The sequence below is a fragment of the Emydura macquarii genome, unplaced genomic scaffold (genome assembly GCF_026122565.2).
Source record: "Emydura macquarii macquarii isolate MOO-44397 ecotype Brisbane River unplaced genomic scaffold, CSIRO-AGI_Emac_v2 contig_2680, whole genome shotgun sequence".
Classification (NCBI taxonomy): domain Eukaryota; kingdom Metazoa; phylum Chordata; order Testudines; family Chelidae; genus Emydura; species Emydura macquarii.
In genome coordinates, this window is record NW_027132817.1 from 4,431,748 (window position 1) to 4,503,836 (window position 72,089).

Sequence of the window (72,089 nt, forward strand, 5' to 3'; positions counted from 1 at the left end):
GCACAGCACTCACAGCAGAGACTGAAGGGTACTGTCAGGCTTTCTTAATGAGTGTGTGTGTGTGTGTGTGTGTGTAGCTAAGGCAAGCTACAATGCTCCATGGAACATTTTGATCTAGACTTACTGCAGATCAGTGGTGCTGGAGAACTACTCACGCAGTGCTGAACAGGGTAGGTTATACATTTTAAATAGGCCACATAGCCCTCCTTAGCTCCACATATATCATGGTTTTAAAAAAAAAAAATTAAAATTTTATTGTGGGCTGCAAAATTCATTTTAGGCAATGCAACTTGAGTTCAACTTTGTCTAGACAGACACCGGATAGCCACATTTTTGTACTTGCCCAAAGAAGCAGCCAAAATGTGCCATTTTCCTTAACTTTACCTGCTGCTGACAGATGCCCTCATATCATTACTTTATTTGGGACTATTATTATTATTCCTACAATGTGTTTGATGGACCTTGCTGAAACTCAGTGATTTATCAAATAAGACACGAAAGCTTAAAAGTGAATCTTAGTGTGAATCTCCATTGATTTAACGTACAGTACAGAGAAGCTTAGCATGTTTTTCTGTTGTAAAATTTTATTGATTTACTGTACAATATAGAGAAGCTCATGGTGTAGTTTTATTGTGAGACTCTCATTCGCTTGCAATGCCGTGAAGCTGCCTGTGTAACTTTGCAGTGAAACACTGATTTACTAGGGAGCATAGAGAATTTCATTGTGCAGCTCTTTTGTGAAACTCTGATTTACTATGGTGTTCTCAGTGGGCCCTGCTGTAGAACAGAGTTGGACTTTAACAAACTATCCGTGCTGCCGAGTGGTAAGAAATGTCTGCTGCCAATGAAATATCTAAATACGAAAGGAAGCCACCTGAGCACATCATCTGCCTTAAGCCACATTAGTCACTAATTCTCTCAATAATAAGGTACTACTGGAAAAAGACCACTTTCTTCAAAGGCTCCATAACACTAAGTCATAGCCCTACTACAGTGCATGCATTGTAAAATCCCTCAGCTTTCTAAGGCCTTAGACATATCCAATATTTTAAAAGTTTGATATAGTTGGCACTCTCACATACTCATAACTGACTCAAAAACAGATACCAGAGCACGTCAACTGAATCAACTCTCTTTTTTGGGGGGAAGTCTGGTTACCTCAGGACATGGCTTACATGCTGAGGAAAGATGTGGGTATCCAAAACTTTGCTATCTGATGTGTAAGTAAGTTGTTAAGCATCAGTTTGGCCCCCATCCCTCACCAAATCAGAAGTTCAGGAAGCAAAGAGGTAAAAGAGCAAAGAGGTTGTACCATGAGGCATGTTTATTTGGCAAACAATTCTCCCCTCTTTCCTTCAGCTTCTCACTGCTGCAGGAGGTAATTCTAATCCTGTAGGTGAGGTTTGAAGAATTGTGGTCTTTGTGTGTTCAGTGCAAGTTTTACATGTCTCTTGCAAGCAGTCCTGGTAGCAGGCCCTGCATCAGTGAGGTGAGGTTGGGGCAAGGTGCATTATGATATCATGAAGAGGGGGATAGGACTTTACTGAGCTTCTACATTCTAGCAGAGGATATTGAGTTGCAGTATTAATGTGCTGGAAAAGTCTATAAATCACCTCAGTAGATTTTTCCTCATTGTTTCCAGAAAAAAAGGTACTTCTGTGCTGAAACCACATATGAAAAGTTTTACTGAAGAAGATATTCTTCTTCCAGATAATTATCAGCATGTGAAAACAGGGGAGCATATATTTAATTATAGCTTTTGCAGCTGTGAAACTATTCAGGAGGTGCCATTAAAATCTTGACATTTACCTTTATTGCAATATTCCCAACACTTAGGATGGGTAATTAATGGCACCCAGTGTAGAAGGAATTATCTATTTATGTAACCTCCCCTCTCAGTCAAAACCTGCCCAACGAAGTGCTTATGGTGCTGTACAACAGAATTTTTAAAATACAGTGTAATAAAAATATAACATTCTGCCTTCTTAAAATACACTACAGCTCACAGAAAGGTCATTTGTTTTTAATAAAAGGAAAGAGATTGATTAGAATTATATGCTATGCAGGTTCTTATGCTGCCTTCATCACCATATTGTCTGAGCACCTTCCAGTAGTGCATTAAGTAACATGACTAACATCTACCCCATGTTGCTCATTGTCTCTCTCACCATATCCCCAGGGGGAGAACTGTGTGTACTGTGGAGTGTTTTGTTTTGTCAGGGTTTTCATTTTGGTGATGCTTTTACTTTTAAATGTACAGGGTGCTATGTGTTAGAGAAGGCCAGGTCAAAGAAATGCACTTTGCCCTTATAGCAGAAGGTGGCACGGTTTCTGATGGTCCCATAAGAGTTTGTCTCACAGTTTTGGTTCAACACCCTCCTCCCCCTCCCCCCAAGGAATCTTTGTTTCCTGCATAAACAAATTTTACCTGATCTTCACCCCACAGATTTATGAAATTTCTTAGATGTGCTGGCCCCACACTATTGAGTGCCATGAAGTTAAGGACCAAGACTTTGAGCTTGTCTCATTATTCTATGGGAAGTGAATGTAGAGAGCGGAGGATAGGTCCAATGTGCTTGAGGTAGCCAGGGTTGTTGAGGAGATGTGATGTAGTGTTTTATACTAGTTGGAGTTTCCTGTGCAGTGAAGGCTTTGTGCCCAGGCATATTGCATTGGTGTAGTCTGGCTGAGAGGTGAGATCAGTCATCATTCTTCAGGATAAGATAAGTCTTCTAGACAACCAGAGATGGTAGAAAGCTTTACTACTGAATCAACAGTAGTTCATGTTTAAAACAAAAACAAAACACCATTACGAGGGGGAAAGAGTTTAAAGTGTATATAACAATGTGGAGAGATTTCAGGAAAAAGAAGTTCCACACCTTAGGATCTTTCACAGCAAAAGTGCAATTACAAAATCAACAATCATATGATGGAGATCATTCTAAAGAACAAGAGGGATGTGTGTATACAAAAGTTAGGGAGCAGGTTTGGAATGTAGCCAGGCCAACACAACTGAATGCTTCAAAAACACTAGTGCTAATCTGAAGTCAGTGTGCCATCTTTGAGCAGCCAATATACAGCATGCAGGGCAGGCTTTATACAATCTAATTCAAACAAGTGAGCAAGGCTACCACTGCATCTTTAAGAGGCTGCAAGCAATAAAGCAGATCTATTGAGAGCGCTATAACATAAAAAAATTGAACTCTTTAGTCACAAGGACATGTGTTCTTGCAAGTCATAAATGAAGGTACATATTTCATTTATTGGATGTAGGGTTATCTTACCTCAATAAATGGGTGTATTAATTTTAACATAATAATTATAGTAATACTTTGAGAATCCTTCAAGTACTACTTTGTATCGCACAGTGACAAGGTTATGCAATTTCAGCAGTAAAATGGTTTTATTTTATAAAAAGTCATATTTACCAGTATATCATCAAAGCCTGTAACGAATGCTGAGCTACCATAGGAATGATCAGTTTTGCAATACACTGCTGCCCCCTGGCTGGAGTATAAAACAAGACTGCATGTTCACTGGTGCACATGTGATCAGTAACTGACATATTTGAGAATATTATTTATAAATCAAATCCCATTTTCATTACTCATAAATCACAAACTGTGCTTAAAAGTATAATATTGCCAAATTCAAAATGAGTTACTATGTGCAAAGCACTGTACATTTTCCTTTTTTTCCCCTGCCATTTTATATTACAAAATAGATCAGAAGAAGATGTAATAGGCAGGTTTAAAATACTATTATTGTTCACTGCACAACAGCAAACTTACTTGTGCAGTCAAAACACATTCATACAATATGATTTCAGTACATCCTTGTACTCCATTACCAAATATCTCTATTCATAACTGTATGTCAGTTGTTCTGACTATTTCACTAGCTTTTTTTTTTTTTTTTTTGCATTAGCATACCTTCTTCCCCTTCTCTTTAATATTTTACCATTAAAAATAAACATTTTCTGCTATTTTTATCTTTTAAGACAGTATTCCAGATACTAAATAAAAAAAATTGACTGATGACAAAAATCTACACAATGCCAAAAACTTTATTGACCTTCACCTCTTCTCATCCTACAGACTTCAGAAGGAGTATATGTGGTGAACATCAGCCTATACATTTTTCATTAAACTTTGGCTTCATATTGGAATATTTTGTAAACAAAACAAGAACCCATTCTCTGGGGCGTACTGAGGGAAACCCAGATCTCTTGTTGTCTGTGGCTGAATGCCAACTTTCTTCTCTTCAGAGACAGCTGAAGGAATATAGGGAATTATAAAATCTAAGAAATCTGAGTCAGAGTTCTACATCTTCCTAAGCAATTAAAAACTTCATCAGTACCTTATCACCTTTACTTCAGGTTACCAGTTCAAATCCAGTTATGGCTGGTAGTGCATAAAAGTTGTTACCATCTACTGGCTAGTCAAAGGCCTCTGTGAAATGGGCTGGTGTCTCATTCTACTATCAGACACATCTAGATCCACAAGATTATTATTGTCAGATCTAGAAGAAAGGCCAAAGACTCTAACCTGTCATTCCTAGGGCTGATTTTCTGATGAGGATGAACTATGTTGGCAGGCAATGTGAGGAGGATTGCACACTGCTTGTGTTTTTGATGGGTGTGGGTTTTTTGTTTATAAAGAGAAACCTAAAGTCTCTACAGTTGTCAATTGGGCATCTTTCAAGAGCAACCAAGTAGCACAAAGACTTAAAGCTGCTGTAAGTGAGCAGCATTTGAAGTTTTTCCAGAGGTGGAGCAATGCTCAGCTGCCATGAAGCTGGTGTAGAGTGCTTGCTAGGGTGGAAGGAGATGTGGCCAGGGTATCTTGTACTCCAGCTATCCCTCCCAGTGTGGTGGCCCCGAGGGGTCTGTCAGAAATGAGTGCAAATTAGAACAGCACTAAGGACTGAGCCCTCTTTAAAGTGGGCGAAACTAAAATCCAAGACTTGCACATGCTCAAACCTGAGGGAAGTTTGAATGTGCATCCAAACTGTGTGGCTTTGGCCCATGTCTAATTTCAGCTTTAGAATGGCTTTTTTTCAAAGTGCACTACAAAACGTATGAATGTCTATATACTACGTATTTGCACTTCAGTGTATTATTTCAGATTATAACAGGTGCACATTTTTTATACGTGCAGATAATTATTGTGTGCAGTAGTTTCATTATATACTATGTATATATTTCAGTATGGAGTATGTGTTTCACAGCAGTTGCTCAACATTTCTCATATATACTGCATGGAATTCTCATTAGCACTAATGTGAGTTACTAATCAAAATTTCTGTGCAAAATCTTTGTGCATTGTTAGACAGCTAAGGGCCAAAATATGCTTTAGATTACACTGATAAAAACCAGTCATTGACACAAATCTGGAATTTCCTCAGATTTATTCCAGTGAAACTGAAGGTAGAATTTGCCCCCTCGTATGTTATAATACATTACATTATATAATACACAGAAAAAGTGTGGTATACAGATATGAACTAGCTATGGGCACAATAGCAGTAAACTACAGCTTGAGGGGGAATTGACTAATAGGAAATAAATTTCCCTTTAACTTGAAAAAGTAACCTCCAATTTAAAAGTGACATAGGGAAAGTGCATGGACATGATTCATGGCTAATGAAATAATATTTTGTGTTCTCTAACAAATAAAGAGAGACATCTATTCCCATTAACTGCCAAAGATTTGCCAGTGGGCCATACACTCTCTCTGTCTCTCTCTCTCTCTCTCTCTAAGTCAGATCTCCCATTAAAGTCAATGGCTTGTACAGACAGTTTCAGGTGGGAATTTGCCTTCCCCCACTGTAATAAAAACCAGTAATATACACTGCCTCCCTTCAAATATATTTAAAAAAAAAAAAAAAAAAAGAAAGAAAGAAAACCTACTGCCATGGGATGGTGAGACAAACAGCTAAAAATTGTTCAAAAATGATTTAGATGTTTATATAGATATGAATTCTACTGCCATTGAAGGTAATGGAAGCTTTGCTGCTGATTACAACAGGAGCAATATCAAGGGACCTAGTGTGAATAGTTATGTAACCAAGGATACAGTTACCCTGACCACTACTCCTGCTTTTTAAGGGCATAAGATGACAGAGTGAGGCAGGAATATTACTTTCTTACTACAGTATTGTACAATTAGGGATATATTAGAAAGCATATGTTTTATTGTGAAGCATCCAGCATTAGTCACTGTCAAAGAAAGGAGTCCGGACCACATATGCACCTGTCCCTGCTCACATTGAAATGAGTGGTGAAGCTGTTATTGATGCCAAATCAAGGCCCAGCTCACTGATGTATTCTAGTCGGTCACTATCTGTGTTCTCTGTATTTATTCTGGACACTTTTCAGCTTTTTAGAATGTCCATGGGCACTCATGCTACCAGTCAGAAGCATTTTAAAATGGTCCTAAAAAAAAAAAAAGGAGACTTTCAAGTTTAGCGGAGGACGTGATATACCTTGACTTTAGCAAAGTTTTTGATACCCAGTCTCCCACAGTATTCTTATCAGCAAGTTAAAGAAGTATAGGTTGGATGAATGGACTATAAAATGGATAGAGAGCTGGCTAGAGCATAGGGCTCAATGAGTAGTGATCAATGGCTCAATGTCTAACTGGCAGCCGGTCACAAGCAGAGTGCCCCAGGAGTTGGTCCTGGGGCCAGTTTTGTTCAATGTCTTCATTAATGATCTGGAGGATAGGGTAGTTTGCACCCTCAGCAAGTTTGGAGATGACACTAAGGTAGGGGGAGTGGTAGATACCCTGGAAGGTAGGAATAGGATACAGAGTGACCTAGACAAATTGGAAGTTTGGGCCAAAAGAAATCTGATGAGGTTCAACAAGGACAAGTGCAGAGTCCTGCACTTAGGATGGAAGAATCCCATGTACAGCTACAGACTGGGGACTGACAGGCTAGGCAGCAGTTCTGCAGAAAAGGACCTGCAGGTTACAGTGGATAAGAAGCTGGATATGAGTCAGCAATGTGCCCTGGTTGCCAAGAAGGCTAATATCATATTGGGCTGCATTAGCAGGAGCATTGCCAGTAGATCGATGGAACTGATTATTCCCCTCTATCTGGCATTGGTGAGGCCTCATTTGGAGTATTGTGTCTAATTTTGGGGCCCCCACTACAAAAAGGTGGGGACCTTGATGTGGACAAGCTGGAGAAAGTCCAGTGGAGGGCAACAAAAATGATTACGGGGCTGGCAGAAGTTGGTCCAATAAAAGATAGTACCTCACCCACTTTGTCTCTCTAATATCCTGAGACCAACATGACTACAGCTATACTGCATTATGAACTTATTTCAGGTGAAGCAGGTGTGGCCATTTTTGTTGCCTTTCTGAAGCATGTGCATGAAAACTTGGTCATGAGACATGAAGAATTTTCTAATGCAAAATAAGAATCCATTTGGGAGAAACGTGATATTTTTAAAATAGTTTAGAACAATTGTTACATTATTTTTCATACACTGTACATAGTGTACAAAATGTATGAAGTATTCAGTGGCTTACACTGCTCTCCCCCTTTTGCTTCAGTCTGCATTGCTGAACTTTCTATTTCAAAAGGGGAAAAGAGGATCATCAGCTAAAAAGCTTGAATCAGATTGATGTAAATTCATATGTAGGGACTTTTCTTTTATAGACTATGTCATTGAGGACAACTTGGAAACTCCTTAGTATGCAGATTTTAGATAAGATACACTGTAATAACTCCTTTGGGTATGTAAATAATATTTTCTATTAACTGAATTCTACTACATGGTGAGAATTAAGTATAAAAGTAATGTGTCCGTGGTCACAGGAGTCTGTCTGTTCTTTCTTTAATATTGTGGCAAGGAAGCAATATAAAGTTAAGTTCATTAGATCCTATCTCTTGGGAATTTTGTTTTTGGCCCGCATGCTGAATGCAATGTTATGTTATTGCAAAATCCATTATAATCCACCAAGCAAATCACAACTATTTTTCTTTTTGTGGTTATTACAGGTTATTACATAATAAGTTAGTGGTGTAGTGGCATGGTATCATACTGATTGTGGAACAACCAGAATGAAAAATCCATGCTTCTGTACCAAACTTTCCCATGTTCTCACATTAGGAGGCAGCCCAGAGATGAGTAGCACTGTTGCGCTAGGGACAAGAAAGAGAATGAAACCAAAAGAGTCTCTGCAAAGCTTTAAGTGAAAAATGTGGTCTGTGTTGTGGCAGGGTAGCTATCTATGAGTCAGGGGAACAGAGAGAGCAACTCAGTCCAGTTTTATAAAGGGTTTCATTGAGCCTTGTTGGATGGTCTAACAGATGGTTGAGTTAATCTATGGGTTTTTTAACCAGATTAGTTTAGCCTCTTATAAAGATAAGAATCATTTGCAAAATATAGATCCAGATCTGACTTCAGATTTTGAAGACTTCTAAAGTTTCTGGTTTTCAGATTCAGTTCACAGTTCTCTCCCATTTAAATTTTTAGGATCACTTCTCATTTTAGGGCTTAAATAAATGAAACAAAATCATTCCTAACATAGCACTGTTGGCCTAATGTATTTACTTGTAATATAAACATTGTATCACATTGTACATGTAATTTAGGATTTAAACCAATGTAATTAATAAATTTGTTGATAAACTCATTAGTACTACACACTGGGAACCTTCTAGTACAATGTTATTTAAGGAAAGTGACAGAAGATAACCCATCAATAGTAAATCAAGGCATGCCTGTCTCAATTTTCAAAACAAAATGTCAGATGAGACACAGGCGAGAATTTTTGTTCTTCTCCATACATGGCCATAAAATTTCACTCAGGAATTTCTGCTTCTAGGCCAAAAAATTGTAGTTGAACACATCAGAAAGTGATGATTAGTGCTGTATAAGAGTTTGCTAAATTGAATTTTGGGTCTTAAATAGGGGACATCCATGATATTGAGAGACATATGAGAGGTGTGCCCGGGGAAAATAATAGAGAGGGACAAAAGTAACTTCTGCCCCTGCCATTTCCAGCACTTTGCTTTTCCCTCACATCATCTCCAACTCTTTGTCCTCAGTCAGACTCTATCCCTCCATGTTACTCTTATCTACTACCAACTGTCTCCTCCCCTTTGACTATCGTCTCCGATGACTCTCCCTCTTCCTCTTCTCACAATTTCCCACTCTTCATCCTTGGTGACTTTAACTTTCACACTGATTTCCAGTCCAACTCTTTTATCCTCTTGCCTCTTTTGCCATCATTTCCTCATTTGATCTTCAGCCCTGGATTAACTCCCTCTCTCAGTAAAATTGCCATGCATCCAACTTCATCCTTATTGAGCACTGTTTTCTCGTGTTCTTTCCAGCTATCATTTCATCTCCTTTAATTCAGCCTGCTTATCCCTTCCCACTCCCCCTCAATCTACCTGACCCTTCTGTAAGCTCTAACCAATCAATACAACTAATGTATACATCACTCTCGGCCCCTTCTTCTTGCTCTCATCTTCCACATCTCTGATTCAGATGCTGATTCCTTCTATTCCACACTGTCCTCCACCCTTGACAGCTTTGCTTTTCTTTCCCTCCAAAATGTTCATCATTCTAATCCTCCACTTATCGGATTCCTCTTCTCCGGCTTTCAGACTACACTGCACACCTCTGAAGAAAATCTCATAACCATGCAGAAAGGGAGGAAAATGGAAAAATGGGAACAAGATATTCCCTTCCTGCTATTTCTGTTTTCTTCCATTTTCCTTTCTCTTATTTTCACCATCGTCCTTTCATCCCTCTTCTCATCTTTTCCCCCGCAGGATCATTCTTGGCTAAGATTTTCTTAGAAATTAGAAAAAAAAAAATTAAAAGCCTCTTAGTGCTACTTCATAAACACCAATTCTTCAGTCTGTTGAGCCCACCCATATAGGAAAATGCAATTACCCCTTACTATATTAAAAAAATGAGATAGTGGAAAGAAAGAAAAGATTAGTAAACATTTAAATATAGTTCTAATTTCCAGTTATGATTTTCTTTTCATCTTTAGCATTTACACAGCATTACTACAGATTTAATTCTTTCCATCAAGTAGAAAATGTGTTTTGTTTAATCAATTCTAAATAAAATATTCTAAAAATTTATTTCTCTCAGCATCCGTTTCTTCAGTTTCCAACTCATAATGTTTCATAGCAACAAAATATCTAATAAAGGTATCACCTAGTGCTTCCCTAAGGCACAAATCCTCCTCAAGTGCAACAAGGGCATCTTCTAGTTTCAGAGGGATTGCTGCAGGTTTCCACTGAGCAGTACTCTGCTTCTCTTCTGACACATCCTGGAAGCTAAGCTTTCTCTTTACTCCATCCAGGCCCGCAGCAATAGTAGCAGCAAGCACCAGGTAGGGATTTGCTGTAGCTGAACCTAACTTGTTTTCTATCTGAGTGCCTTTCCCATCATGGCACTTGATGTTAAAGGCACAGCTATTATCATTGAATGCCCATTTTGCAGTCACAAAATCTTTTGATTCCTTACCATATTTGGAATAGCGTTTACGGCAGCTGACCGCAGGAACCATCAGGCAGCTGAGAGCTGCAGAATGCTCCAAGAGCCCTGCTAGCCAATTCTTTCCAATATCGGTAAGTGCCTGAACTCCCCTATCAACAGAAAACAAATTCTTCTGGCCACTGAAATCCCAAAGGCTGTGTGACAGAATCCCTGAATTGTAGAACCCGTTCTCTGTGAAAAAGCTTGCAATGTAGTTGTACTTCTTGGCCACTTCTTTAATGCCTGTTCTGAAGGTGAAGGCACTGTCAGCAACACCTATGCCAAACTCTGGATGAAAACAGATCTCCATCTGTCCAGGCCCAGTGGAAGAAGAGAAACTCTCAATGTTGGCACCAGCGTGATACATTCCTTCAATGAGTTCCTGAATGAAAGACTGGTCATGATTATTTAGTATGCTTGCTGCAGGAAAAGATATCAACTTTGAATTTACAATCTCAGCAACGCCGTAAATACAAAATTCATAGGTGAAGGCAGAGTGCAGTGAAAAGCCATTGTTCTGAAGATGGCTCAGCTGTTGTTTGGCAATGTGCCTGGGTGCGGTCAATAAAGGGGTTCCCAGTACAGTGAAGGAATCGCATATCACTCTAGCAGTTTGTTCAATCCATGGTAAAACTCTAAATGTTGATAAATCAGGGCTCAGGAGTATGTCACAATTAAAATTGGTTGCACTTATGTGGTCCACTTCACTGTCCTTAGGATTCAGTGTCAGTTCGAGATAACCTCTGGGCATGGACACACCATAGATTGCTTTTTCCTAAACAAAGGGAAGAGCAATGGATTACTGAGTCTTTGACACCTGAACTTTAATAATAATAATTTACATATATATTATAATAGGCCCAAATTTGAGGAAGGAATTTAGCATTTGGTCCATAGGACCTTGCTCCTCAAAGAATCACAAAGTGCTCCAGAAACCCTATAGATTGTATGTTGAGCACCATTATCATGTAGTCACCTCTGGAGGATGACAACCAGTATAAGGAGGGAAAGTGTTGAGCAAAGTTACTGTGCAAATCTCTGCTGTGTTTAAAAAATAATAATAATAATGTCTGTGCAGAACCAACAGGATTTCAGACTCCAATTCTCCACTGTTTTGCACTTTATCTAGTCATTTACTCCTGTATAAAGCAAGTGCAAAATTGGATGTCAAAGGTTGGCACAAGAGAATTTTCCTCTCATCATGTTGGCATTTGACATCCACTTTGCACAGATGTAAATGATCACAAAAGGAGCAAGGCAGTGGAGTATCTGGACCTGGGTTCTCTTTAAACTCCATCACACACACTTTGTCTACCTCAGATGACGAAGGGCCAGATCTGCCAAAATATGAAATTCTTACAGGGAATATAGACTTTTCACACCTGAAACTTAGATTTACACTTTGTTGACTTTGTTTAGGTAAAAAATAAGAAACAGCTTCAAGATGATAAATAATTCTAACACCTCAGTGCTTTCTTTAAATATCATGCAGACAGCTGGACTAACAAATTGCTCAAGTTGCCTTTTCATTTGCATAGGTAGCTCCTATTGACATTAATGGGGGCAATACATAAATCAAATGCAGACAAAACTATTATAGATGAAATCATAATAACTGTATCTCTGATGAAGAATCCCTAGCCGTTATCGAAGAGCCAGATCTTCAGCTGGTGTAAACTGGTATAGTTCCATTGGAACTTAACCAAGTTATATCAGCTGAGAATCTGGCTTAACATTGTGCAAAGGTTCTATGTTGTGGAAACCCATGCAAGGCCAAAAAAAATGTGTTTTTGTGAACCTGTCTGTTTCTTTTTGTTTTGTTTTTTGTATAGGCTTTTTATCAGTGTGGAAACCAGAGAGAGTTTTTATACAGTTTGCCTTTGGGAAAGCACAGATACTCTGGATTGAAACTAACCTTACATTTTTAGCGAGCCTTCCCCTACTGCCCTGAGAAAGGATCATTATCTAGGTGGATTGACTGACTGGTCTGGAACTGATGAAATTTGAAAGCTAGAATGAATGATACAGCACTCTCTCTCCTGAAGTGGTCAGAAGTTTCTGAACTTTTCCCTTTACCTAATGTAAAAATTTGCTTTGATAGTAAGCAAATAATTCTTGCCGAAATTACTGAGATACGCAAGATTGTGAGGTAGTATCTTTTACTGGACCAGCTTCTGTTGGTGGAAGCCACAAGTCTTCAAGCTATACAGAGCTCTTCTATCTCAAACTATATATAGTGGTTAGAATTTTTTCTTTTCTTTTTGATAACTAGATAATGTTACCACAGTAGTCGTAAAATTCCCTAAAGAGTCCCTATACTATGTGCTGTTATCCCATCATTTGCACTAAGCAATATGGTGATCAGCATGGTAAAGTTACCTAGTTATGAAAGGCAACACTGAAAAATTGTTGAGGGTGACCACTTTACAGCCTCATTCATAAAAGTTACATGATTTCTCTTGCAATGTAAAAGTGTTTTTTTATTTTTAAAATAGTTGAGGCTTTACTTTCATGCAAAGCTTTAATTTTGGGATGGTGGGAGGGGGAGTGAGTGAATAATGTGAGTGCAACAGATCACTTTGAATAAAATGAGAGGGGCACCTGTACTTTGAGTTAATGTTTGAAAAAGATGGTGCTATTACCCATCATCTGTCACAAGCATTAAACTGACTGAAAAACTTTATTTCTGCTAACATCAAATGACATCAAGTGTAAATTTTATCTAAGCACTAGAGTTAAAAGGTGTAGCAAAATCTAAAAGCAAAATAATGAGGAAATGGCTTTAGCTTCAAAAGATGCTTCAAATGAAAGCATTCAACTTTCTGTCACGTTGGTATCTTTTTTGTGATTGCTCAGTGGAACATGAAATATTCATAGTTTTATGAGTGAAAATACAGCATAAATCACCCATGTTAAGGATCAGAGAAACAATATGCTGAAAAAGCTTAAAGGTCAGGATACATATGCATGCCACCAAGAGCTTCAGAATTTGATTCTTATCTTCTGTATCAGTATAGCAAATATTATTAAGCAATCATGCAACCCTATAATATTTTCTTATCTCATTTGACTGTTGAAAAGAGAATACTTCATAATTTCATCCAATCATTTTTGTTTGTTTTGATATTTTCTCTTGGGTTTTGTCTTGCAATTTACTCATATCAAATAAAACAGAATCTTTATAACTGTGGTGAATGTGAAAAGATAATTCTGCAGAGGGAGATTACTGGATGTGGAAAGAACTGAAATTACCATTTTACTTAATTAGATTTGTATTTCTGCAGGGCAGAGAAATGATGCTTCAGGGTAAGGAGAGAAGCCCGAATCCTTGGGGAGCACTAATCGAGTGGGGGGGGGAGGAAAGACTATACGATTTGTTGCATGTTTAAAATGCTGCACACATTATGGGAAATGTATCGCAGCAATAAGGGCAGGGCCAGGAAACCTCATAAGAATACAAGAGGCAGAAAAACTTACATGAAAAAAACGAGAAGGAATGCTCTTGGATCTTGACACTCCATGCAGGTCAGTTGCTTCAAATCTGACAAACTGAATATTGTCTCTGGCCATCTGTTGTTTAATGTGTTCAGTGAGTGAGACCAGGCGAAGGGGATGTTGACTTCCAGGATTGTTCACATCAGGATCTCTGCTCTGACCTTTAAAATAAAGAGAAGTGTTCATGTCAGACAAACTTAATAATGCTATCATTACAAGTTGTTTCACAAAAAAGCACCTTAGTGACAAAATGTGATATAAACTTGACAGGCTAGATAATGATGTCCACGTTTGTCCTGGAGGCCCAGTACAATGACTGTTATTTTCTGCAAGTTTTTCCATTATAAACCCGATTTTATTATCCTATAATTTTGCCTTGGAACATAGATTTTTACTGATTTGACTTCTCTGTGAGCATCATTATGCACCATGTGTCTGTTAGCATGTTGCCTCCTATTGGGTGGTTGTAATTTAAAAAGAACATAAGGGTTCTTCTACAGAGGACAACTAAAACTTCCCCCTTTAGCTCAAGCGGTAGAAACCTCTGTTGTTGTTTTTTGTTTTTTTGTTGACTGTAGGAACAGGGCTCTCTAGCTCTGGCTCGATAGGTGTGGTTTTATTACATAGACTTAGTAGATTCTCTCTTGTTAGGGTTCAAATCATAGTTCTCTTACAAGTCTGTTTTTGGTTCTTTTTGTAGCTCATAAAAAGGAGGGAAAGAAAAATCCTCTTTCATGTTTTTCAGCTAAACTTTAACTGACAATTAGAATATTTCCTGAATTTTTGGTTTAAACACTGTAAGAACTTTTTGAGATTCAGATTTTAAAATGGCTCCAGTCTGAAGTCATGTATATAACACATAATAAACACTGGTCAACTTTAAAGATGTATGTAATTCATCACAATATAATAAACAACTCAGATTCAAAATAAATATTATTCTTTCTTCTGTAATGCCAAAATATAAACACGACACAAAACCAGTCTGAAAAAGAAACAAATATACTGTATATACTCTAGCATAAGAAACAGCTTAAAATGCAAAGCCTCATACATTTGTAATTTTACCATAAATCAACACTTAGACAGTTTTCCAATTTAATATAACATATAATAGATCTCAAGAACAACAGCTAAAAGTTCTTCATGATAAATATATATAATTATCAGTAAACAATATATAACTAAAGTTTCCCATTGACTTATTTTAGTTTTAAATGTTGTTGCCTCTCTTTCATTAAATGTCCCTTCTTTTTTTTTTATGCAAGGTAGATTGGGTGCTCTTATTCAAACTTTTCTATATCATTCATTATTATGTACACCTTTATCCCCTCGTCTCCTCTCTAAAATAAACAGTTTCCCTGTTTGAATCTCTCTTCATATGAGACTTTTTTCCTGCTATTAATCATTTTTATTTCAATTCTCTGAACTCCCTCTTTTCTATTATATTTTTTTTTAAATAAGGTTACCAGAACTGGACACAGATTTGTAACTGAAATGGTGTTATTGATTTGTGTAATGACTAGACTCATTTTAAATTTCTGGGTTTTTATGAGATTGGCTATTTGATTTAAATGGGAATTTTTACAAAACATTTCTGATAAAGTCAAAAATGTTCAGGGTTTTGATTTCTGAAAACAGAAAAAAATATATGGTTTGGGCTTTTCAGTGTTTTAACAAAAAAGTTGAACTGCTCTGACATCTTAATGGGTTCTAAATTAACTACAAAACTCAGCAAAAAGACCAAACCCTATTGTGAACAACTCATGAAAACCTCTATTCCATGTGCAGGAGCAGTCAAAAATGAAAACAAAATATTAGGAGGTCTAAAGAATGGAAATATTGAAAATACTGTCATTATTAGAAAGTGTCAGGAAAAGATTTCCCACTCAACCTCCTCTCCCCCTCCCACACACAAAAGAAGTTTCTGCTTGATGTGCTGCAGAAGGGATAGCCTTTGGAGAGACTAAAAGTGGGCCTGATGCAATCAGAATGACAGGCCAGTAATATAATCTTAGTGGCTATGCTCGTTTTGTATAGATTGGGGAAAGAGTGGAAGGTGATAGTATCATGGAGGACCAAGAGATTACAGTATAACATAGTACTATATAGTGATCAATATGGAAGATAAGTTCTTGATCTTAGCTGTTTAAACTGAAAGAAAGGCTCAGACTTTAGAGACAATGTAAAGGAAGAAGTGCCATAATTTATATGTGGCCTGAACAGGAGGGACAAGGAGAAGGGCCTGAGTGACAAGGAGTATAATGGTTTGTTCAACAACCAGGAGCTGAGTTTTGAGTGTTGAGTTAAAGATGACAACAAGACATTGAGGAAAAGATGTCAGAGAAACAGGCTAAGAAATAGATTCGTTGAAGGGAGATGGGTCAGGGATTGAATGGTAGGATTACTAAATCATCAGCACAGGGAAACCATGTGAACAGAGCAGATGACATAGATTGGAGAGAGAAGAAGAGTGGGCCAAGAACACAGTTCTAAGGAACCCCCAAAGTAAGAAAGAGATATGCTAAAGGAATGGCAAGAGAGGTAGGTCATATGAAGTCCCCAGAACAATCTCTCTGTGGCTGCCCAAGCATGCAGAGCAGAATCATCACTGTCAGTGCTTTTCAATTTGTATATAAATGCAGAGGGTATGGGCAGGACTTTTGTAACCAATAGCAAGCTCCAGCTTCAACTGAAGACAATGGCAAAATTCCTTAACTTCAACGGGACCCAGACCCAGACACTAAATACTGTGATAATGACTTGTTTTCATACTTCAATCCTTAATTTAAGTACTAGATAGCAATATTTTTGAGTGATTTGTTACTTAGTTTCATACATAGTCATAAATGACTTAATATACCATCGTTTATTAAGGTAGAAAAAGCATTTGCAGAACTGAAACTCCATACTTTAATAATTCATGTATTCACTCATTGGTTTTACATAATTTTCATTAAAGTGCGAACTTAGCAGAGGAACTTTTAGTAAATGAAAGCATTTTTTTTTTTAGTTCCATGGGCCAGCAGCTTTAGAGCATTTTAACATAGCTGGATGAAGGGCCCAATCCTCCTTTCTTTGTGCACCCCAAATTCGGACTGAAGTAAGTGGGTTTTTAAGCATGTATGGAATGGGTCTGAAGAATAGCACTCTGTTCCTTTAAGAATACCCCAAATCGGTACCCTTCTGGTGTTGATAATGCACATAGTACCACATTTTCATTGTGTTGTCCGTAAAGGCACAGGATGCTCAAGAAATTTGGTCCTGTTAATAGGACCTGTGCATCCAACTGCACATGTGCTACAGACCCAATCCCATGTTCCGCACTCATTCAAAATATCACTGGCTTGAATGATGCCATATGTGGGAAGCTTAGTATATAAGGTCATAGCCTGCTCCTAGCACACTATCCACCTAAAACAAGCTGCACACTGGAGAGGTCCATGGTGAATAGAGGGATGGGATTCTCCCCCAAGCTATCGTACCTCCCAACAGTCCCCAGTTTCATGGGACTGTCCTGCTTTGGCCCTCCTGTCCCAGTTGAAGTAGAACTTTTCCCATATCTAGTGGCACCTGCAGCCATACACACATTATAAACTGTGCATACCATTGATAGGGGAAGAGCTAGGGAGGGCAGAAGCTTCAGCAGCTGCTGGGGATACTGAACGGCTGCAGGGGAGCTCAAAGATGGTGAGTGACACAGTATCTGAGAGGGCCAGGCTGGGAAGTGGGGCCTGAGTGGGATACAGATTTGATGGGTGAGGTGCTGGGGCCATTGGCTGCAGCAGGGCAGTGACCAATTGTGTTCTGCTTTTGCCACTTGAAATGTTGGGGGAGAGGAGCTGTGAAGTGGCATCAAGGTATGTCCTCAGCTGCTACTGCACTGGCTCCTCTGACTCTCTTATACTGGGTCCATGTAGAAATCACTGACCTTGTCTTACCCTATCCTGTAGACCCCTAACCACTGGGATGTAGGGAGTCCCCACAAAGCTGTCCTTCATGGCACTCGGGTTCATACCCCGTTCATGGGCTTTTTTTGTTCTGCCTCTGCCTGTGTCCTGCATATAGCAGAACCACACTGATTAAGCTACCTGAAAATTTGGATGTGATGAAGACCTGTCACTTAATAGAATCAATACTCACTAACTCCAGTGGGTTTCGAATCCATTATGAACTATATGCCTTGGCAATACTGGCGAAATAGCTGTTTGTATCCACTACAGGGCTGCATTTCCATTTCCAGCCTGCATCTGCAGTTTATGAAGTGCTTTGGAATCCTGAGGCATGTAAATTTATGAGTATGCTAAACAATAGCTTCCTTTTGCACCTTCCAGATCAAATGTATCCTTCAAGTCCTTGCTTCCAACCTTGCTTCTGCCTACAGTACCTCTCTATCCTCATTTCTTTCCATTTTACCCTGACCAACTTCACCCCACCCTAAGCTACACATCTGTCTGCTTTATGCCCTTATCCCGCTCTTATTTTTGAGCCTTAGTACCTCAACTCTAATGTTTTTCCACCAACTATTCCTCCTTAAAACGCACTTCATCCAAGATGCCTATCAAACCCCATCCAGGTCTTATAAAGTGTTCACCAAAAAGGACAGAAATGTCTCTTACAAGAAGTTGCAGAGCACACGGCTTTTCCCCTTTCTGCATTTTTGGTATGTGTGTATCTGAGGTCATGGGAGTGTTGCTTAAACAAGGATTGAAGAACTGAGTAAGGATTTCAGAATTTGGCCCAACCATAAGTTATCAGTATTAATAAATATTTTAAAGTGAAACAAGTGAAAGGAAGTGGTCATATTACATTCCAGACCATTGCCTATGGACTGGTTATGTACTATACTGTATACATTAAAACTTCATCTCCTCAGTATCAAAGGGCCTCTCTTTTTACCTATATCCCTAGTGTGCAGTTCTGAAAAGCCTAGGAGGCTTTTGATTATTAATGTCTAGCTTGGAGTTAACTATATTTGCATAAGTGCATGCTATTATCTTATATAGGTGTGTATGTAAATACATAAACTTATGTAAATTCAAATGTTTGCATAATTACTAGCACTTGGTAATTTCCATGTTTCTGTGGTGATGCACTGGTTTTCTAACTTGACAATGTCCAAGGAGTAATTTCTCTATCTGGCTGAAACATCTGCCTCGACTTTCTAGGTCAAAGGACTTTTTTCCCATGATCGCCTATGAATCTGAGCACTCTTCTGTTGTTTCAGTTATGATTTTTTCAAAAAAAATGTTTGTGCCTAAGAGAAATGAATGTGTGCAGGATAATAACAGTAAGAGGGAGAAATATAGTGTGTGGATGTATTATGCAATTTGCAAAATCTTAAAGGGAAGGATGAGTAGACTAGTTATTTTTAGACTGTTGTTAGTGAAGTGACTAGTGTAGATGTATTTCATTCCTTTGTATTGAATGGAATAAGAATTTCTCAGCTATGTGTCCCAGGACCTCTGTTGCTGACTGCCAAAGGAGGTTCTCCTTTATTCAAGTGATAGAACCCTGTGCTATTACAACAGTAACGTTTGAGTTCTCTCCTTGCTCTTGTCATGAAGTTCCAAGTGTGTGTTGTGTCCAGCATAATAACAATTACTTAGTTATTAGAAGGTATAGTATTTAAATTATCTAACATGTTTGACTCCACATTAAAGAATTAGAAATGGATAGAAGACACAATTTGGTTCCATATATAGATTTTAACTCTCCAAAGTTTGGAAAGATTTTGGATCAGAACTTTATTTGCCCAGTTTTGATATATGAAGCATTTGCAAAATAAGGGTTTGCATTTCAAACATCCCCAAAATTTGTGTTCAGATCTGAGGTTTTGGTTAAGGTTTTTAGCTAAATAAAATCAAAATGGATAGTATTTTAATTATAAAAGAAAACATTTTGGGATAAATCAAATACTTTTTAAACTAATAAAACTAATTCCTGTTGTTGCCAGTGGAATATTGGTTAAGGCCTGAGTAAATACTGTAGGATTTAGTCCATTATGAATACTTTGTAAGAATAGGAAAACTGTAATATTTTGGATTTCATTAAACTTTCTGACATGTAAAACTTTTCCCCCTTAACTTAAGCTGCTGTTTTTCAATGAAAATCAAATTTCAGGCTACATATTTATAACTCAGTGGAAACCATTGCTACGCAAAGAAGAAGAATTCTTGTTTAAATAATTTTTGCCCTATCTTTGGGACAGCAGTATCAGTGCAAATGTACAAAAAATATGCAGGAACATAGAATTTATGCGTCACCAAAGGCAAATAGAACTTGGGCTCTCAAGAGTACTGAGTTGTGTTTTTAAATCCAGGTGAGTTTTACTTTTGGCAAAACAAGCTCTCCTTTCCCTTATAGCTTCCTTAGCTAGGTTTTGAACTATACTTTGTATACTTTGTATAATGGTCAATGATGCAGTTGATGCAGCTCTTCTTCAGACCTGACTTGTGTAAGCTCAAAAGCCTGTCTCTCTCACCAACAGAAGTTGGTCCAATAAAAGATATTACCTCACTCCCCTTGTCTTGCTAATATCCTGGGACATACATAGCTACAGCAACACTGCTTATGATGAGGCAGTTGGTCAGTTGAGAGTCTAAAACAGCACACATTTATGATGCAAAAAGGACTGATGGAACACTGAAGAAATTATTCCTATTTTCATTTTGCAATTTATGAATTGGCTTTATGAACTAAGGGAAAACAATGCAATCTGAAGGACTTGGCAATGATTGCCAATGGCCTTTTATTAATGCAAATACATAAAATAATCTAGAAGGGAAAGAGGATTTAATCTATGCAGAAAAAATCCGCTTGGCTGTCTAGTGATCTCATACATTAAACATGATCACAGTGAAAGCTGATCGCAATATATATTTTCATTGTTCAATACTTCTTTAAAAGGCTACCTTTTAAGATATAATTCACTCAATTAAGAGTAGCAGTGTACAACTATTCATGCATCAAAATGTCCAGTTCAGAATTTTACTTGGGTAATTACATTATGTCTACCAAAAATTCATCCTGGGGTTTGAATTGTTTGGCATCTGCAAATTGCCTGTTTGTCCGAGCATCTTTAGCAAATCCTCTACACTTCAGAAGGCAGAATTTTTAAATATTAGATAACTTTATAATGAGTCATTTGATATTAAACCATGGATACAATTACATCAACTGTTGGCAAAGATATTATTCTCTAACACTGGTAAAAGTATCTCATAGATGGACATTATTTGCCCTGTCTTACAACTAACTGAAGCGATCTGAGTACCATCCTCCTGAATTCTTATTAGTCTGGCACCTCTCCCACTAACAATGTTGTTTGTGCTGTTGACCACTTCCCAAAATAACAACTAACCTGCTCAAACTCATTACACTATTACAGCTAATAATAACTTTACTGATCCAGCTACCCCAATAGTTTAATTTTTATTACTTCAAAGAAACCACAGTCTATTAGTAGCAATTAATTGGCTTTACAAACGCTTCCCAAATGGCCTTATTGAACAGCAAGAAGATATGTGTAAACTCTCTGCTTCATTTGCTTTTCTTACCCTATTCTTCACAGCAAATGTTTTTGCATTCCGGTCCTCTCTTAGGACTAATAATTGAAAACATCATCCCTACATGGGACCAATTGTCACTGCTGGAAATGTTAACAAAAGAAAATTTCAAGAAACTCAGCAGCTTTCAAGGCTTTCCAGTGACTAGCAGACTAATGGGAAATGTTGTCTACGTTCATTTTAAATGAGAAAATATTTCAGTTTTTAGTGAACAAGACATGACCACTTGTGCATGGCAGCTTCTGGCTTTGTAAACACCTTGCTATGGAAGAAGCAGGTCGGAAATACTGTATAAGTTTTGATCAGGTCCAGTCACATGTATGGTAACTGCTATTGCCAATTGTCTAACATTAATTCTGACAAGGGATTTGGTTTGTTTTTTTAAAACAATTTAACTGTGTTCTTGAGTGGAATAGTAGGTGATAGTTTAACCTCTTACCAGTCTGGTCAGGAGAAGGGTTGAATTTAATTCCTGGAGTGCTGCCTGTGTTTTTATAAGCTGGTGTTTGTCTCATAATGGGATGCTCCATGTCGCTGCCTTCTGAGTGCTGCTGATCAGACCCAACAGAGCTGTGAACCAAGAGAGACTTGCTTGGCAGCCCTGCTAGATGATTGTCTATAGTGGGGAGTCTTTGAGTCTCCCCTCCAAAATGGAGAAGAAAAGACTTAACAGATCTACCCTGTTTGTCAACTGCTTTTTCACTGGATTTTGGTAGGCTTATATGGGATGAAGTTCTGCTGGGCTTGCCAGTGTATTTGGCCCTGTTACCAAGCAGAGGACTGTTTCTGAGCAGGTTTTTCAGCTCTTGCAATGTGTGTTTGGAAACTCCAGACCCCAATGTGAAAGATTCTTCAGTGCCTTTTTCCTGGATTTTTACCTTTATTCCTTTATTACCTTTAGTCTCTTTCTCTGTTGCATAGAGTTTGTCATCCTTCTCTTCATCTTCTGTTCTCCCACATTTGTCCTCATTACTTGTTGTCTCTGTCACCCCAGATTTATCTTCCATGCTCACTGTATCTAAACCCCTACAGTTTTCTTCTTTGCTTTCAGGTTCTGTTCCCAGAGGCTGATTTCTTTTGCTCGATATCTGTGTTTCCTCAGGTTTCTCCGCTTTTCTTTCTACCACTGTTCTCCCAGCTTCATCATCTTTGTGGACTTCTTCTGTTTTCCCCAATGGGTTCTCTTTCACATTGACTTCTGTAGGAAAGTGTTCATTTTTCCCCCCCTTTTGCTCTTGTGTTTTAGGTTTTTGAAGGGGTGGACTTGCAGGCGGTTCTACATGGCCAGTTGTGCTTTGGAGATAAGAACAGTCTGTGGTGTCTGTAGGGTGGGAGATCTCCATTTTCTCACATTCTAATGGGAGAATGTATTTTGCAGTGACTTTGACTCCTCTTGTCCTTCTTAAACCACATATACTGCTGCCATCAGCTTCATCATTGTCATTTCCAACTGTGTTCTGTAATCATCAACAAAATACACAGCCAAGTAATATGCATGAATGAAATAAGGCTAGACTAAGACAAGATGGAGTAACACCAACAACTGTATTTTATTATCACATGGGACTTCTATTATTTCTTGCTGAAAAACAGTTATATGGGGAAAACTGCTTATCATATAATTCAGCTTCTCTGAAGATACCCTCGTTTTGAGGTTTTAGCTCCTTTAGAGCAAGACTGTTTCAGGTCCCTATTCTTCAGGTATTTTGACTGTTGAGAGCAGGTTTAGCAGGGTTTAATTCAACCCAGGTTCCCTGTTCCCTAGTTTATGCCACCTCTTGCCAAGCATAAATGTCCTTTAAATGTGAATAAAATGCATTTTAATATCGCCAAATGCTAAATTAAACATCTAGGAACAATGAAATCAGACCATATCTACACAATGGGGGACTGTATCTGGGAAAGAAATGACTGTGAAAAGGATTTAGGAGTCAAACTGGACAAACAACTCATGGTGTGAAGCTGGGGTTAAAAGGGGTTAATGTGATCCTTGGATATATATATATAGGGATGTAGGTTCAGAAAAGAGCCCCCAAAATTATTTGAGGGCTGGAGAAAATGCCTTGTAGTGACACACTTAAAGACCTTAACCTATTTAGCTTATCGAAAAGAAGATTGAAAGGTGACTAGAAAGATTGTGTGTAAGTAACTGCACAGGGAGAAAATAACAGGTATTAAAGGTTTTTTTTAATCTAGCTGAGAAAGGCATAACAAGAACCAGTGGCTTGAAGCTAAAGGCAGACAAATTCTAATTGGAAAAAAGGCATACATATTTAAGGGTGATTAACCACTGGAACAAACTACCAAGGGAAGAGATCCATCTCTTGATGTCTTCAAATCAGGACTGGATGCCTTTCTGGAGGATATGCTTTAGCCAAATACAAGTTATGCTACTGGGCTCAATACAGAGGTAATTAGGTGAAATTTAATGGCCTGTAACTTATAGGAGGTCAGACTAGATGAACTAACTGCCCCTTCTGGCGTTAAATTCTGTGAAATCTATGTTTTGTTCAGTTTCTCCTACTCATCAGGGTCAAAGCTCCCGGAATGAAACAAATTTCAGATTATCAAAAATGTACTTCAGGGAAAGACAAAAAAGGTGTGAGAGAAAAGCCTCATGAAAGGTAACCTTATCAGTGGGAGGAGTGAGAATCCTGCAAGATGATATCTTCAAAGAAGCAGAATTACAAGGTAAGTAATTTTCCCTTCTCTAAAGATACCATCTGGAGAGCAAGAAGCTTTAGGGATGTGCTAGCAGAAAATGATAGTAAAGCCGCAACAAGCAGCAATAACAAAGTTAATGCCAACAGTTCGAACAAATAGCTTGCTTTTCTTAAATAGCATTAACAATATATAGACGAATAAGATAACTTTTGTTCATCCAACACCAGACATGACATTCAAGTCTTCAGAAATACAGAGCATTCAATGCCAAAAGAAAAAAAGCCATCTGGAAATTAGGAACATTCCAAAATAAAACTACAAGCATTATAACAAAAACAACAACAAATATGACAAAATAGCAACTTTTACCTTAAATGTATAGATGGGACCGAATGATTTAGTCAAGATCCCTTGGTTTGCATGAATCAACCTTGAATGTACATATAAAAAGCTACTGGGAAATCATTATATGTGCTGAGTTTGAGTGTTATCAATATGCTGAAGATATTCAGCTCTATGGCTTCAAATTCACCAAACTTATATTCTGCATTTTCATTATTTTCTGTGGTGTCTGAAAGAAATAGGAATCTGGATGAAAGCAAATTGGATACGAGTCTACATAAGGTAAATGAGATGTTTGTTGGCAGATGGAAATATTTAGAACAATAGACAGTGGTGTCTGTAGCACATATGGCAGTAACATTTTCCCATCTTCTGCCAAGATGATTAATGACTTCCTTTCCTCTAGGATTCCTCACTATTCTTTGATTAGCAGTGGTGGCCCATTGTACCTTTGTCCAGCATTGTCTGGTCAAGATGGTGTGACTTTTGTCCTTTCCTAAAACAGATCTAATGATAGTATTTCAAACCTTCTCATCCTCACTTTAGACTACAGTAGTGTGCTCTATTTAGTATTACCTTTAAATGCCACTATATATATATATTACTATACTAGTAGTATGCTACTATAGTATGAAGCTGGCTGCCAACTTTCTAAGTAGGACAAGCCACTAGAAGCACATAACACCTGTGATCAGATCGCTACGCTGGCTTCTTTATGATGTCCAGGTGCAGTTAAAAGTGATTAGTGGAAGCATTCAGCCCAGAAATGTTGTTTTCCTCACTTTTCATTTAAAATATACTGTTCTACCTTAATGCATCTGACTGTTAAAAAGCTACTATATTTGTTGCACACATGCAAACACAATGCTTTGTGCTCTCCTCGTCCCTCTGCTTGTTCTACCCACCCAGTAATAAACAGACCCAGTTCCTAGAGCTGTGCCAACATTGCTGATGATGATGGAAAAAAGGAAGCAAACTAAAAAGCCACATACATTTCAACTTCCCCATTAGTAACAGAAGAGATTGACCCGGGAGGGAAAGAGGGCAGAGGAAAGAAATCAATGTTTGCTAACTGGGAAAAGGCACAAAAATCAATAGGGAGAAAAAAGGTGTTTTCCAACTTACTAAGGGGGTTCTACAAATAGAAAAGTTTTCTTTCAAACAAAAAAGAGAAAAGAGATCAAGCTATGAAATCTTCTTGACATGATTGTATTTCTAAAGAATTTACTGAAACATTTGACCCTCTTTCCCTGGCAGAGCCTGACATTATAAAAATATCTTCTAAGCAGTTTCTTATTTTAATCAGCATTTAAAAATTCCTTTGTTTTCTGAATAATTTGAAACCATTAACTTATTCATAACATCTGCATTCAAGTTCTCTTCTGTGCTTCCTAATGCAGTCCTACACTGTTCAGGGCTGTCCATTTCAAAAACACTTTAATCTACTCTTCGATATGTCAGGTGATGCAGACCTCAATTCTAGCATGACGTTCACAGTGCTGACCTCTGAAAAGTATGTAAATTTAATGGTAATGATGATGACAGCAACCAAGAGATCTAATCATATACTTTCAGTTCTGTATGACAACCCCAGTTGTGATGGCTAGACGAAATAGGATCAGTTTAGCTCAAATACACAATATGAGAAAACCATCCAGCCACGTAGTAATGCCAATCTAAACATTTTCATAAACACGCATTATAATCTATACAGCAAGGAATAACCCCTTCCAATTCATATACACGAGGGAAATGGCTGACAACATATATATCCGTAGATCAACTAAAATAGAGGTCCCAGGGCAAACATTCTAAGATCTTAGAAATTTGGGACACTCTGTCAAGGATCTTTAGTCCATAAAAGAAATCAGGACCTTGGGACAGACTTTTACCAGAGTCTTTGAAGGGAAACTGGGAAATTGTACTCATTTCCCTCAAACCAGCCCACTGACTTTTAAAATAATAAAAATAATCATCATAATACCCCTCTCAAAGGGTGAAATTTGCTTTGATGCTAAGAACACAAGGCCTAAGCACTATTCAAGTCCCTAACTTAGGGTTCAAGGGGTACCTTCTCTTGTCTTGTCTCTTTGCACAGGAGTGAATTTCACCCTCTATGAATAAACCCAAATATATTTGCATATGCATCTATCTATAAATAAAATAAGAAAATTCATTTGGAAAGGTTTTGAAACTTTAGATTTCTGTGATGAAATAAAGTGACCTATTTTTTCCAGGCCCTAGTGCAGCATTCTTTCATATTAAAAATTGAAATGTTCATTTGTATTTATTCTTTAAGGCTATGAGACAATTTAGCTGCCCAGGGAAAAGCTATACTCCTTCTACATATGGCCAGATTTCAGACCTGGTCGTGCCTACTCTGGGGATTGGCCCCCAATTACAACTTTCCAGCATAGCTACAACTGTGCAACTTCTAGTGTCAACAGGTATCATTGACATTGATACTGGTGGAGCTGACTCAAGTTTCAAGCGGGCATAATCTCCATCGGTGTAAATAGCAGCTTTGCCTGTCAACACTATGGGTTTCCTCTGGTGCAGTTATTCTATTGGCTGGACACCAATGGCTGCAATGAAGGCTAAATCTTCAGTGCAGAGAAGACCCATTTGCTACCCTCAAATAGGTATATTGCAGCATGCTTGTAGGGTAGCTTCTGAGTATCTAGAGTTCTATTGAGAAGTGCTACTTTTCACTGCTCTTGTTGCAGGAACATATGGGACGTGGTGATGAGTACAACCGGTGTCAAACATTATTTTTGACATTAGAACATGTGAAATTGCTACCTGTACCCTGGATAGTCAAATTACAAGCCAATCCTACCTTGCCATCAAGCCCCAACAACTGACAGACACTTTATACTATGAAGGAAAGGAAGGCCCTTAAATCTAAAGAAATTTTTCTTAATCAATGTAGGTTATTCTTTAAACATTACAAAAGCTCTGAAATAGAGCATTAACTGTACTGTAAAAGATGGCACTGCAAAAAAGGCAGTTTTCTGAAAACCCAATCCACAAACTGCATTGATTGGTCTGAAAACATTTGGAAGTGACCAGTATTGGGATTTATAAAACTCCATCAAAAATGCTTTGGCAAATATATATAAAAAGAGCTTCTACTGTAGCATTTGAGAATAAGGGGACAAGTGAAAATAAAGTAGTTTAAGAAGTTTCCACAGCAGTTATGGGGGAACCATTGCAAGAGGGCTTTATGTCACGGTGAAGGGAGACAGTGGCAATGGTGTACCTCTAGCAGGAACTTTCATACTTCTAATTAACAGGGGTAGCCTCCACTGGGTTATTTACAAAAAATGCAAATCCACTTATATACATTCAGTCAAATGCACTTTTGAACAACTCTGGTCTGTCTCAGTCACTCTCTTGTTCTCTCTTTTCTTTCATATAATGAAATTGTTTCAGTTGTTAACTTAGCTAAGAAATAAATGATCAAATTGTGAAATCCTTACAGAGTTGTTATTAGACCTGTGCAGAGGATGGAAGTTCTGTTTCGTGACAGGATTTTGAGATTTTTTTTTTTTTTTTTAAATTTAGCTGCATGATGAATTGGCACAGAAACTGAAAAGTTCAAAATTCACCACAAAGAGCAAGTCTGGGGGAAAAAAATGTTTGTTTGGGACCAATCAAAACATTTCATTTCAACACAATCAAAATGTTTGATCTTTATTTTGTATTATAATACAAAACATAAAAAAATTTGAAATAAAGTTGTTTCAAAATGAAAAATCAAAGTGTTCTGTCCCCAAAATGTTGAAATGGGATGTTTCAATTTCAATGGAACTGCATAGTCTGTCAAAATTCTTTCAGACCAGTTTTAGTTGTTGCTCTTTTACTCTCTGTAGCTGCAAGCAAGCTGACAGAGCCTTTCATGCAGCTCTCACAATGTCCATAAGTTTTATCAAAGCTCTTCTTGGTTTAGCTGGTCTCAATGGATGCGCCTTAGGCCTATGTGAAGTGGCGCAAGTAGTGCTGAGTAAATGCACCAAAGTCTTCAAGATCCTTCCCAGTCACTGGAAGCAGCCAAGACTGTTAGAAACCCCCCTGCACTTCCTACTGGTGACTAGGAAAGAGAGGCAGGAACAATATGTTGGAACAAATTCTCTGCTAATGTACATTGAGATAATTCCACTAAAGTCAATAGACATGAACTAATTTATACCAGGAGAGATTTTGGCCCATTGTGACAAATGGAGATGAATAAAGCTACAAAATATTCACCAGACTGAAAGATTCCCATGACAGGGAAGGTTCTTGGAAATTCTGATACATTATAGATAACTAAGCACTAAGACACAAAGATGACAGTGTATTGTGAAGAAAGACCTCAGTCTGAATAGTTTGCTTCTCTCTTTAACTCTGAACTGAAGTGGTTCTTCAGTTCTTGAAAGGTGAATATCACACTGAGTTATAATAATACACCACCTTTCAACAGAGGATCTCAGGGCTTCATAAATAACAACTGAGTCTCAAGTATTATCACTTTCAGCTAGAGCAACCAAGGAACAAACTTGCCCTAGGTCACATAGTCTGTGGCAGAGATAGAAACAGATTTTGTGTCTCCTGGCTCCCAGGCATGTGAGCCTGGGAGTTCTTTCAAACTTGGAGAGGGGTGGCCCTTATAAGGAATGTCAGATGGGGGGGAATCCCAGGTGAGGAACAGGTCCCAACCATGTGCCTTTGCACAAACCGCAACTCTGCTTTCTAGGGAGTACCACATTTACCAATAGAACAATACTTTTATTTAACTCAGGCAAAACAGGAGCAGACTCAGGTCAGCATCTCTAGCAGGAGTTTAATATGCAGCCTCCCTTGCTCGCAGCACAGCACACAGCTCCCTCAACGCTGAGCTAGACTCACGACTCTGCCCCATGTCAATGCAGACCCCATTGGGTCAGTCCAAACTGTCCATGCACCCTTGTCATTGGCATGCGTTGTAAGCTCAGACTGACGCCTCTTGCTGGGTGGACTCAGCAATTCTGTCATCTCCAGGATGGGCATCTCTAACAGTCGCCTTATGCAAGCAGCAATGCAGCAGCTAGCTCTCCTCCAAACAGCTCCTACATCAGACTCTGCACCTCTGCTTTGGTGTCTCCCTGACCCTGCTCCCTGTTTCTGCTTCTCATGCTAATGCTTTGTTCTCCTTCCAAATCTTCCCCATGCATCTGCTCATTGATCCAAATCTTCCCAGGTGGTCTGTAGTTAGTTCTGGGTCTTTGCTTTGGAGTGGCACTTCCCACCTAGCCAATCAGGTATGTGCAGAGTCGCTGGAAGAGTGTGAAAGAGGAGAATCCAAGTCCAGCGGAAGGTGGCACTCAGGGGAAGCAGAGCTAAAGTACAGAGCTCCTTAGCCTCCTTAGCTCTACTTTTCATTAGACCCCAGGATGCTCAGCCTGGGCCTCTCAGACACTCAGCCCCCTTAATAGAGACTATTTACCATTTTTCCTTGTGCAGAACAGTGGGGAGTGCATAAATTGTTTTGTAGGCTGCATGATTGTTTTGGTTGCCTTTTCCTTTGTTTTAGATTACAGTCATGCCCAGAAGGGAGTAGTGCCTCCCTAAGATTTATAGCTGGGACACCACGCCTCACACTCCAAACAAGCACTATAGTGACACCTACAGCCAGAAGAGACATCTGGGGTAAGACAGGTGCCTGCCCTCACTACATGGGGGTTCTCCAGAGGTACAACCTATGACAAGTAGTGGAACAGAGTAGACATTCGCTTTCCAACCCTGACACACAGGTAAATGAGAGGGAGCTTGGAAGCCTAGGCACAAGAAAGAGAACTCAAACAGCATGAATCCAGAGCAGTGGTGCAAGTGGCTGACAGAGAGCCAACGACAGCAAGCAACCCAGCAACCGCAATTCCAGCAGCAGCTGTTTCGGCAGTGGGCTTCTCAGCAACAGTAGCAGACGACGGCCCAGCAGGAAGACCTGCCACAAAACCTGGTACAACAGTAACTGATAGGGCTACATCCTACTGGGGCAGCCAGAAGTCTGGCAGCTGGAGCCATGAGCCCAGGGCCTGTGCTTCAAAAAGCACCCCTGAAGCTGACTAAAATGGTGTCTGATGAGGACCCTGAAGCTTTCTCCACCACTTTTGAGCAGGTGGCAGTGACCTCCCCAATGGCCTCGAGAGCACTGTGCCTTTGTGCTGGTCCCCGTACTGACTGGCCTAGCCCAGGCCCACTACTGAGGGCTTGGTCCTGCAGCTGCCATCCTGGTTACACACTGGTTAAGGCTGCCATCCTGGATTTCCTTGATCTCAGTGAAGAGATGCACTGCTGCCACTTCTAGTCAGAAACTTATTCCCAGGGAACTCAACTATGTGCAGTGGCCCAAAAACCAAAGGACCTTTTCTGGTGGTAGTTATAGCTGGTGGAGCAGACTGGAGTTCAAGTGGCCAAATTAATACTGATGGAGCAAGTTTATACAAATATTCTGCACTGGGGGATGAGAGCAGGTACTGAGACACCACCCAGGGACTTTAACTGATGCATTCCAGTTGATGTAAAATTTTATGTTCACTAAGGAATCCCCAGAGTTGGAGTGGGAAGGGGACAATTCGGGGCAAAGAAGCTCACCCAGCCTGATGTTAATTAATTATCTGAAGGATGATCTGGAGGATGGAGTGGATTGCACCCTCAGCAAGTTTGCAGATGACACCAAGCTGGAGAGAGTGGGAGATATGCTGGAGGGAAGGGAGAGGATACAGAGTGATTTAGACAAATTAGAGGATTGGGCCAAAAGAAATCTGATGAGGTTCAACAAGGACAAATCCTGCACTTAGGACAGAAGAATCCCATTCATTGCTACAGACTGTGGACCAACAAGCTAGGCAGCAGTTTGGCAGAAAAGGACCTAGGGGTTACAGTGGACAAGAAGCTGGATATGAGTCAACAGTGTGCCCTTATTGCCAAGAAGCCTAAAGGCATATTGGGCTGCATTAGTAGGAGCATTGCCAACAGATAAAGGGAAGTGATTATTCCCCTCTATTCGGCACTGGTGAGGCCTCATTTGGAGTATTGTGTCCAGTTTTGGGCCCCCAACTACAGAAAGGATGTGGACAAATTGGAACTAGTCCAGCGGAGGGCAACAAAAATGATTAGGGGGCTGGAGCTCATGACTTATAAGGAGAAGCTGAGGGAACAAGGCTTGTTTAGCCTGCAGAAGAGAAGAATGAGGGAGGATTTGATAGCAGCCTTTAACTACCTGAAAGGGGATTCCAGGAAGAATGGAACTAGGCTGTTTTCAGTGGTAGTAGATGGCAGAACTAGGAGCAATGGTCTCAAGTTGCAGTGGGGGAGGTCTAGGTTGGATATTAGGAAAACCTTTTTCACTAGGAGGCTGGTGAAGCACAGGAATGGGTTACCTAGGGAAGTGGTGGAATCTCCATCCTTAGAGGTTTTTAGGTGTGGCTTGACAAAGCCCTGGCTGGGATGGTTTAGTTGGGGTTGGTCCTGTCTTGAGCAGAGGTTGGACTATATGACCTTCTGAGGTTCCTTCCAACTCTAATCTTCTATGATTCTATGTAAAGCTCAGTCAGGGGAGAACATCTTCTGCTTGTCAGGAACAAGTACTGTCATCTTCAGCCTTCCAGCAAGCCACAGTAACAGGTTGGGAAGGGTCCAGATGAAACCAAAGCGATTAATGGGATGAAAGTCTGTTGGACTCCAAATGGAGTAAGATACCCTCACCATATCTCTGTCCTCAACACTGGCCAATGCTGTTTTATTGGTTCGGACCGGTGATACTTTCATGGTTCTTCTGATGGATATAATGAAAGGTCATAGTCTGAAGAAGATCTGCTGGTGTAACAACTGTGGAAAGGCCTTTAATACCTTGAAAAATGGGTTGTACAATAAGCCAGTCCTCTTCAATCTGGATTTCTCAAAAATTCATTTTGCAGACAAACACCTCAGATGTAGGCCTGGGTTCTGTACGTCACAGGAGGTGAACAGTGAGGAGCACTGCATTCTGTACTTAAATAGGAACCTGATCCCCAGGGAGAAGACCTACTCCATGATTGAAAAGGAGGCACCAGCGGTCATATGGGCTATAGTCCATAGAGTCCCCTTCGGTATTATTTCCTTTTCCTCATTATGGACCCCTCTAGTGTCTAAAAACAATTACTGAGATGAACCCCCACTTTATGCCATGGTTTTTAATGCTCCAACCCAATCATTCTAGGATACGACATCATGCCAGAGCAAAACACAGCATTGTGGACTTTTTTACACAGGAAGTAGAGGAATTGGGATCTGATGGGGGTCCTCAGTTCAGTCATGAAGGGTGGGGTATGTGTGGGAGAGGTTCCCACCTCAGTCAGGAAGGAGTTAAAGAGTTCCTGTGGGCATAATCAGCCCCAACCTGGTGCACCTGTAAGGCGGGTCAAATGTGGAGAGGGGTAGATCCTTAAAAGGGAGGCTCCAATTCCTGTGGAGGGTGGCTTTCAGAGGGAAGCAGAAATAGTACTCCTTGGCCTCATGGTAGCCTCACAGAGCAGGGACTACTTACCCATATAGCTGCTGCCACCTGGATCCTCTTGACAGGGAGAGAGACCACTTTTACATTGCTTTGCTTTTCATTAGACCCCCAAAACGCACAGCCTAGGCCTCTCTGACACTCGGTGTTAGGAAGCCAGCCTCCTTTGCAGAAACTATTTACCTTTTTGCTTTCTGAGGAACAGTGGGATGAGCCCAGGCTGTTTTGTGGGCTGCAGGATTATTTTGTTTTCCTTTTCCTTTATTTCAGACTGCAGTCACATCCATGAGGGGGGACCATATCCATAAGACTTGCAGCTGAAAGACTGTACCTTGCATGCCAAACCAGTGCTACAGCAACACCTAGAGCCGGAGAGGGATGTGAGGGATGAGAAAGGTGCCCCCCTCATACCATGGGGGTAGACTAGAGGTAATACCCATGACCATGACTGTACTTCATGTGAAAATGCATGGCAAATAGTTTAGTTCATATCATCATGTGGTTTTTTTTCTCATGCCTCATTATCATAGTCCTACCGCACACAAAAGCTTTGCATTAAACATGCAATTATCAGAGTCGCTTATGAAGGCCATTGATTCTGAAACAGCTCCAGTGTAGCAGGCTTGTCCTTATCCAAGATTACTTGCAAGCACTTCCACTTGTATATTGCCACCTACACCATGAGGAAAGTGCTATGTAATGGTCTGATTTCAAAATGAAGGACATGGTCCTGCCTTAACAGTGATTTCATACCAGTGTAATGTTGACTTCACTAGAGTTACTTCCAATTTACAGTAGTGTAAGTGAGAACCAAACCAGGCTCCAAGTCTATGATCAATATCTGATTCATCCTCTGTTTGGAAGGCAGGGAGATGGACTTAATGATCTAATAGTTATTTCTATCTAACTTCTATGACTCATTTAATATATGGGCACAGAGACAGTCAGTGATTCAGACAAGGTACATCTTTGGCATATGGAGTATCAATTTGTTCACCCTGATAACAATCCTGCAGCCATGGGAAGCCTGGATCCACTATTACATCCAAGCAACTTTAACTGTTTCTCAATATCTTACAGAGACACAACTTTTTTTTCACATTTTCATAACAGGATTTCCTATAGTCTATTCAAAATAACATTTAATATATATTGCTTCCCTGAGAGCACATATTTCAGTTCCTGGGTCAGATTCTGCTTTCATATATACCATCATAAATTCAGAGCAACTCCACTGATGTCAGTAGAGCTGCTCCAGATTATTACTGATATAACTGCAGTCAGGTCTTGGCCAGGACATGTAGTAACTCCATTGGCATCAGTGGTGTGTCTCTGGATTTACACCAAGATAAATGGGATCAGAATTTAGCCCTCTGTTTCAGGGACTTCTGATAAAGAATGATAGATGTAGAACGCTAGAACAAACAGATCTAATTTCAAATAGCAAGGTTTTTTTTGGGAGGAGGGGAGGGGTTGGTTGGTTTTTGTTTTGTTTTGTTTTTTACTCCCTCTCCTTGTGTCTCTCTGACCCACTGTTAATTCAGAACACAACATGTTCCATGTGTATAAATCAAAAGCTTTGCACTAAAAATAGGATGAGAGGTTTCTCCAATCACAGCTCTTGAAAGCCAGAAATAAGAAAGCATTTTGTATCAACAGGTCTATGTGGAAACCATTTACAATCAATGTTTTACCTGATGAGTGAGATCTTCCTCTTTGTCCATCTCCATCACATTCTGGTTCAAGTCACCATTAGAAATGGTAACTGCCTTGTGATAAAATTGCACCAGTATTTATAGGTGCATCTACAATAAAGGTTAGTTAGAACAGGATTTCTATAAGGTTCTTTTCCCAGAAATCCATAGCAGATGATGAACCTTAAAAAGCAAACCCTGATGTGGCATGACCAGGAGTACAGTTTACTGGAATAGTGTTAAAGCGGTAAACTGACAAATGCACATTTTCTAGCTGACTGCCTGGAAACAAAAGACAACTGAGCGTAAATCTGTTTCGCTCAACTTTTTTCCCCCACAAAAGGTTTTTGTTATGTACTGAACCATTTTTATTCTCGAATAGAATCTATTGTTAGGGTCCTTTAGAGGTAAAACCTTTACTGGGCATTATAACAACAACATGTTGTTGAGGCACATAGACAGGAATTTGAAAGGAAAAGCACAATGCAAGAACAGAGTGTAACACCAGATTGTAATTGAGTGCTTGTGTCACTCATTAATGTTGGAGCATACCCTGCAAGGTAGGGATAGGATACAGAGTGACCTAAACAAACTGGAGGATTGGGCCAAAAGAAATCTAATGAGGTTCAACAAAGAAAAGTGCAGAGTCCTCCACTTAGGAAGAAAGAATCCCATGCACAGCTATAGACTGGGGACCGACGAGCTGGGCAGCAGCTCTGCAGAAAAGGACCTGGGGGTAACAGTGGATAAAAAGCTGGATATGAGTCAGCAGTGTGCCCTGGTTGTCAAGAAGGCCAATGGCATATTGGGCTGCATTAGGAGGGGCATTGCTAGCAGGTCACGGGAAGTGATTATTCCCCTCTATTCGGCATTGGTGAGGCCGCATTTAGAATATTGTGTCCAGTTTTGGGCCCCCCAATACAAAAAGGATGTGGACAAGTTGGAGAGAGTCCAGCGGAGGGCAACAAAAATGATTAGGGGGCTGGAGCACAGGACTTATGAGGAGAGGCTGAGGGAACTGGGCTTGTTTAGTCTGCAAAAGAGAAGAGTGAGGGGGGATTTGATAGCGGCCTTTAACTACCTGAAAGGGGGTTCTAGGGAGGATGGGGCTAGGCTGTTCTCGGTGGTGGCAGATGACAGAACAAGGAGCAACGGTCTCAAGTTGCAGGGAGGGAGGTCTAGGTTGGACATTAGGAAAAAGTTTTTTACTAGGAGGGTGGTGAAGCACTGGAATGGGTTACCTAGGGAGGTGGTGGAATCTCCATCCTTAGAGGTTTTTAAGCTGCGGCTTGACAAAGCCCTGGTTGGGATGATATAGCAGAGATTAGTCCTGCTTTGAGCAGGGGGTTGGACTAGATGACCTCCTGAGGTCCCTTCCAACTCTAATATTCTATGATTCTATGATTCTATGATTTTGTTATTTCTGCTTCCCACCCACCCCAATAAAAAAACTTCTGAGATCTGATGGAATTAAGTGCTCCCTCAGCTACCCATTTGCATGGTGTCTTATTCACAACATATACACAGTTCTTTCTTTTCCCTGTGTGTACCTTTAATCGTTGCATGCCAGCCTTTGCAGAACATGGCACAGAAATTGCCAGGAGGAACCTTCCACCTAACTTTCTCCACCACACCCAGCTAATTTTCCAACTGTCTCCCTCTTACAGCCAATCATATGTCTTTCCCTGATTGAGCTAATTAACTCGTTAGGTCCAACCATTGCCCCCAAATGTCAACAATCCCCACCAAGACTGGTTAATTGATTCCAGTTAAGCTTGTAATTTTCTGTTACAAAATCCCCTAGGTGACCAAGATGCTACAGGAACACTCTGAGCTTGTCTCTTTCACCAACAGAATTTTGGTCCAGTATAAATTATTACCTCACCCACTTCTGTTACACTTGCACATGCATTTTTCTGCATTTTTATTAGGGTGAAAAGGAATTCAAATAATAATGTTTAATTGAAATTTATGCAAACTGACAACATTAGAAGAGGAGAATATTTTGAGTGGAGAGTACAATATAAAACTTTGCGGAGTACATGTGTGCTGACAGTCACTCAGTAGCCTGGTTTAATAGTGTGTAACAATCATGCTTAATTCAGAGTTAAAATTCAATTTAATTGATTTTTAGGTATTGTTTTTATAAGTGGAATAAAATCTGTATTTGTAAAACTGAACCCATAAAAATAGTAACTAAGGTTCTGATCCAGCAAAGAATTTAAGCACCTACCTAATTTTAAGCATATTGACTTCACTGGGATTATTAATTTGCTTTAGATTAGCACATGTTTGGACAAACACAGATGTATCAAATGTAATTTAAATAATTTATTTAAATAGCACTGCACCATAAGATTTGCGCCCTCATCTCTTGTCTGTGTCCCCCGTGTGGTGCGCCTATCACAGTGCCACTTCCCCAGTCTGTGCACCCAGGACAGTAAGGGGAAGATGACTGCTGCGCCGGTACAGGAAGGGGGCAATGGGGCTGTGAGCCTCCTAATGTGCCACAGCCCCTGTTTCTGGGGCTTGTGAGCTCTGCCCTACTGCAAGTGTGCATCAATTTACACCTTAATTCCAAGCGCTACCGTGAAGTGCTTACCTGGCCCTGCTTAGCTTGTGAGATGTGGTAGGATCCACAACTCAGGGTCTATTTCTTTTATCAAGTAAACTGATGAAACTCATATACAGTCAAATGATAGAGCTGCTGTGTTTGCCCCACTATGGTTTGGCATCAGGCTTAGCCACAGACTTTATCTGTTCTTTCCGCATATCCCTATTGCTGCATGAATTCTATAGCCAAATAATTATTCATCAAGTCTCCTCTTCCATGCTTCCCTTAGGAGAAGCATTCATTTTCTCATAGAATTTTTGTTGCTATGTAAGTATTACTTTCCAGATTGGATTTATGGAAAGTGCCCAGAGTGGAGTGGGAGAAATGTAGCAGGCATTCTGACTCTCAGAGGTTGTCTCCTGCCATGCATCTATTTTATTACTAGCTGATATAAATCTCTAGTTTATAGAATGGCAGAATTCTTTCCCTTGATTGATAAAGAAGCATTTTACTGCAAGACAGCCTTCTGTCTTCATCTGACTGCAGGCGGGAGAGAAGCAGCCTTGCCAAAGAATAGAGTAGGAATTCCTTCCATTCTGGATCCATGTATTTAAACATTTATTTACTTCATGACGGCACTTTTGTAGGTGGGGAGCATTTCCATCATATTTTCAATACATATGGATGAAACAGTATAGATACTTGTCTAACAGGAAAAGGAAATTATTGTTTGTTTGTTTATTTTGTTGTTTACTGTGTGCTTAGAACCGTAAAGGAATAGATTCTGCTTTGAGCAGAGGGTTGGACTAGATGACCCCCTGAGGTCCCTTCCAACCCTAATCTTCTATGATTTTGTGAAATGGGAGTGTCCCTCCCCACTGAGTTTACTAAAGGCCCAATCCTGCAAACATGATCACTGCTGCCTATTGCAAGTAGTGTTATGCTTATAAAACAGACAGCAGGATCTTATTCAGGGGGACAAGGCAATACACCACGTTTATTGTGAATACAAAGATTTCAAAAAGCAATTGCCTGCACACTTTCATACACACACACACACACACACACACACACACACACACACATGGTTCTACAAAGATGAAGTATAGTTACTAGCCTCAGTTGCTCGTGTTAGTCCACTGGCCAGGTGGCTAAGACACGAGGGAGGGAGCAGGGGTCTGTCGGTGCACACTGATGCTCCTGGAGGATGATTGTAGAACCAAACCCAAAGTCCTTATCTTTCTGTGGCTTGTGGGCTTACAGGGGATCTAAGTTGTTAATGTGGGCCTAATGTAAGGCTGTTTGCACAGAGCTGAATTTCATGCTCTTCTTTTTTATAAGGGAGAGAAAAATGTTTCATACTGAGTCCTCCATATGGCCAAGGAGTAGCTTCAGCAGGTTCTGAATGAAATCTTACCAGTCTGCTTGAGGTGGAAGAACAGTTGCCATGGGACCTGAGGGTGTGAGCCCTCTGAACTCCTACTGGGCTGCAAGGATTTCTCCTCATGCAGGAGGAACATGAAATGTTACTGTGTTTTTAATAATATCCCTGTTAAATTTGGGGGAAATGACTGTGCTTTTATTGTTAAAGTTTAAAATTGTCTTTAAATATTTGTATTGCCTGTATTTCAAGAACTATGTATTACATTTAAAAAAAAACATTATCTCTATAACTTTCTGCTCTACAAAATTCATTAAAATTTTAAAATGCTAAGATTCATGATGTAGCCTTTATTCATTAGCAATTTATAAGGTGGAATTGATATTCATAGAAATTTAATAGTTCACCAGTAAAACCATAATCCTTTATTCTGTCATACACAGTGCTCCTTTAACTGTTCAATTGCCAATTGAGTGATTTCTATGTAAGAAAAATAATCCTTCCCATGGAATCTGCTGTGGAGCCTTTCCAAGGTTTTCTTCATCTCAGCATTTGCAAAGCTCGATTCAGAAGCCAAAAGTTATTGCAGTATCCCCACTAGTCCCTGCACTACTTAGTCACTGAGAATGAGAATCACAGGATCAGAAGACCATGCAAAGTTACCAACTGGCCTAACTCCAAAATCTACCGATTTGTTTTTAATCCTGTGAGGTTACTCCAGCTCAGTATCCAGTGACAGAGGGGCATGAAGTCAGGAGACAAGATATCAGTTCTCTGACAAACTTTTATTAGGGCAAGGCAGCTCCAGGTTAATAGAGGAGATCATCAATAGCATAAATCTTTTACTATAATTATATTCCCAAAATTGTTAATGAGCATCTCTTTATAGCCCCACATGCAGCTCTGTTCACTAGTTTAACTGAATGCTTTTTCTGCTGGATGCAACAATGGACAGTCCAGATTCCTATTTCTGGGTAGCTATACCTCCTTCTTAGCTTCAGTGATAAGCAGGCTTTATGCCAAACCTTTCATTGGTTAACACAACTGCCCAAGGTTGTGTTCTAACATGACCTAATATTTTAGTGAAGACATGCCCTTTGTGATGTCTCTGGAAGGATAGTCACAACAAACCTATGCAATGTGCCATAAAGGGGATTCTCTGTAATAGGAAAAGAAAGCTGATATAAAATTGCTTTCTCTTTGGGAGGTACTGCTAATATTGTGAATTTTATATAATTCTTTTGATGAGTATATTTAATTTTTTCTTAATTTATTCCAGTTCATCAAGCACTAATCTAAAGACCTAGACACTTCACAGAATAGATAAAACACTAACCAGATGTCATAAACATTGATCAAATATTACTTTTATTATAATATTTATATGTGCTTTCTATTAGGAATAGGTGAAGATTGTGGTGGTAATAGAGTTGTGACAGTCTCTTCAAGTGGCAGCTGCTGCACAAAAAATGCCCCAGTTAGGAAATTTCCCTAGTGGCTGCCTGTATCATTTTTCTGTAAATTGCACCATCAGGTTGGCCTACAAACAGTATTAGTAGTCAGGTCCTGACTGCTGATTTCAGTTCCAGAGATCACTTTTTCTGGTCCTACACATCTAGTTGATACAGGAGCAGTGAAAACATCATGGGCCTGAATCTCCTCTTAAGTGCTTTGAGACCCATGGATACAAAGCACTATACAAGAGTAGGTCTCAATATTATTTGTTTATTTAATATTATTTCTTGTATTGGTTTTATGTGGGAGAAGCTCCATATACATCAGTGGCGTTACTCCTAATTTAGACCAGTATAAGTGAGAGGAAAATCAGGTCCACTCTGCCATCTGTGAATGTTTTCAAATTTTTTTTTTCACCACTGGTAAGGTTACTGCCAGTTTTTCTTAATTTAAATGGATCACCAAAGATGCCTAAGCTCTGCAAACAAAACAAATCAGACTGCTGATGTCATGTTTGACGCAGACATCATGTAGTGACCTGGTCTCCCAATTTAAGGGATGAACAAGATCTAGTTCCTGCATTTTGCTCAGGACTCTAAGCAAAAATGTTTATTCCTCTTTTAATTATTTTTTTTTCATTATTTTTAGGTTTCTGACAGATGAAGACTTACTTCAGAAAACCTAAGTCTCCACTTCACTATCTTGAATCTACAAAAACTAATGCTAATATCTAAAGGCTGAGAAAAAGCCACCTGAGAGATTTGGTCACACAATTCCCATTCAGAAAATCCCATTTAAAAGAATCATCAAGTGCATATCTTTCCATTTTTTTCCCCCCAACCCACTGCCTTGTTGTTTTATATACCATTCCTCTTTTTCTTGCAGGAAGTGCCTTTTCCATCTCCTTACTTACATTTATTCACCACCAGAGATTTCAAAGGACTTCAACCAGGCAAGTGTCTAGACTTCCATAGGTATGTTGCTGCCTAACAAATAGAAACATGAGTAGGACGTTATTTGCAGGTTTCTACCTCCAGCTACTGCAGCCATCCACCTGCCGATCGTCCCTCTGCTGCTGTTGCCACCCTTCCCCTATTACAGCTTTTCAACAGTAGTTGCTGTGTTTCCTCCACAAACTTCCCCCACTCTTGATGTTGCTGTTTACACAAGACTACTTGGCTGCTGCTACTGCTGTCCATTTTTCATGCTTTTGCTGCTCATTGTCTCTGTTTTGATTTCCACCACACTCAAGTAATTAGATAAGTAACTAGTAACGTCTGTGCACTCCATTTTTTTCAAGTGCAAGCACAAATGACACCCACAAACAAGAAGGCTGGGCCACTGAAAAATTGACCCCACAGAAAGTTAATGATATAAAGCCACTGTTTTGAAATTAATTCCTTATGTTCCAATACTCATAACAAATAAATGTAAGCAATTATTTTATGTTCATAAGAACCAAAGCTGTCATGAGTGGATGTTACTGAAATCTCTAACATAATTTGTCTTTGAAATAATTGCTTAATGTGAGTTCTCTATAATTTAAGCATTAAAACAAAATGCCAGATACTGTGATACATTTCATGCCCCTTGGTCATTCATCTGTACAGTATGCAAACAATTTATAAACCCTTTATTCATTTTACTTATTGAATCATATGTGATTTATTTTCTGTTCTTCACCCTATTAATAACTTCTCAAATTATAAACAGCTACTGATTAGGAGATAGGGAATATTCTGCCATTCCCTGTGTTAAAGTTATATTCTATGCAAATATTCAAAACCTTGTGCGTTTTTATCATTCTTAATAGGAGAAAATCAAGTAATTTTAATGTTTTTTAGTTTTATACTTTTATACTTTATACTTTCCAATGTTTCCAATATTCCAATATTAGGTGGATTTTTCATTTATTCGTAATCTTTTGCTTTTTTTTTTTTTTTTTTCTCCTTTACCAATCATTGAAGATTTTGGTTTGGGGTTTTTTGTTTTTTTTTTTACAAAGTTTTGAAGTTAGCACAGGTATTAAACATATGTGATGTAGTGTTAAGTTTACAAATTATAGGGAATCTTTTCCCAGGGACAAGGCAATATGCCACGTTTATTAAAAGTACAAAGATACTAACAGTTATCACACTCACAGGTACATACACACACACACATAGTGTCCTGCCATTGTTATATTTATCAGTTCTTAATCATTGCTCTGTCTGCTTAGTGGCCAGTTAAGCTGAGCACGAGGCAAAAGGGGAACCGGGCTTCTGTTGGACGCGTTCCGATGCTCCATTGATTTCACTGCTGCAGGATGTGTCCAAAGCCTCTCCATTTTCGCCCATCTTTTATAGTAGACAGTTCTCCTATAAGTCTATGGATTTTGCTGTGTCATGCTGCCTCCAGGTTCTGTGTGATTCATTAATCATCTGTTGATTGTATACATGACTATTTCTTTTATCTCCTTTGTGTTTGATTTTTGTTTTCAGGGTGTATTTTTCTATGTTTTTGAGGCACTTATCTGCATTCTTCAGCCATTTGGGCTGGGGCGGTGCTAGTGGCTGTACTCCTCCCGACCATTATTAGGACAGTCCGTTGCTAGTAACTGATTCCATTATCTATCCTTGGTATCACTCATACAACATTCACTCAACAGGGTGAGAACTCAGGGCAGTGAGAACTCAGCGCAAATAAAGCAACACGTAGTTCAATTATAATGATGGCGTCATAGCAAACTTAAGTTAAAATTGTAAAATACGAAGACAATTTCATTTATATAAAGTACAAAGAAAATTTCGTTCAGAAAGTCTCATTCACAATATCTTATACAGGACACAATTTCACTTATAAAAACAATTTCATTTCCAACTCTACAGTAGTTCCTTGTATTAAAAGTTTTGTGCTCTAGCTTTTATTTACAAGACACAATACTGAATTACCAGTATGATTTCCTGTAGCACCTTGGATAGCCTTCATAGCCATCTGAATACTGACTAGGCTTCACCTTGCTTACTTGCATGATCACAGTTTGCGGTATTGTTGTACATATCTTTAGAAGCAAACAAAACATTGGTCTGTATGTAAAGTATCTTTTCTGCTCTAGTATTAAATTTCAAAAATCACAGTAATTAGAGATGGGCCTGAATTAGTACTCCAGATTTTGAGGGTGTTTGGATCCAGAAACATTGATCCAGACCTACTCTACTACCTGTGGATTGAATTCCTGAAGTCTTTGTGAATCCTCACTGGTGCTTCACATTAGTGATTGTTCCCTAATTATTTCCCTCCATCCAAACAGCCTCCCAGGGTTCACTTCCCCATCTCCTTCCCAACCTATTCTACCTTCAGGGTGGGGTGAAGATATCACTCTGAGACTCTTACCAAGTCCCCATGGCTTCATGCCCTTCCCAATATCCTCCAGATTCCCCCACTGCTTAAGATGAGCTGGTAAAGAACAAACACATCCCACAAATCCCTACCAAACTGCATTCATTTCTCTTCTTTCATGGCTCCCACAGGCTTATTCTCCTGCTTCCTGAGGGAACAAAGTGAGATGATATCTACAAGCACATCCTTTGGCCTCCCTCTTAGAACCCAGATGAAAGACAGTTTAGATGGGCCCTACAAGTTCCACAGCTACCCACTTCCACAGCGGCCCACTGATACCTAGTTGTCATTTTGTTTAGGATACTAGTATCCTCACCTCTAGACTAACCTTAAGCTTACATTCAATGCTGATATTATAATGCAGTACCAGGGTGAAGAGGGGTGTTCCATGGTTACACAATAGGTGCCATCTATTTTTCAGACAAAATAGGTACAGACTGGCCTATGGTTGTAGTGCTGCAAATACCTCAGCCTGACTGGTATTGGTGTGTTTTCTTAGGGATCAGTGACAGTTCCAAGGTACCCTATCATGGGTACCTTATCATGGGAACCATCAGGAAACTAACACCAGGAAAATTTGGGAACCCTACCATACATTCTGAAGGTAATTTTAGTGTATTGATCACAGTCACTTTCCTGGTCTGTATTTTGTAACTACCTGTCCAGAAAATATGTATATTTAATATAGAAAAATTAATGAGTGCCACTACTTAATTTATCTTTGTAAATTTATAACAACTAAGAACTCTACCAAAAAAGTACGTATTTTCCTGAATTGTGCATCACCCCTATAGAAATCATTAATGTGGGTAACATTAGCGTCTTTCTTAGGTTAAATCTGGAAACTTAATGCAAGGCTAACAGGAAATTATCTTTCAGATAACCTCTGGAACAATTTTCAACTATTAATACATGAGGAGGAATTCCACACTGAACATTCAGAATGCTCACGTTATGTGTATTGGGTGATTATGTTTTCTTTAAACCTTTATAGTCCCTCTAATTAAAATTGGGCCCTAGCTTTATTAGTCTAACTAGTTAGATCCTTTTGGTGTTTTTACTCTATTCCAACCTAATTCCCATCTCCCTTATTTTGCAAAATTATTTACTCTTAAAATATATTCTGTCCCACATCATATACTCACATTATTCCCTTATCTCTAGCAGGTCTTTCATGTTGTTGAGTCAAATATACTTTCCTTTCAGTTCATTCGTTCAAACTTTTTAAATTGTCCCTTTTTATCTGGAAGACCAGTCCCTTTTTGAATGACTATTTTTACATTGGGTGTTTCTGAAGAGATTCTAGATAGCTGATAACTAGAAAAGACCCACTTATTAATGTTTATCTGATAATGGACAAATCTATGGCAAGTATCCTTTTAAATCTAAGAGACAAACTGTTCTTGAATAGGTGTCTTGGTGGCCAGAGCACAAACAGTCCCTTCTCCACTTAGTTCAGCCTCCCAGCAGGCAGTCCTACTGTCGCTGCATATGCTCCCTGAGTCTAAGTGAGGGAAAGGGAGCCATTAGCCTGCCAGCCATGTTGCACACCCCGAAGAGGACAAGTCTGAGTGTGTAGAGAGAATATCAGGAACCGTCCTTGCACTCTGGGGTAACGGACTTGGAGCTGAGACAGTTGAGAAGTGGTGGGGCCAGTCACTAGACTCTGAAAGGGCTGAACTCTCAGGTTAATCTGAAATGGGTTTATTAAAAGGTTTCACATATCCTCCAAGACCTTTGGAAAACTGGTGCGTACTATATTTTTCATCTGACTGGCATATGATACCTGTGGTTAATTTAGATTTAAAGGGCAAAACCTATCCCTTTTCTGGAGAGAAAAGGCCCTCAGCATGATTCCACTGCACAAGTTGTGGAGTTGGGAAGAAAACCAGGAGTTTTTAGGCCACAAAGGGGATTCACATCCTTTGTATGCTTATGCTTTGCAGAGCCTCTGAGAAGGGCAAAGCACATGGAATATTATCTCTGAAAATCCATCAGCCAATCCTAGGAATACAACTGTGCAGAAGGCAAATGTGTAGACCCACTGTCACTTCATGGCCTGAGGGGAGGATTCCTTCCATCCAGCCTCTGCAAAGTACTCCATGCCTATGCCATGTGTTCAGCCTGGGCATAGGGAATAGGATTTGTTTGTAAATACATATTTGGAACCTTAATTTTATCCATTTTTAGTTCTTCAAGGAAGAAAATTGCTTATTTGCCATACTATTATTATTATTGTTATTATATTTTATATATTATCAGAGTTTACGTAAGTTACAGAAAGACAACCACTGAGATTACACAGCACAGAATTACTCAAGGAGCCAAATTACAGTAATCAGCAATAGACCATATAATGGCTTTTGTCTATTAAGTAAAGCAAAACAATTTTAACAAACAAAAGACCAACAGACAAGATAGTAAATAAAGGAAAAGCAACACAAAAAAACAAAAGCAAAAAAACAAACAAAAAAAAACCCCATCTCACTCAGATGTGCACAGGAACAATGGATAATTTGACATTTCCCTGAAAATGTCAACATTTTCTGAACATTTAATAGATTCCAAGGCCAGGAGGGACCATTGTGATCATCTAGTCTGATTTCCTGAATAAAACAGGCCATAGAACGTCCCCCAAAATAATTCCTAGAGCAGATCCTTTAGAAAAACATCCAATTTTTATTTTAAAATGGTTAATGTTGGAAAATCCACCAGGACCTAGGTAAATTGTTCCAAAGGTTAATTATTCTCACCAATAAAATTGTACACCTTATTCCTAGTCTGAATTTGTCTAGCTTCAATTTCCAGCCATTGGATCATGTTATACTTTTCTCTGCTAGATTGAAGAGCTCCTTGTTACGTATTTGTTCCCTATGTGACAGCCTGAAATCAAGACCATCCTTAACCTTCTTTTTATAAATTAAATAGATTGAACTCTGTCACTATAAGGAATGTTTTCTAATCCTTTAATCATTCTCATGGTTCTTCTCTGAACCCTATTTGCCGAGCCCCTATCCATTTGAGAGTCCTGTTAAGAGCCAGCTTCCCATCTTACCCGGTTCACACAACATGAAAACCAAGATTTCCTAAATTAAATAAGGATGCCACTTGATACCACTTCATTCATATTAAACTAACATTAGAGATTCAGAGCTAGAGTGCTAATACCACTGCAGTGGCTCTGCTAATAGGAGTACTAAGGTAGATCAGGCGCCAGTAGCTGCTGGTGCTTAAATATTGCAAATGTTGTGTGGATCTGCCAACTGCTGCCTCTAAAACAAATCCTACTCTACAAAACAAAACAAAAATAAAACAAGAAAAACTCTTATAGTCATCCAGTAAATTTAAATAAATTATGATCTGTAGCAGAAAAAAATGAAGACTAAAAATATCTATCCTTTGGCATTGCCATCCTCAACCTCCATTCCTGACCAATGACTGATAGATGGAAGAAGAGGCTAGATTCATCAAATAAATTAGTACTGTGAATTATTCATTCAGATCTAGTTAAAAATTATTGGTAAAGAGTACAAAGGGTTTTTTTTCCTACGGTTGGATCTAGATTAAGTCAAAAGACTCACTATGTAATGTAAAGTCCAATTATTCATTTCTGAATACTGAATTATTCATGTCTGAATGACATCATAACAAAATTTTAAGAACCCTTCTAAGTCCATCATTAACTTTGCACACTCAGTAGCCGACCTCCAAGTGATCTGCTGCACACCATCTATCCATCTCATTAGTCATCCCCTACTTCCATCACCCACCACCATTCCTTCCATTATAACTTTTGCAGTTATTTCCATCTCTATGACTAATGTGACTCAAATACATAATTTGTATCTGTTGATTTGTGACAACAGAGTTTGCTTCTTTCCAATAATATTTCTAACATACACACTTGTCTTCTTTTCCATCCCAGAGATACAGAAGAATCTTCACCAACACCATATCTCAAAGGCTTCAATTGTTCTCTTGTCCATAGTGTTAGTTTATCAGGATTCACATACAGAAGTTGCTATGGAAAAAATTAAGTTTTTCACCAATAGAGAGCCATGTTTCTTCCACATTTTCATAAGGAAGTCAATGACTGGGTGAGCTATCCCTAGTCTTCCAATTTCTTTCAAGCAGCCTCGTTGGTTAGATATGCATGATCCCACATAATGAAATTCATCTTTTGCACCTACAGTTTTACCATTGATTGTGATGTCCACTTGCATCTGTTGTTAATGATCGTGTAAATGTCCATGCATTTTTGTTCTTGCCACATTAAAAAATAATCCGTATTCTTAACTGCTTTTACAGACTCCAACATTCATTGTACTGCATTGATGGTTGCAGCAAAGAGCATTGAATCATCAGCCTATCTGAGGTCAGATTAAAGGTGTCCATGAATGAAAATCCCAACTCCTTCCACTTTATTCAAAACCTTCCATGACTTGTCTCATTGTAAATTCTGTGTACACATATGTTGACAAGACTTGGGGACAAAATGTGCCTTTGTCTCACCCTGACACATGGAAAACCACTCTGCCACCCACTGCTCTTCACACAATGGTCTATTATTGACAGTAAAGTCTTGCTTGACTTCAGTGAGATGCTCGGGAATCCTCATGTCTGCCAGTATCCTCAAAAGATGGTCAAGTTGGATGGCATCAAATGCTTTGCAGTAATCAATGAAACGCATAATCAGTGGGTGATTATAGTCCTGCATTTTTCAATGATATGACAGATATTCGCTATCTGATCATGTGTGCCTCATTCCTCTCTGAAGCCAGCTCGTTGGGGCTATAGTTCTGCTTCCAATATTAATTTCATGTGATTCTGAATTATATAAAGTAGCACTTTACTTGCATGTGATAACAGACATGTGGTACAATAGTTACGGCACAATTTCTTTGGTAAGGATGAAAGATTGCTTTCATCCAACTAATTTCTAGTCATCCATATATCATTGCAAATTTTCCACATGAGATCAATAACATGGTCACCACTTGCTTTTAGCAAATCTGCTGGTGCGTTATCTACCCCTGGTGTTTTCCCAGGTTTCATTTTCATAATAGCACACACTACTTCCTCTCACCGAATTGATGGCTCTGACTCTTTACTTTTCTTTCAGTCTTCCTGTATTGTAAGTAGCACTGATGAAGCATGCAGATTGGCACAGTAGTTTCTCCACCTGAATTTGATATCATCACCTTTAGTGAGGATTCTGCCATCATGATCTTTTATTATGCATGGTCACAGGGAAAACTTTTTAATAAGAAGTCTGACCACTATGAATATACCTTTTGTATTATTCCTCTTTAGAATTCTCAAATTCCTTGCATTTTGCATATAGCCTGCCTTTGAATGTGTCTGCTCAATTCCCTGTATTTTCTCCTATGTTCTTCAGTCTCCAAGCAACGCTCTTTCACTCTGCCTTTTTTAGACTTTATTTTATTTTATTTTTGGCCAGTTCAAGCATCTTCTCCATTAACCGGGCATGGTCTGTCACTGACTTTTCAACAAAGTATACTTTGGTGGCTTCAAGTATGATAGTTTTAATCTTATTCCAAAGTTAGTTCATTCTGTTCTCTTCTTCTACCTCTGATAGTACCACAAACCTATTCTAAACAGAAGTCATGTAATTCTCATTGATTCTGGGCAAGTCCAGATGCAGTGGACCTGCTGAAAGTCTTATCTATTTAAATTTTAAAATTTTATCTTTGAGGCTAGCAGGTGATGGTCTGATCTGAAGCCTGTATTTGAGAAAATGAACATCGAATGGACAAAGAATCTCCAGCATATAGTCAATTTGGTTCTTTGTCACACCATCAGGTGACCTCTATGTATATAAAAGTCTAGGATGCTGGGTTGAGATGGTGTTTGTAATGACCAGATGGTTAAAGCAGCAGAAGTCCCAAGTTTCAACCAAAATTATTCTAGAACTGTTGCAAGATATTATAATTGGGTTCAATTTTTGACCAAGGGGGTGGTTTGTATGTGTGTATGAGCCAGCTATCCCTCTTGAATAATTTTAATGTTGTTTTGTGATTGGGGGGGTGGGGTATTTCCACCTCTTATTTAATTGCACTACCTTGCAAATAGTCACAAGTACGTTTTGAATTCCACTGGCATAAGTGGGTGAAGAGAAACTCTCTACTAATTATTTCAGTCTAAATGATACATATGCTGATCTCAATCATGCTCATGAAACCCAATGAAACCAATAACTGGGAGCATGTACATAACCATATCCCAGATCCTACAGGTTGGCCATTTGAATTGTCAAGTAAAATTACACAAATAGCACACAGTATAGGAAGCTTGAGATCTCCCTGACACAGTATAGGAAGCCGGTCCCTGGTATCAAAGAAGTTGAGAAACACCAGCTGACTTCTCTTCTAGTGTCTATAAAGCTACATCTGAAAAGAGTAAGGGGACGAAGAATGTTGATCTAATTGTGTTTTGTTTAACTTGGCCATTTGGACAGTGAATGCTTTCCTAATTTGAGGAGAGAGAAGCAACCTGATCATAAAGATTTAGGGCCAAATTCTGGTCTCAGCTTTTCACTAAGGTAAGTGAGACCGGAATATGGCACTTAAAATAGTTTTAAAAATATCTGAAAATTTAAAATGCTCCAAATCTTGAAGATTACCAAAAAATCAGTAATAAGTAAATTAGATGTTTTCCACAGTTACATGTGGGGAACAATATAATGTAACCCATTGTAGACAATTCTCATAATGTTATCATGAGTATTTAGGTAGCTTTTTTTTCCCCCTTAAAGCCCTATCTCCTTGAGGCAAGTGATAATGTGAGAATCTCAGCTTCCATTGTAAAAATAATAATAAAGTATGTTTCTAACCCCCCCATAACTGTGAGAAAAGCTTGAAAACAGGAAGCAAATACACCCTAAAGGCTTCAAGAAGGAAAATATAAAGAACCCAAAATTGATTATTATTATTTTTTTTAATTGTGATTTTTAATTCAGCCTCGTGCTATTTTAGGGCTTGACACATAATTTTTAAATGCATGTGGTTGGCACTACTTCAGTATACAACAAAGGAGATTCTTCTTTTTAAAGTAGTTCCTGAAAGCTGTCATGAGGAATGCCAGTATTTCACACTGTTAATTAGTGAGTAAAAATGGTATACAACTACAACAAAGATGAACTACATGTGAAATTACTTTGCCATTTATTTTTACTGTTTAGAACCAGCCTTGCTCCTATTATTATTAATGGTGCTATGTTCTTGACTCTGATAAGAGCAGGATTGGCTTTGTGGTTAAAATGGAAGGTGGAATAACCATTCTTATGAGCGTGTTCAGCACCTTCACTCTCTATGACATCAAATTGTTGGCTTTAATAAGACAGGGATGAGGGCACACAGCACCTTGCTGGACTGGGGACCTCTTGGGTAGTCAGCTGTATGAATAGAAAGGTCTCAGCCAGTGGAGAGTTCTGTCCCAACCTCCCCACAAATTGAGCAATCTGTTAGAAGATCGACAATAGTAGGGTATATTCCATAACACCATGTGTGGTGAAATTCTTCTGCAGCGTTCTATAGGCTGATCCCATAGCTGTCCCTTTTCCATCAAAGCCCGCTAATTCCACTAATTAGGGAGTGATTTCTGTATTCTAAGCAATATATAAACCTCTAGTCCAGCTGGCTAGTTTTTTTCCAATAAAAATGCTAATACCTTCTATGTGATCTAAAAGTATAGCTTTTGTCTACTTACGAGGCATAGTAGCAGGCCAGTGAATGATAAAATATAAGGGTCATGGCTGTCTCAAAATCTCTTTCATCCAATGTCTTATAGATATAGCTGCTATTGCACCCCTCATCTGCCAGATGCATAATGATTGGATTTTTTGGCTCCTGTAAATCCTGTCCTCTAGTGGTCTGAATAATATTCCTATATATCCCTCATCATATTTCTATAAAGGGGTTCTTGACCCAAGGAATATAAATCTTTTAGGCTTATACTAATGCACTACGTTAATTAATATAATTTCATTCATAAAATATAGATTTTGATCATGTGAGGCAATGTTTGTTCCTGGGACAGTTAAAAGTGCTTTTGTTCTTAGGTACAGGGATAAACAGTAGCCTTAAAGTTTTTGAGGATGAGTTCAGGGAATTAGCTGCAGTCTTTCCAGTGGCTTTACTGGAAGTTGTGTGACTAAAATCATATACAACTCTATGAAACATCACACCTGAGTCTTAGGGAAGCGAGAGTGAGAGATTCAGAGGGGTAGCTGTGTTAGTCTGTATACAGCAAAAACAACAAGAGTCCTGTAGCACTTTAAAGACTAACAAATTTAATTTCTGCAGGTATAAGCTTTCGTGGGCTGTAACCCAGAGATTCTGTGAAAGGATGATGCAATTCACTGGCCAATTTCAATCTTAAACCGTGGTCATTAGTTTTATCCCTTCCTTCATATTCATCCCCCTCTCCCCCCAATCTGGGATTTTAGCAGCATATTATGCCATCTTTATCTTGGTATGCCGATCCTTTAGATACCTATTTCAAAGTTCCCTAAATGGTAGAGTACTGAACTAGCTAAAACCGATATCCTATGAGGATTGCTGTCCCTGATTAGTGCTTGATGCGGCAGTGTTTGGGAGAATGTACAATACTGTCCTCTGTTGATAAAATAGGGATGTCTTTTATTTTTTGAGCTTTAAGAGGTTACCTTCGGCATTCTGCCAACCTCAGACCAAATCCTGGGAGCTGCTCAGCACCTGCAAAATTAATAAACTGTTTGTAATATAGCCTAGATCTACAAAGGCACCTAATTGTCACTTTTGGCACCTAAATCCAAATTTAGATCCTCAAAATCCCTGCTGCCTGTCTCTGAAGGCACCTAAATTACCTAAGTACCTGTATGTCTACCAGGAAAATCCCCAGGTGCCTACATTTCTGCCAGTGGGCATGTTCAAAGCCACCTAAGTCCTGACTCCAGCAAGCAGGTTGGTGCCAAAGCTCCGGTGGGCTCCTCAAACTAGGTATTCAAACCTGCCTAGTTTACCTTTATTTATTTATTTCACCTATTTTACCTTTAAGTTTTTCTTCCACCTCAGATGTGGTAACGCCCATTTCTAGACTCATTTCCACCACCTGCACTGCCTTCCACTTCATTATCCTTACTGAAAACAGAGAAAAAGTATTCATTTAGTTTTTGGGCCACACCTAGATTATCTTCATCTCCATCCTATCCCCACTGCATAGTGTCCCAACCTCATCCTTCCTTATTCTCTTCGTATTTATATAGATAAAAAAAACTCTCATTATTTATTTTAATTTCCTTGGCAAGAGAAATTCAGCTTGTCTTTTAGCTGTTCTCACTTTTTTCCTATATTTTATAACTTCCACAATGTAGCTTTCTTTGCTGATCAAACCCTTTTTCCATTCCCTATAGGCTTTCTGCAGTCTCCTAATAACCTTTTTGAGGTAGTTATTGATTTTTGAAGTAGTTATTGGGTCAGGGACCTTTCCCTACAAGTTTTTTCCCTTTGCTTCCCTTCCTTTGATCTTAGGATGCAGATAGTTTTTATATAGCTGATTTAAAGAAATGCCAAGTCCCCATATGTAAGTTCTTGAGCTCTTCAGTCCAGTTGACTTCTTAAGCTAATTTCCTTCATTTCCCAAACTCTGTCATTTTAAAATAAAAAATCATAGTTGATGACCTGGTTTTGATTATCTTTCCATTTAATTTGAACTGAATCAAATTGTGATCACTTGATACAAGGTTATTTCCTATTACCAGCTCCTTTATGTTATCCTCACTACTTACCAAAGCCAAGTCTAACACTGAATTATCTCTTATTGGTTCAGTGACAATTTGATGAAGAAAATTGTCATCTATCTCATCCAGGAATAACTGGGCCCTACCAGTGTTAGTAGCACATATTCTCCAACCTATATCCAGGAGGTTAGTCTCCCATGATACACAATTCCAAGAAGTATTTATCTCTCTTCTAACACTAAAGAGATCACTATCCATATCAAAGTCTGACCCTGAGGGTCTATAGCAGACCCCTAATACTATCCAATTGAACCTCTTTTGCACTCTTTCCACAAGGTGATTTTGACCCAAACAGATTCTGTTTTGTCCATACTGTCACTTCTTATTTCTTTACAATGTACTGCTTTGTTGATGTACAACACTATCCTACCACCTTTACCTTTACCTTTATTCCTCTCTCTCCTAAACCCTTCTTATCAATCAAGGCGGCCTTGATCCCATACCCCAGTCAAGGACAGTCTCTTTATGTAATGCCTCCCAATGGTCAATCATCCCAAAACCTTCATCATAGCACCAATCCTTGAGACATCTGTTGATCTTCATTATCTTGTCATGCCTTCTCCCTCCTTCTCTAGGGACTGGAAGTATCCAGCTGTAAATCGCCTAAGTTTCCACTCCTTTAAGCAGCTGCTCATAGTCTTCCTTGTTCCATTCCAATGGCAATCTAGCAGTGCCATTCATCCTGACATACAGCATAATGAATGAATTTTTCCCCACTCCCATCAGGATCCCTTTCAACCTCACATCCACATCTCAAATCCTTGACCCTGGCAGACAGCACACTCTTCTGTTCTCTGGATCTTGTCTGGTGACAGGCCAATAGATTCTTCTGAGAATGGAGTCCTTGATCACATAGAACTGTCTCTTCATGGTATGGGTACGAATCTGTTTTATGTTCTCTATCTCAGCCTCCTGTACACCATCCTGATTTTTCTGCAAATCTTGAGTTCTCCATTCCACCTCCTCTCTCTCCTCCTGCACCTTCACATCCCCATCTGAATTCCTTCATTGTCTCCAGCTACATCTCTAATCATTGAATCTTCTCAGCCATGAGCTCTCTCAGCAACATTTCATGAATAAGTAGATTCCATCAGATACCCACTCAAGGATGATGTTCATCCCGCAGCTTCTGTATTCAGCCATCTTCTTTGTGTCCTCTCCTCCTTGGGTCATTTCTAGTACTGTCTCAAGAGCCATCATTGTCTTCTCTTCCTAACCCCTATTCCTAAAGTGAAAAAAAAAAGAAAGGAAAGGGAGTAAAGAGGGGAGGAGAACAGAATAGATTACCAAATCACTACTCTCCTCTCAAGGCAAATTCTCACAGAAACTCTGCTGTTAGCTGCTAGCTGTTGACTGCTCACATGTTCACTAGTGAATGGATTTTAAACCCAGCCAACTAGGTCAGCACCATGGCATTAATACACAGGAGGAAGTCTCTCTTTCAAGCTCTACTCTTGAAGCTGTTCCACTTGTATGAAATACTTAAATATTAATTGGAGTACAGATTGGACCCTGGGACCTCCCTGGTAAGTACCCTAACCACCAGACTGTAGTCATTCTCTCTCTATATATTTCTCCCCCACTCCCTATGTATATGTAAGTATTTCATACAAAGTAGAACAGCTTCAACAGAAAATTTGAGCGAGTCCTGTCACCATTCAAAGCAACTGTACCTGTATTTCACCCTCCATGTTTCAGCAAGTTCAGACACTCAAGGCAATAGGCTCCCCAATCATCATCTCTCTTAGGCAGAGACACACATCCCTTCCTTCCTGACCAGGGTAGTCCAAAGCTGCACAGTTCCCTGCGTATATAGTGACATCTCCAGCAAAAAGTCAGGCCAGCTTCATGTCTCTCCTCAGATATGGTAAACGGTATGTTTGCCCACAGTTAAGCTACTATACCACTCTTTCTCAGCAAGCATATATATTCTGAAGGTAAACATTACAGAGAAACCATATTAAAACAGTGAAAATCTACACACATGCTAATAAGCTACCAGAGATCACACCAGCTCCAACAAGAACTCAGATGGGTGTCCATCAGAGCTCCAGCTCAGAACAATCACCCTTAGTTTTATTGGGTCTCACTAGGCTAAAGTCCTTCCAACCCTTCCCAGAGGATTGGGGCCACCTTTGGACCAGAGGTCTTGTCTGTTTGCTAGATCAGAAAGGAGGTCCTGAGTCAGTTTAAACTCAGACTATTTATCAAAAAGCTTTTCTTAGTCTGTTGGTCCTTAGATAATCCAGTTTGAACCAGTATATGTGAGCCTCTTTGGGTGACCAGATGTCCCCATTTTATAGGGACAGTCCTAATATTTGGGGCCTTGTCTTATCTAGGTGCCTATTATCCCCTACCCAGTCCCAATTTTTCACACTTGCTATCTGATCACCCTAGAGCATCTTCAGGTGGTGGTAGATTTCTGGAGGTGTTACAACTTGAATAAATTTGCCTAACCATCCCCCCCTGGTTATAGTTCCTGGAAGGTAGGGGTCCCCTTCCCCAGGGAATTACATACAATCTCTGGCCCAAAATGATACATAAACTTAATTCAATAAGGCTTGTCCAGTTTATTCCAGAAACTTTGCCATCTCTGTCACAAGACTCCCTCCCCTTTGAATATCCCTTACCTCAGTGGTCAAGGCATTCACCTGCAAGTTGGGAGAGCTGGGTTCAAGTCCCTGCTCCAAATCACGCAGAGTGGGGATTTGAACCCGGATCGCCCACATCAGAGTGAATAGCATAGGCATATAAGGGCCCTAGCATCTCCTTGTTTTTTGTGAGAGGCTGTCTTGGCATAGACACTTCACTTCAAGAGAGGGTTCCTGGCTGCAAATTCCAAGCAGAGATAGCTACCTAATTCCTTTTGAGAGGTGGGGGCCTAAACCTTGTCCCTCTTTTTGCCATTTCCCAGTGGTTAGCTTAGGTGGTTCCCTGCTCAGCTTGCTGGCTTCTGTGGATCCCATTAAGCATCTACTCTCCCTGGGCACTGACTAGGGAGCCTGGGCACCTAACTGAGGGCTGCAGATTTCATTGGGTGGCAAGGTGCCTAAATGTTAGGCATTGCATCACTGAGTCTAAGTGCCCTGCGCTGCCAAAACTGCCACACTGGGGCTTGAGGAACTCCCAATAGCACCAGGATGACTTGTTCCATTCAGCTGAGCAAGATCCATATTCTGCACATCACGCCTGATCTAAATACCACGCATCATCTTCACACATGACTCAGAAATCAACAGCTTGCTGTGTAATGACTGTTGCCTTGTGGGTACTGCACTTTTAAAGTCCCTTCTTCAGTGGAGAGAGCTCTTCAAAACCCCTTTCTAAGCATGGGCAGCTAGATTCGAGCTTTGGAATTTGCCACAGTATCAGCCATCAATGTAGCTGCTGCAGTGCAAAGGACTAATGTAAATAAGGTGAATAGCTATAGGCCACAATACGTACCACTGCCACTCATCCTGGTTTCAAACAGGGATAAGTTCCTGTGGTGCAAATAGCAACTTGCCCAGGTGCAGATACACCATTGGCCAATCAATGATGGTTGAGATTGAGTCAAATCCTCAAAGTAGACAAAGACTGAGAAAGCAAATGAGTAGCACATCAGAGAGCATCTCTTGTTTAGGTCTTTGTCTGAGTTGTTTTCCCAAGTGTGTTCACTGCTGAGTTGACATTGTACCTACTAAATTCTTCGGCCTCTCCTGCAACTGTATTAACTGAAGTTCACAGGTGAATCCCATTGAAGCCAATGAGATCTCATGTATTTACTCCAGAGGAAATTTTGTCTCAAAGTGTTTACTATATTTTAAATCCCTTTTTCTACTGGAGTAGCACAGAATTTGAATATGAAAAGAGACTTGTATAGAATAGGTGCCTTCCAAAAGGAAGAAGCCCTTTCAATCAGCATGCTACTTTCCATAGTGAGAGACAGCTTTTCAGATAATCAGGCAGATGGGAGGTCTGAAAGGACTCCCAAACACAGAGGGTTTCCACTTCAAAACTTGATGGCTGGCAACTAAATGACAGCAATTGTATGGAAGATGTTGTGGTGTTCCTTACTTACAGTAGGTGGCACCATCCTCACAGGCTAATGCTTTAGATCAAGAAAGGGTATAGAGGGGATCATCCTGAAATGGAATGTGAAATACAAGCACTCCAAAACCTACTTATTTTGTAATGAACAGTCACAAGGAAAACTTTTAGACAAGCAAAAGGATTTGCTTTCAGTTTAACAGAAATCTACATTAATATAAGTATACTTCTGGAAATAACTAACAGAGGCCTTCAGTTAAACCTACTCTATACCCCTGGTCCCTGAATATCTTTCTGTTCCCTGAAATTAAAGCCCAAAATTCAGTTAAGATTTAAATTATTTTTTTAACATCCTATCAGGCTTCTTACAGATTTAAGTTATCCATGGGAGAACTTCAGACTTTTACAGATTAGAATTGACCAGAGAATGACAATTCCATAGTATGGCAACTTTTGAGTTTTTTAAATTTTGTTTTGCTCCACAGTGGAACACATCACTCCCACATCCCAAGCCAGTGCTATAGTGAGAGAATATATATATGTAATGTTGAAACCACCACGTCTCCAAGCAACATTTCAGCTTTGAAACAGCATATTTTAATGAAAATGGACTGATCACCTCTAGTCCCGACTATTTTCATTTCTTCAGCCTGCAAAACTAAGTTGAAAATATCCTTAGCAAGACTTTGCCAGATTTCTGATACTGCTGCTTTTGGTCTCAGCTGGAAATGCCTGAAGAACAGTATTTTGGAACTTTCATGTTCACTTATGGCCAGAACTCAAAAGTACAAATGCAAGCAAAATAAAGGGGGAAAGGTTCTCTAAATACTTCAGAACCTCAAAAAAAAAAAAAATTGGTGAGAATGTAGATCTAACTAAAAGGTGAAGGTTCTTACAACACACAGGTTCTTATGTGGTTTGCCCATTCCTAATTTAATGTCCAGCCAGTTCACAAGAACAGAGCAGTTGGCATCCTTTTGTTGTACCAGAGATTAGGGCCATATTTTTAAAGCTATTTATGTGCCTAAAGAGCCAGAGAGGGGACTGGTGGGATTTTCAAAAGTGCCCAGGTATCTAATTCCCATTTATTTCACAGCAACTCCCACAGGCCTCCACACAATCCAGATCCACTCCACCTATCCCACCTCACCTAGCAAGACAATTGGGTGAGCTTTTGCCTTGACAATGGAGGATGATCTGGTCAACCAACAAATCCCTGGTGCATGAAATAACACAATAGAGAAGGCAATATGCACAGGAGCTCACAATTTTGCTGGGGCACATTGATAATTCATGTACTGTGAGCTGCCTGAGCTGTGCCGAGCTGTGTGGGTGAAAGAGGCCACTTCTATTTTGCATGAGAAGCAGGACAGTTAGCCTGTAGCTCTGATTGTAGATGCATTGGTACTGATGACTATCCAGTACCAGTCAACACGTGATTTTTCCCAGACATGCACATGTATATGTGCAGTCTCTGTACCAAGAGCATGATCATGCTTGGGACTGTTAGCTCTGCTGTTCTCCCTCAGAGCTTTTGTTATGAAGCTCCCAGACAGTACACTCCTTACCATAGCAATAGCCATAGCACTATGAAGAGATGGAGTATGAGAGAGATAGAGATGCCATTACTGTTTCTGTTATCCTTATCCTCTCCTTCTGCTGCATCCTTTCCCTCCTCATGTCCTCCTAATAACCCAGCCCCACAACTTAAACTTGCCTCCATCTCGTGCATACAAATTAGAAGATGAACAATCCGCTACCACAGCCTGAAAATGCCCCCTCATTACATCCAAGTCATGTCCCTACATTACAGATAGACTCAGACCTACCCACTTGTACAACAAAAAGGAAATAAGCTGTGTTTTCCCCCATCCCCAAAATGCACTTCCCCACTAAAATTCAAGGGCACTTTTTTTAAACCCTATCACCCATAAATCTCATTTCTTTAGGCAATTCTAGCCATACACGTATGTTTCACTTACATTTTTCCCCCAACAGGTACCCTCATGCAGAGTGCTTCCTGCAGAAGTCTGAAGCCCTGAGTGGCTCCAAATGAGGTTCTTAGACCTACTAGGCCCTGGGCAGCTCCAACTGTTCCTTAGACTACAACCTTTTGGCTGACACTTCGGTGGTTCATCACCTACCTCCTTTTTAATATCCAGCCTCTCAGAGGGAGGTATTCCATGTGACACTGCTATATTATGAGGTATCTTTCATGCCAGGAATATCCTGTTAACACTTTCAGTGCTATATTGTAGTGTGCCACCTAACAAATGGAGACACCTCCATCACATTTTTAGGATGACAAAGGTGCTCCCTCTCACCATTCTGGTGGGTTTATGAGCATGACATGTTCTGAGGGCAGAAAATTAGCATCAAAGCCAGTTGGATGGAGTGTCCTCTGTCTCCTTTTAGGGGGAAGTGTCCCACCATGTCATTATTTATTAGGTTTATTACAGCCACTTGGAGGGGAAGTGTATTGGAATAGTCTGAATATGTAGTAAAATGGAGTTGTTGGGTTGATTTTGAAAGAGGGAGATAAAGGATTTCTTACCTAGCAGCCAGCCCTCCAGGAACTGCCCATTGATGAAGCACCTGGAGATGCCAGACATCAGCCAGATGTAGGTACCATGGCATGATCCTGTGAACCTGGCCATAACATTCATAACTGTGAGTCTAGTATTGCAGATAAGCATCATGTTGAGTGAGTAGGTCCTATGCCTATTATTGTAGGTTGGATTCCTTCCTCTTTCCCCTCCTTCCCTCCTGTGAGCAACAAAGTGTGTCTTCCTCTCCTTCACCCTCTCCCTCTCTGTAGCTCCCAGCTTGGGAAAGGGAGAGGGACCCTGCTTCAACTTCCCCAGTCCTGGCAGATGGGGTGAAGAACCTGGGAGCTGCAGGAGGAGCAGAGGTGAAGCTGGGAGAGCAGAATTGATGTAGGAGCTGGAAGTGGCAGAACTCATGGGGGCAGGAGGTGGAATTGATGGAGGTGGGAAGACAACTGATTTGGGGACAGAATTAATTTCTGAGCAGGGTATGAACAGATGTTGGGTGATGATAGACCCACAGGTTTTTTCAGACTACTTCAACTATTAATGAGCTTTGCCTCCAATTCACCTGCCTCATCACCTCCCTTATCCCATTTACCTCTGCCTCCCTTTCCTCCATCTCTATCATCTGCTACATCACAAACAGTTTTCACGTGTCTTTCTGCTCTCTGGCCTCCTTGCTTCTTATCCTGCAGCCTAGCCCTCCCTCATCTACCCACAAGTAATCCTCTCTGCCCCTAGTCCTGACCCAGCCCTCCCCTCTACCACTCTAAAATGTTAATTGGACCTATAAAGTAGACATAGGCATCAATCTGCACATTTAGATTCTTAAATAGCTTTGTAAATTTGGTGCATATACCCTAGAGAGGGCAGAGAGGAGTATCCCCTGTCTGTTTACATTTATGAGAAGCAATAACAAAATTCCAAGTACTTACTGGTACTTCAGTCTCATTAAAATAAATTTATTTCAGTAACAATGCCTGGCACTTAACATTTTCAATGCCATGTATAGAACATTGGTCCTGCATAGCCCAGATACAGAGTGTTACATGTATTAGATAAGGTAAAAAGTGATTAGAAGGACAGTGAGTGCAAAGGAATCTGACCCTGTAATAATAAGAAAGCTGCTGCACAGCTGCCATGCTACTCCTGCCTAGTAACAGGATTAAAGCCTAAAAGAGGAACAGGTACTTAAGCGCCTCATTAGCATGATGAATATTAGCATACTGTCCACTCTTTATCTTGCAGACCTGAGAAAAGGAGAAGAAGCACAGGGTTTCTGCTCAGTGGGGAGGACAACATCCAATGCTCATAGCTGACCCTACTAAAAGTCTCCCCTCCCATTTGCAGTGGAGTGAAACAACTTAGCACACCCTGCTGCACACCATGCAAGTCCTTGCAGGATCGCGGTCCAAATACGACACAGAAGAGTGGACTACAGAGCTCTTCTCTTTGTGCTCACTGGTTCTAAGGGTGACAGAGTGTTTCAGAGACTGTCTTTATGTTCTGTGTTTGTACAGTGTCCATCCCAGTGGGGTTTTGGGCTATAACAAGGACTCATAGGCACTACAGTAATACAAATAACAACAATAATGGTATCTGCGTATGAAGGATTGGGGCCTGTCCTATAGCGCCCTCCAGACCAGCTCACTCCCTAGGGCAATTCTGTCTGAAGCTCTGCTCACAGAATCTGAGGTTTCCAGCAGAGTTAGAGTTGGGCTTTTTTTTAATTAATTCTTCTTCTTATTATTATTATTATTTTATTATTTCAAGCCTTCTTAACAAACAAATCAAAACCTCAGATTCTTCCCTCAAAGTCCCTGCAAGCTGAGTAGTCCCATCCCCAAGTCTGCCCTCACCAGTAAGTTCACCAGCCCAAGTTTCCTGGCTCTTACCTCAGAGCCTTAGTAATACAGTTGTTCTAGCAGCAGTCCTTTGGATGCACAGCCACTGGCCACTCAGCTTTCTGGCAGGTGTTGCTGACTCCCTCTCCAGTTCCTGCTGCCTTCTTTTGTGAGGATCAGCCAATTAAGTTCCAGCTCTTGATCCCAGGTGCAGTGGGCAGGGCTAATCAGTCAGCCAGACAGCTGCAGGCCTCAGACCCCAGAACAATGGTATCCCTTACCCCTTTACAAACCACCCCCTGTACTTGAGTGGGATTGGTGGCACATTCACCACAGAGCCTCCCCCCAGTATTCCTTGGTTCTTGAAAGGAAGTCTGCATTCCCATGATTCTTCCCGGACTGATGCTATATTCGAAATCGAAAAGGGTGTCCCATGGGCATTTCAGGTCTTCATGGTTTGGAGCCAGCTTAGTGCTGCATGGTCAGGCATTTTTTCCCTCTGGAGTCAGGAGTAAAGGGAATTTGCCGATAGCCCTTAGTTAGATCTAATGTTGTAATAAAGTGGGCTTGACCAAGGCGATTCAGCAGATCATTGACTGGGGGCATAGGACAGGCATCAAATTCAGAAATGGCATTTATCTGATAGAACTATACGCAAAACTGGACACTCTCATCCAGCTTTGGTACCAAACCACCAGACTCCTTGATTGTTCCCAGTCTAACATTTCCTGTACTTCCTGAACTAACAGAGGATTTACATCTTCTGGGATTTGATATGATTCCTGAATGGAGTTGGCCTCCAGCCCCATTCAGATGTGGTGAGTCACCAAGGCGGTTCGCCCCAGTAGTGGGGAGAACATCTTATAGGCTCTCAGGAGGTTGTTTAATTGTCTTAGACAGCCCCTCTCCAAGTGGCACCTCCTCTATCCCAATTTTGGCCAGCTTAGAGAGCTGAGGCCCCAGATCCTCTTTTCCCTCCTCTGTGTGGATGAAGATGCTTTCCTGTACATCCACTGTTTTAACAGATTTACATGATACATCTGCTTTTGTTTTCTCCAGTCCAGGGAATACATTTTATAAACTACTAGTCCCACTCAATGGAGCACTTCATATCATCCCTGCCATTTGGCCAGGAGCCTGCTCTCTGAGCTGGGAAGGAATAGGAGCACTGGATCTCCTAGTTGGAATTCCTGGGCCCTAGCCTCTTTATTATATTGTTACATCTGAGTCTGTTGGACCTGAGAGAGATTAATTTGGGTAAAGTGGCTCAAGTGTTCTACCTTCTCCCTCTTTTTAATTTAAGACATTGGTAGAGCAGATTATCTGAGTTTCCCAAGACACTCTAACCAAGTCTAAAACTACTCAAGGCTGTCTCCCATAAAGAAGCTCAAAAGAGGAGAAGCCCATGGAAGCCTACAGTACCTCCTTCACTACAAACAAAAGATAGGGGAGCATCTGGTTCCAGTCTTTGGTCTCGGTTCCCACGAACCTTTCAACATACTTTTGAGGGTCTTATCTGGGGATGGTAGACTGAGGTCTGGAGCGGTTATACTTTCACATTTGTTAGAGAACCTGGGACATGAAATTGATCCCTTGATCAGTGACTACTTCTGATGGAAGGCCAACCCAGGAAAACACTTGAAGTAGCTTTCATGCTAGGGTGGAGGTAAAGGTATTTCATAAAGTAATTGCCTCTAGATATTGGCTGGCATTGTTCACAAATACCAAAATAAACTTGAACTATTATATAAATCCTTACCTACTCAAAGGGGATTGCGATGAGGGGTAGAAGGATGAGAGGGACCTGATCCTGACCCTTTGGGACTACTTTCTGGGCATGATAAGCAGAAGTCTTTATATATCCTTGGCCAAAAAATTGGGTCAATGATCTTTCTTGGGTTTTCACCTTACCTAGGTGTCCAGCCATGGGAAGAGTATGGGTTAACCACTGGAGCTCCCTCCAGGAGAGATGGGGGACTAGGTATTAATACCTGGGTTCTTTAGTTTGGGGATGTCTCTCTACTCAGTACAAAATCTCATCCCGTAATTCAAAGTAGGGAAGCTGGTGAGATGCATCTTCAGAGAAAACAACCTGATTGACTGTGGCGAGTTGGTTGAAACATTCCCAGAGTGTCTGATCATCTTATTGAGCTGTCACAATGTCAAAGGTGTTGTTCAGGATGCTGTAGTCTAGGATAGGAAGGGGGCACTGCAGTGTCCATGATGGGGGATAACCTGTGGACTGTTGGGATGTTCCTTCCCCAGTGTCTATCGTTTAGGAAGATTCTCCTTCAGGCTCCATAGACTTGTGTCTGGCACAGGAACAGGCTTGTTCTCCCTTCTGAGACATCTTTAGTTGTTTCTGTGAGCTCTGAAACCTGTGTGAGATTTCAAAAAGATCAGACTGAGCAATGAGGAATAAGTGCCAGGCATCCTCAAGGGAGTTCTGTTCTTGCATCGGAAGGGGGTCTAGGTGGGAGGGAATTGATTCCCCCCCCACACACCCCACTGTCCAGGAGGGTCTGAAGATGCTTCCAGCCATCACATTCATGGCCAGAATAAGCAATCTGCCACTGCTACTCAGAGGACCTCTGTCTGATCTGATCTGCAAAACAACAGAGGCCATTAGGTAGGTACAGAGTTCTCCATGGTGCAGGATATCTGAATGGATCAGTCTGGAGCCAGGGCTTTGGGAGATATTACGTCCCACTAAAGAGAGTTTGCCTCTCCCCTGAGTTTAGCCCTATTTTTATCAGAACCAGAAGGGTTTCTGGGTCAGTTTTGTTGGTTAGTTTGTATTTTCCCCCAGTTGGCCAAAGAGGCATCCTAAATAGTTGTATTCCATCATAGGACATTCCCATTGGATATACCTGGGTTGATCCCAGCAATAGCATACCGCTGGCTCATCACAGGTGGGCAGTTGTGGTCTTTTGAAAGTTTGGGACTTTGAGGCCCTTGTTGCTGGTGTGGGGGTCCAGGATGGGGGTAAAGGTTTGGGTGCTTGAGGCTGACTAATTCTGTGCCCCTCACCGGAAAATTTTAGCAGCCTCCTAAAATAACTAAATGCACAAATATTCTGAGACCAGGATTGTATTGCAGCATTATGGAAGTAGAGAGCAGGGCTGGTCCTCTTCCTTCCCTTAGACTTGGCACATGGCACCTGGGGACGCCACATGAGCAGGAGCCAGGCTAGGATCTCCCATCCCAATAAACAGCTATGCCTAGAACCTTCCTTCCTTGAGGCCATCACATAGGGTGGGCACTCCCCCAACTCCCATGTGTGAAACAGAAGGAGTCAGGCCAAGAGCCTTCCAGACACCCCTTTGATGCAGCATCTGGCCCCAGCAGTCCATGCACCATCTGGGGCCACCACATGGGGCAGAAATTCCTCAGTTCCTAAGGGGGGCAGATTGCAGGGGAGAGAGAGAAACAGGTGGACAAGGGTGGGCTTTTTCCTCAGCCAACCATCCCAGGATGCAGCAGATGGACCCAGCAGGCCTTCCCCCACTTCTGACTAACAGCCTTCCCCAACTGTCAAAGAGTGTAATTAGTCCTCAAGTGGCAGCAAGCTGTCTGTGGGTGCTGGAGGTTAAAAGTTCAAACACTGATGATGATGCCTAATTTGGGGGTTATTATATGTGCACATAACAGAATTTATTTTGACATACTTTCTTTTTAAAAAAACCTGTCATAAAAGAATATTATTTAGATTGCAAAATAAAGCATGTGGAAGTTAGGAAATGCCAGATGTATGATTCTCTGTGCAACCTTGATTCTACTCCCTTGTGTGTTTGCATTTTGATACAGTTTTTAACTACATTATTACAAACTGTTTTCCCCTCAGGACCCCTGCCTCATTCTGTGCAGAGGATGGATGCACAAGGAAAAGTAATAGGGTGGCACAGGCATAAATCTGACATTTTCTAACATTCCAGAGTATGATCTTGCACTCTAAACGATGTTCTTGTATCATAGTTTTCTGTATGTAATTTTTGCATAGAATGATAACAGCATAATAAATTCAACTTTGAATGTTTTATTAGCACGGTTTGCAAATGGAAAACATAGCTATGCCTTCTGCATTCTGTGCATTACAGCTTGGATGCTGATGAACATTGCAGGTAGTGCTGGGTGAAAAAATTCTGTCAGAACTGTGTTTCCATTGAAAATTGGGGGTTTGACCAAAAGATATTTTTGCAAAAAGTGTTAGCTTTCTGCTGAAGACTTCAACTTTTAATTGAAAAACCAACCATCCAAGAACCAAATAGAGGAGAATGGAGGCATGAGGCACTGAACTAGAACTCCAGTGAGGCATCATAGCAACATTTCCAAATCATTTTTTTTTTTATTTAAAACTGGAAGTTTCTGGTTGAATATTTTCATCTTTCAATTTTTCACTTGAAAAGTCAAATGTTTTTGTAGGGAAAAAGCCCACTTTCCTACCAGCTCTAATTTCAAGTAGATTGCTTCCTTGCAGTAGCCTACACTGCAATCAAATGTAGTAGCTGCTTTCTTCGATTCCATTGGTTTTGGAATGTTACTGGACAGCAGGAGAATAGCAGAGAATGGGGTAAAGAAGATACTTTCCTCAATGTGCTTGAACTGGAAACATGGATTTTGAGGAAAGAAACTGTTTCCATTTTTGCTTCCATGTTTTCCTATTAAGGCTCTGGGTTTATATTTCATGCCGTTTTGGTGGCACAATGTACCCCTGCAAGTCCCCTGAGTATTTTTCCCCTATAAGTCAAATTGCTTCTAGGATTCACAGTTTGTAATGCTATGTTTTCTTTCCTAGTTATTTAATTAACTTTGAAAAATATCTTTGTTTAAAAGCATGCACCTACCCAAACAGTAAGACTTTTTTTATTATCCTAATGGGGGAAGAGTCTATTCTTTTTATGTGTGTGCAAGACTCTAGAGACATTAATGAGGTTTCCATACACATATGGACAGAGCTGAGATCTCTAATACAGTTGGATATTGGGTTTGTTTCTTCACTGGACTGGGTGGATAGTGACTCATCTCTCAGCAGCGTTCATTCTGTATTTCCTTCATGTGCTTCAGTGTGTTTTCCCCCATTTTGCATTTCCTAGGGTGTGTATTAGTCTGTATTCAGACAAGCTTTCTTTTGGTAGAGGCTACCCTATTTAGTCTAATAACTAAGCCTAAAGTGGGAACACAAAACAAACTGAATTACCCCTGGATATGTGGGTGACTTTTAGTTGAGATGGTTTTATTCTTGGGCAGTCCTTTTGTATGTGTATGTTAATTTGTGGGCTACACTGCCCAGTACATAGCATGGGCACCTATAAATACTTTGTTTTATAATTCAAAAAATAAATAAAAATAGTTGTTTTCCTATATTCAGATCAAATAACTGATTCTGAATGCATAGACTTCATTGGAACTGCTTTTAGAAAATGGCTCATTTCCTTTTAGAGAACTACTGTTGTCTCATGGAAAACTCTGAAAAACATTCCTTATGGAAACCATGATATAATTACTAGGAATTTTTTGTGAGGTTTGTCTTTATTACAATAGATATTTGCATTTCTTTATTACAATGGATATTTGCATGAAAATAGTGTCTTTTGTTCTTAAGAATTAGTAAAAATAATACTTTTCTAATGCTTTTCATCTTCAAAATAGCTGTGAAAACATCAGTTAATTAATCCTCCAATAACACTATCAAATGGATAACTTTGCCACTCTTCACAACACCACTACAAAATAGGAGAATTATTGTTAACCTTGTTCTAAGATTAAATGTACTATTAAATGTAATGTTTCTATTGCCACTGGATATCATGGTCCCATATGTGACATCACAGCTGTTTGTGATGAAAAATACTAGTGTCAAAACAGGATTGTAATAACTTCAGATAGGGAAAAAATGGCAGGAGCAGAGGAATTTTCATGAAACAAAGATCCTATTTTCATACAAATGTCCTTAATAAAAAGTGAAACAACAAAATAGGAAAAAAAAAGTTTTTAGGAGAGGATCAAACTCTGCGCTCATTCACAATTTGTGCAACCTGTGCAATTCCACTGACTTCAGTGGGTGTAGATCAGCAGACAATTCTAAAATGTTTTACATGCTTGGATTATGGTTGTATCTCCATGCAGTTGATGTTGAAGTAAGTTTTTCTCTTTCCACCTGAAGCTAACCAATTCTACTGTTGTTCCATGATGTCATTTTATTCTTAGCTTTTCTTCATATCAAAGATAGCGAGCACTACCTTTTAATTTCAAATTCAAATCTGTTCTCTTTCTGAATGCCGACCTTGCGTGTGTCCAAGATGTAAGGATGTAAAGAAGGGGTGTGGGCAATATCACATGATACTGTCATGATGTTTCATATCACAGAACCGAATCCTACTTGTTACTATCACTTGAATCTTGCCTGAAATTAGCTTCAGATAGTTATTGTGCTGACAGGCATTGCAGAATGAATTCAGCTTTCTAATTTTACTCTTATTGCCTTTTCCATACAGTGTTTAACAGCATCCTATAAAATACACCATTTTATGTACAATGTGTACATTTTACTAGCCCTTGTTTATGCTCCTTCCTTCACCAGGGCTGGATTTTATTTTATGAAGGATTCCTATTTGGCTCAAACAACTTGTTGGACCTTGTTTGAAATAATCCCTCAACATTGTGTTCATTTCTGTGCCAGTATCTAATTCCACTTTCATTAAAGCGGCTCTTCTGTATGAGCTCTCCTTTTTCTAAAATGGTCCCCAGTGTTTAACAAATTAAAATCCATTCTCCATCCTTCTCCACATACTGAGACTTTGAAGTCACCCCTGACTAGCAGCCCTGCACATGGAACCAGAGAATGACCACAGAGGCCTTGACCTAAGTGTAGTAGAGGAAAGAGCTAAAAGCTGGACAAGTGGTCAGGCCTAAGCTACAGGGAATGGGGTCATGGCACAGGCAAACCTTGTTTCTGTTGCTTGGTGTGAATTCTAGCTAGAGTCTGTTATCTCTCTTCTTTACCTCCCTTCCTAGACATCTGCGCAAGGAATGAGGCTAACAAATAACTATTCCCCCCCCGCCCCCCCTGCTCAAGGCCTTTGGTGGGAACAGAGCATTATCTTCTTTCCCTCCCTTGCATATTGTATATTTTAAAGAATGTTAGTAAGTTTCAAGGTAATGTGCCTGCGCTCTGTGCAATAATCCTGTAAACAACAAACAGGGGCGAGTATAATTGTATTCATTATGTAGTTGTTAATATTCATTTTATAGGTGTCAGTATAACCAAATAAGGGTCTATGGGGAGTTGCTGGAAATGTATACATTAACATACTGTTATGGATAAAAGGATTATAAAGTAACCCCTTCGTCACTCACTCGCGGCGTCGAAGTGAAACAAGCAGGCAATAAAGGGTTCCATCTCCCCAATCCATCCCGGGACAACCTGTTTGGTTATTTCTAACACTAAGCCTTATCCATAGTTGTCTAAATTAAGTTTTCAGACCTCTCCCCTATTGCTCTCTAGGAGTCTGTCCAGATAACTCATCCACCACCCTCTCAACATTTATGTAGGCCACTGAATGGTTTTGTCAGCCACAACATACTCAGCAAAGCTGGTTGGGAATTTTCCATCAAAATGACTTTTCGATGAAAAATACAGTTCCTGCAAAATCAAATTTTTCCATGGGACATTTTTTTTCAATTTCCACTGGCAAAACCAAAATGAAATATTTCATTTCAACATAAATCAAAATATTTTAATTTGTTGAACTGACTCAAAGTGTTTCGTTTTAAGTCAGTTCAACTTTAAACAGAATCTCCTTATGATCCTGCATTGCCTCATGGGGTCCTAAAGCATTTGAACCAACACTTCCATAATGCAACTCAGCCGCTGTACCTTCTTCTTACAAGAGTGATGATCACCATCTTTATCTATACTAAATGGTAAGTCTCATTCACGGGAATGAGTTCCAGAGGGGTAGCCATGTTAATCTGTTTTTAACAAAACAACAAGAGTCCTGTGGCACTTTAAAGACTAACAAACTTATTATATAAAAGACTAACAAATATATTTGGGCATAAGCTTTTGTGGGCAGAAACCCACTTTGTCAGATGTTCAAGGGAATATTTCACTCCATTCCTTCTTAGTGCCCTCCAATCAGGAGACCAGCTTCCTCAGCTGATTCTGAGGTAAGCCCATTCTACAATGTCCTCATATGCAATACCTCATATGCAATCCTACAGATAATTCCATGTTTCTCTGCTCTTCCAACTTGGGCCCCATGATGCTGTACTTAGACTTCAAAGGCCATAAGCTGCTTGCATCATGTGTATACAAATGCTGCAGTCATCCTGCCTTCTGTACAGTAAATCCATAGGTCTTAACACTCAGCTAGCTCCATAGCATTATGGAATGACATCTTACCTGAAAGCCTTACATCAAAGTTTAGTGTCGTGGAGGTGAGGAAGTAGAAAGCACCCAGCACATTCTCAGTAGCACCCAAACCTTAGATTCATAGATTCCAAGGCCAGAAGGGACCATTGTGATCATATAGTCTGACCTCCTACATAACAGGCAATAAAACTTCCCCAAAATAATTCCTAGTACAAATATTTTAGAAAAACATCCAATTTTTTTTTAATTGCCAGTGATGAAAAATCCCCCGTGATTAATTACCATCACAATTACAAATTTATACCTTGTTGCCAGTCTGAATTTGTCTAACTTCAACTTTCAGCCATTGGCTCTTGTTATACCTTTCTTTGTTAGACTGAAGAGCCCATTATCAAATATTTTGTTCCCCATGTAGTTATTTATAGTCTGTAATCAAATCACTTATTAACCTTCTCTTGGTTAAGGTAAATAGATTGAGCTCCTTGAGTCTATCACTATAAGCCATGTTTTCTAATCTTTTAATTATTCTCATGACTCTTCTCCAAAACCTTTCAGAGGCCATGTCTATGGCTTACGTCAACTCAAGTTATGTCCACATACAGCCACCAAAGTTAGTACATTGACTGTGCACGTACATATTTGTCTTCTTGTGTCAGTGGTGTACGCACTCATCCAGACTGCTTGTATAGATGCACAGTGCAGTGCACCATGGGTATGTATCCCACTGTTCAACTTGCCACCAGCCAGCTCACACTCTTTTGAGAAGTTTTGACAATGCATGATTGAGTCAAGCAGGGATGACTGGAAGCATAAGGGTCAATTTCCCAGTTTGCAAATGTCTCCATCCCATAATGTTATCTATATCCCATAATTTTTGCACCCTTTTTCCAAAATCCCACAAACCTGCATGGCCCTCCTCACTGTCTGCTGTCTTCAACAGAAGCATAGAGCCTGCACAGCTCTGTATTATTGTCATGAGCATTGCAAATACAGAACACGTGATCCTGAAGTATTTGCAGAGCTGCAAGAAGAACCGAATGAGTGGGGAACATGACCATTCCTTGGGGGACAGATTGCTGTGGGAAATAGCAAGAACCAACTCAAGGTTGTTGGTGGCTTTCATGGAGCCACTGCAGATGGTGGAGTACCAGTTCTGGGCCCAAAAAACAAGCACTGATTGATTGGATTGCATTTTCATGCAGGTTTGGGATAACGAACATTAGCTACAGAACTTTCGGATGCACAAGGTCACATTCCTGGATCTGTGCACTGAGTTTCCCCAGTCCTCAAATGCGGGGACACCAAAATGAGAGCCGCACTGATAATGGAGAAGCGAGTGGCTATGTGGAAATTTGCAACAAGAGATTGCTACCAGTCAGCCAGAAATCAATTTGGGGTCAGGAAATCCACCACAGAGGCCATGGATGAAAGTGTGCAGGGCCATTGATTGTCTTCTGCTATGCAGGACTATAGCTCTGAACAATGCACAAGACGTAGCGGATGGATTTATAGCAATGAGTTTCCTGAACTGCAAAGGAGCTATAGACGGCACGTATATCCCTATTTTGGCACCAGACCACCTTGCCACAGAATATATCAGCAGAAAGGATTACTTTTCTATAGTTATGCAAGCATTGGTGGATCATTAGGGAAGATACATCAATACCAGTGTGGGCTGATCATGGAGGGTTCATGATGCTTGTATCTTTAAGAATACAGGACTGTTCAGAAAGCTACAAGCAAGTACTTTCTTTCCCAACTGGCGGATTACCATAGGGTATGTTGAAATACCAGTACTGATCCTGGGGGACCCAGCCTATCCCTTATGCTCCTGGCTTATGAAGCTGTACACCAGCCACCTCCATAGCACCAAGGAGTGATTCAGCTACTGACTCAGCAGGTGCAGAATGACAGTTGAATGCACTTTTGGTC

General features: G+C 39.9%; 1 protein-coding gene across 1 annotated transcript; it reads right to left on the reverse strand.

Moving 5' to 3' along the window:
- Positions 1-10,091: 10,091 nt before the first annotated feature.
- LGSN (lengsin, lens protein with glutamine synthetase domain) lies at positions 10,092-60,089 on the reverse strand. Its single transcript, XM_067565528.1, has 7 exons — positions 59,945-60,089; positions 52,613-52,702; positions 35,024-35,076; positions 34,795-34,869; positions 22,019-23,036; positions 13,994-14,172; positions 10,092-11,291 (listed from the first exon to the last, which is right to left on the reverse strand). Exons 1-7 carry the CDS (start codon positions 60,087-60,089, stop codon positions 10,092-10,094), a joined length of 2,760 nt encoding a protein of 919 aa, XP_067421629.1.
- Positions 60,090-72,089: the final 12,000 nt, after the last annotated feature.

Excerpts from the sequence above, each read along its gene's own strand:
- LGSN (XM_067565528.1), bottom strand. The coding sequence starts at position 60,089 with ATGATGCTTATCTGCAATACTAGACTCACAGTTATGAATGTTATGGCC. Across the intron at positions 52,703-59,944 it reads CCTGGAGGGCTGGCTGCTAG|TAAGGATAATGAAGTGGAAG; the intron begins GTAAGAAATCCT and ends CTCTGTTTTCAG. Across the intron at positions 11,292-13,993 it reads TTCCTTCTCGTTTTTTTCAT|GAAAAAGCAATCTATGGTGT; the intron begins GTAAGTTTTTCT and ends CCCTTTGTTTAG.